The 72,089-nt window shown below is 43.4% G+C and overlaps 3 protein-coding genes and 1 pseudogene across 3 annotated transcripts; 1 reads left to right on the top strand and 3 right to left on the bottom strand.

Annotated features, from left to right (window-relative positions):
• Nucleotides 1-6,250: 6,250 nt before the first annotated feature.
• Nucleotides 6,251-6,805, bottom strand: LOC145098361 (uncharacterized). Its single transcript, XM_079035995.1, has one exon. The coding sequence runs from the start codon at nt 6,803-6,805 to the stop codon at nt 6,251-6,253; it is 555 nt and encodes a 184-aa protein (XP_078892121.1).
• Nucleotides 6,806-8,992: 2,187 nt separating this feature from the next.
• Nucleotides 8,993-10,096, bottom strand: LOC145098358 (uncharacterized). The gene has a single exon (XM_079035994.1). It carries the CDS (start codon nt 10,094-10,096, stop codon nt 8,993-8,995), a length of 1,104 nt encoding a protein of 367 aa, XP_078892120.1.
• A 21,104-nt stretch (nt 10,097-31,200) lies between these two features.
• On the bottom strand, nt 31,201-31,732 carry LOC145098357 (non-specific lipid-transfer protein pseudogene; annotated as a pseudogene).
• Nucleotides 31,733-34,953: 3,221 nt separating this feature from the next.
• On the top strand, nt 34,954-35,607 carry LOC145098356 (uncharacterized). The gene has a single exon (XM_079035993.1). The coding sequence runs from the start codon at nt 34,954-34,956 to the stop codon at nt 35,605-35,607; it is 654 nt and encodes a 217-aa protein (XP_078892119.1).
• Nucleotides 35,608-72,089: the final 36,482 nt, after the last annotated feature.

Below are 72,089 nucleotides of genomic sequence, written 5' to 3'. Positions count from 1 at the left end.
GGGCACGCCCCCAAGAATTGGAAAGACAAATGGTTGTGGGTGAATCAAGAACTGGTTGGGAGTGGTCGTTACCGTGCCAATGCTTTCGCCGATACTGTCCCTAAGCTCTTCCCTCACAATCAAGAAGTCGCCGATTACCTGAAAAGTGTGCAGGTAACCGCTGAAGATTACTCCGAAGCGCTTCTGTCCGGGGTAGGGATGAGCCCCTCCTGGAGGCGGCGTGGCAAGATGGCGGTGTTCTATTCCGTCATTGATGGTAAGTGTCGCATTCGTCCTGTTTCTCTCTTTACTTTACTTTTTGGTGTTTCTCTTAACCGCCTCCATGTGACTTACATTCCATTCTACTTTTCTTTAGGTGTTGAGTCTTCCTTATCCATGGATGAGGTGCTGCGTAAACGCTATTGAGGAAAACTGGAGTTTCGCGAGGTGGATCTGTTCGAGCGTCTTCCCCCTTCTCGTCGGGCAGATCGCCTCAACACCCCTACTCCTCCTGTCCCTCCAGCGGGCTCATCGGTGTCTGAGGGAGGTCCTTTGCTTGCCCGCCCAATTTCCTCTGTTATGCCAACGGGCGGTGTTCCTTCCCCTTCCCCGGAGGACAGTGAGGACAACAAAGAGGGTATCATTGCTGACGTTCGGCGGATGCAGGCGAAACGGAAAGCTATGCAGGCGATGGGTGAGCCGGTGACTGGTGCTCCTTCTGCCCCCAAGAGGGTGCATACTAGGCGCAACTTTTCTCGTATGCTGAGCTCGATGAGTTCCACGCCAGTGAGCTCCACTTCCGCTAGCGTGGTTGTGATTCTCGATGATGACGTGCAACAGTCTGAGGGAGTCAATAGGGCGACTGAACAGCCCGGTTTTCAAGATTTTTCTTCAATCCCTTCTCCATGTGTTCCGTTTGTCCTTTTCAAGCTTTCTCCCGCGAAAGGCCTTGGTCCCCACGGGCCAGTTACAGTTTCCAAAGATGATGGCCCTGGTGATGGTGCTTCTGGGTCGACGGTTTTTGTGCCGTCTTGGGATCTTCGCGATGATTCTCGTCTTTCTGTTCGTGCCAATGCCTTGGAGTTCTCGCGCCATGCCTTCCCTCCAGCTGCAGTGGGGGATATGGATGTGATGGGTAGCCCTGCCCTTGCTCACAACATGGCCTATGCTGCTGCGCAGACGATGTTCTATCTTGTTGCAGGTTCCCGGCGCATCCATAGCCTCGGCGAGATGGAGGCTGCTCATGCCACCTGTGGATCGCGTGTGGCAAGCCTGGAGCACCGCCTGGGTGAGCTTGGCGACGATCTTTACTCAGCTGAAAAGAAATGTGAGTTGCTGGCGTCTGAGAAGAATGTTCTTGATGAGGCTAGGGCTGCATTGGAGGCCAAATTTGATTCTCTAACTCAAATGAATGAAGGTTTAATGATCCAGGTTAAGAGTCTCGAGCATGACGCCATTGACCGTGACAAGCTTGTGTCGTCGCTGCAGGCAGATGTGTGCGCTGCTCGTCGAGACTTGGATTGGCTGTTGCAAATCGGTGTTGTGCGTATCGTTGATAAGCTGATAGAGCATACTGACTTTACCAATGCTATCAGTCTTATCCGTCATGCTGCATATATGGCTGGGGTTGAATCTGTCCAGAAAACTTCAAGTGGTGGTGAAGGTGGGGAGGCGGGTGCTGGTTCGCTGTCTGTCGGGCCTGTGGTTAGCGTAAGTGATGCTCTCTTGTCCTTCGCTAGCATGGATCACGCAGGTCTGTTGGGTCTGGGAGAGATGGGTATTGATGGTTTGCAAGAGTTGTGTTCTTTTGGTTCAGAGGGTACTCCTGAGGATGTTGCGGGTCGTGAGATGGTGCTTGTGAATGACACTGGTGTGGGAGGGAATGGCAAAGATCGTGGTGTTAGTGGTGATGATCGAGCAGGTGTTAGAGGTGATGATGTTGATGAAGTGGTGGATGATAGGGAAGTTTCTGGTGGGTTGGCTAGGAAAGTAGGTGAGGATGATGCTGTGGAGGGGGCTGTGGTTGGTGATAAGGCTATTGGTGATGGTTTGGAGCCATGATATGTCTTCATTTTGTTTAGTCTATGTGTCTTGCTTTGCGATGGTTGAACAGCTAAGAATAATATATATATATATATATATATATATATATATATGTGTGTGTGTGTGTGTGTGTGTGTGTGTGTTTGGTATGCAGTAAGCATTATCTACTATCAACTTTTTTGTTTTGTGCTTGGCTTATTCGTTTATTGCATGTTGGTCAAGATGTGCCAAACATGTTGCCTTGTTTTTGTTACCATTGACACACTAAGTGTTCACATTGAATGCACTTAGCACTCATCATTCAATCATTGAAGATTATTACACTAAGTATGAGAGATCAGCGATTGCATTATTATTTAACCACGGGTTTTTTAAATACACTAAGTATTAAGCTCATGTGTAACGCCCGCAGATCCGGGCGAGTCAATTTAGAGGCAATAGGGGTCGAAAACGACTTTTCGACAAAAAGATTATTTAGAATAAATAATCTTAACCAAGTTGTAGAATATGTCACAGGGTTTCCGTACATATAAAGAACGCCGAAATCCGAGTTATAACGAAGAAGTTATGACCCGTCGAAGTTTCGCGTCGGAACCGGCACGGCGCCGGGAAGCGTAAATAGTAAATTTATGATAGAGCAAGATTTATACTTAGCGATCTAAATGAAAGTCGTAGAATATGTTAGACTAAGAACTTCGATAAAAAGAACGCCAAATCTGACTTCGTATGAAGAAGTTACGATTTTTCGAAATTTCGGATTAGTAGTGTACAACCCGAAATTCGAATATTAGATCGAGCGATTTTTAGCCGACACAACCTAAACGAGAATCAAAGATCTCATTATTAGTAACGTAACAATAAAAAGACAGACGAAAATGGACATCGGATGAAGAAGTTATGAGATTATAACGGACCAATCCTGTCCCGACCTGTTAAAAATATAACTTTAAAAATAAATTCAAAATTAGCCGACGGAGTCTAAACGAAAGTTGTAGAGTGCGTCTCCACCTACGCATGGATATAAAGAACGTCAAAAACGGAGTTCGTATGAACGAGTTACAAATTATAATAGCATATTTACGTATTAAAATAAAGTATAAATCATATATACGTACACATATATATACATATGTATATATCATTAGAAAGGTATCGACGATGCGGTCATTATAAGACTAATGTTGAGTTCTTTCGACATTAGTTTAGTACAAATATCTTTAAATCTATTTAAAATAGTATTATAAAGGGGTGTTTAGTTGTTTATATAACTATAAGGTCATTAAGTAATTATGGGGGTAGTTTTTGTAAATTCAATTACTATAAATAAGAGGCTTGGGCTCTCATATTTCTTGCACCATTCTCTTGATTCAAGAGTCTTTCTCTCCTTATCCCCCGAGCATTTCGGTCCCTCGTGATTCGACTTCTCTTTCTGTAGTTTTAGTATAGTAAGGTGAGCGCTGAAGCGCTGCACGAATCTTTATTAGAAAGATTCAGCGACGAAGTTCTGCCCCTACAGAGCCCGACTCCTAGCTAAAATCCTCTTGTAAGTAAGTTATGCTTACCCTCTTTTAAATATAGTTTATATTTAAAATTAGTATTGTTATTATAAATTTATAATAAATATTTGAGCTATTATTATGAATTATATAAGTGTCATTATAATATCTTTTTAACTACTCGCGGTACGGGGAATCTGGGTTAAAGGGCCGCATAGGGTTGTTGGATTTCAGAAGTGCTATATGCCAAAATGGTCCTGCCCTCCGGTGTTTTATGTCTGGCCCCTGTCTGTACATAGTGGTTGAAAAGTATTGTTTAAACGTTTATATAATAATAATAAGACTAATAATTAGTCACGGTAAATATTAGACTAAAATCTAGTGGTAATAATACTAGGTTTCGTCGAAGGAAATTATTTTAAAGTAAACGAAGCGTTGTCCAAGTACCGAGTCACCACCTTCTCAAGTGAGTGCATAGTTACTTTCATCTTACACATAGATATGAAGTATTTAATATATATTACGTGTTGTGAGTGCATGGTCCCTTTCATCTTACACATAGATATGAAGTATTTTATTATAAATTTACGTGCTACGTGTACATATTGTCTGAATACTTGTTGTCTATGTTGGTGAAAGATTTTTATACATGTTTTAAATGATGTAAACTGTATAAAGTATTTTATATCTACAAGATATGTTGGGTAAAACATGGGTAGATGAATGATGAGGGATAAAAGCTGAAATAGAGGAACATTAGTAGCATGGACCTAGTGCCCTATAGGTATACATTGGCATCAGTGGACCTAGTACCCTATAGATGAGCACTGGCAGCTGCGCCACAACCCGTAGATGTTTTAGATCTACAGTAAACGTCCTAGCAGCTGCGCTCTAAGGACAGTATCGGCAGCTGTGCCTAATAGGGAGCCTTATGACCATGACAGTGGCGTTAAAAGGTCAATACCGGCAGAAGCGCCTCATAGGAAATGTCCCAATTCTGGCAGCTGCGCCTAAGTGACAAGATTAGCAGCTGCGCTTGACCAAAGTGTCATTGGCAACAATGGACTTCATGTTGTTTCCTTAGGATGATCCTTAGGAATGAATGAATGAGAAATAGCTGGTTCTTAGGGTAGATCCTTAAGAATAAAGAAGATAATAGGGATGGGTAATTGGGTTGATTGTTTGATTGTTAAAACATAATAAGTATATTATTGTGGGTTGAAAACCCTATGTACTCACCAGGTTTCCCAACCTAACCCACTCAGTTTATTTGTATCACAGGTGTCGATATGAAGTCACATTACACTGAGAGATTTAAAAGAGATGTAGATCACTAGTGTAAATAAATGTAAGTTCTGTTTATGCTTATGTTTCTGTATTGACGATGACATCCCAAATGTTTTTAAAAGTGAATAAAAAAATATGTTTCTTTAGAAATGCTTTGATAACGCGATTATCATGTTTTTCTGGGAACAAATTCCGCAACATTTTTATTAAAAGAAGTACTCTGATTTTATAAAGCATAAACAAAATCGGTCTTTTCTGGCCGCGAAAATGGGGATGTCACATCATGTCACTTATGCATGAAATTCTATATATGTCGAGTACTAAAATCATGCCTTTAAACATAGAAATACACTGAGTATCAATTCTCATGTCACTTAGCATGGATAGACGTACTCTAAGTACTCTAGGGTGCAACATACTAAATGGAACATCAACCAACTAGGGTTACATCTTTCTTCTTCCTTAGAAAAAATATTTCTTTAGGTTCCTAGCATTCCATGTTCTTGGAATGGGCCTTCCTTCCATCGTCTCTAACACGTATGCCCCGTTCCTGTTTGCCTCTGTGACCCTGTATGGGTCTTCCCACGTTGGGCCCAGCTTTCCCTGGAGTTGTGCCCGGCTGGCCTCATTTTTCCTCAAGACATACTCGCCCACTTTGAAGGCCTTCTCCTTTACCCTTTGGTTGTAATACCTTTCTGTTGCATGTTTATACGCAGCTTGGCGTACTTCTGACTCTTCACGCTTCTCCTCTAGGATATCTAAGTTTATCCTCAGGTCCTGTGTGTTGCTTTCCTCATCTTGGTTGGCCACCCTTAGCGTATTCACTGCCACTTCCATGGGGAGCATGGCTTCGGTCCCATATGTCAAGTTGAAAGGGATTTCCTTTGTGCTTTTCCGTGGTGTAGTCCTGTATGACCATAGCACCATTGGTATCTCCTCTCCCCAATTCCCTTTTACTTTGCCCAACCTCTTTTTGATCCCATTGACAATGGTTCGGTTGGACACCTCCGTTTGACCGTTCACTTGAGGGTGTGCCACCGATGTGAAACGTTGGCTTATCCCGTTGGTAGTGCACCATTCTCTGAATGGGTTCTCAGCGAATTGCAAACCATTGTCGCTGATGAGAACCTTAGGTGTTCCAAATCTTGTCATGATATTTTCCACACAAATTTTATCATGTGCCTCCCAGATATGCATGCCAGTGGCTCAGCTTCAATCCACTTTGTGAAGTAATCCACAACTACCACCATATACTTCAGCTTCCCTGGTGCTTTTGGGAATGGACCCACTATGTCTATGCCCCACTGGTAGAAAGGCCATGGGTTGGATATGTTGCTTAGCGGCGTCGGGGGTTTCGCCTGGACTGGGGCGTCAGACTAACACTCCCAACATTTCTTGGTTACTTCTACCGCGTCTTGATGTATCGTCGGCCAGTATACCCCCATTCATAACACCTTTCCTATCAAAGCCCTCGCCCCTTCGTGTGCGCCTACCTGCCCCGAGTGTGCTTCCTGCAATATCTCTCTTCCCCTGGCTTGATCTAAACATTTTAGCCATGGAGACATGAATCCCTTCTTGTATAATTCCCCGTTCACCATTACGTATGAGGGCGCCTTTATACGTATTTTTCTGGCCTCGTCATGGTCATCCGGCAACACTCCTCTCTGGAGGTATTCCCGGAACGGTGTCATCCATGTGGGTCCATCGGGGGTCAAGGTGTTCACCTGTTGTTCATCGATGCTTCTCTCTCGGAGCACCTCCACTAGAACTTTCTTTGATAGGTGGTCAAAACAAGTGGACGCTAGCTTGCTCAAAGCGTCTACCCTCTTGTTCTCACTTCTAGGTATCTGCTTGATTGTAAATTGGCCGAATGATCCTACCAGTTGCTTTACCATCTTTACATACTTTCCCATTCTTTGGTCTCTTACCTCGAAACTCCCATTAACTTGGTTCGCTGCTAACCTTGAGTCATTTAGTGCTATTACAACTTTCGCACCCATCTATTTGGCGAGTCGCAACCCTGCAAGCAGCGCCTCGTACTCCGCCTCGTTGTTCGATGTATGGAAGTCGAAGCGGAGGGCGTAGGTTACCTCTTCTCCTTCTGGGCTGGTCAGGATCAGCCCTACCCCTGAGCCTTCCTTGCTGGACGCCCCGTCCGTGTACAGGGTCCATGAACCGTCACCGATAGGGGCCTCTTCAACTACCCACACCTTTTCTTTCGTCGGGTTCCCTCCGTCAGGAATTTCTAGTAAGAAATCAGCCAACGCTTGCCCTTTGATACTCGTTCTTGGGCGGTAGTTTATATCGTGCTCTCCTAGTTCAATTGCCCACTTGGCCAGCCGACCCGACGTCTCCGGCTTAAGCAAGATCTGTTTAATGGGGTAGCTTGTGAGTACCTCGATTTGATGTGCCTGGAAGTATCGCCTTAATCGTCTCGCAGCATAGATGAGTGCCAGGACCAATCTTTCCAACGTGGGATAGTTGAGTTCTAGTCCCTACAGCGCTCTGCTAACAAAGTATACCGGTCTCTGCTCCCCTTCCCTTTCCACAGCCAATACCGATGATATCGCTTCGCCTGATGTTGAAAGATACACTTGTAATATTTCTCCAGGGATGGGGGTTGTCAGAGTCGGCAGCTTGTGCAGTGCTTCCTTGATTCTCTGGAGCGCCTTCTCGGCTTCATCCGTCCATTGGAAATTGTTTTTCTCGATGCATCCCTTTAAGGTGTGGAACAGTGGCATAGCCTTATCAACAGATTTCGAGATGAACCTGCTTAGAGCTGTGAGTTTCCCGTTCAGACCTTGTGTATCTCTAAGAGAGTTTGGGGTTGGCGTCTCGATGAACTCATCGACCTTGGTCGGGCTGGGCTGGACGCCTTGTCTGGTAACATAGTTTCCCAAGAATTGCCCCTCTTCTACTCCAAACGTGCATTTGGCTGGATTTAGTTTCATCTTGGCCACCTCTAATGTCTTGAAAGTCTCTTCGATGTCTTGCAGCATCTTCTCTTCATTTGGACTCTTAATCACCATATCATCTACATATACCTCAATATTCCTTCCAATTTGCTTGGCGAATATCGAGTCGACTAGCCGTTGGTATGTTGCCCCTGCATTCTTTAACCCGAAAGGCATCTTGGTGTAGCAGAACGTGTCATGGTCTGTATAGAAGGCTGTTTTCTCTTTGTCTTCTTTGCTCATCAATATCTGGTGATACCCTTTGTATGCATCCAAGAAGCATTTTAGCTTAAATCCTTGTAGCGACTCTACCTTCTGATCGATTTCCAGGAGTGGGTAGCAATCCTTAGGGCATGCCTTGTTTAGATCAGAAAAGTCGATGCACATGCGCCACGACCCATCCTGCTTGCGCACCATAACTGGGTTTGCAATCCACGTTGGGAACATCGCCTCCCTTACTATTCCGGCCTCCGTCAGCTTAGACACTTCTGCATTGATTGCCCTGTTACGATTTCCTCCTTGTACCCACTTCTTCTGCTTAACCTCTTTTACCCCCGGTTTGATCATTAGCTTATGTTCAATGACCTTCCTTTCTACCCCCACCATATCCGCGGGGGTCCAAGCAAATACATGTTTGTAGCGTTTGAGCAGATCGACCAGTGCTCTTCTTGTGTGGCTTGGGAGGTCGCTTCCAACATTGACCGGCTGGTCGGGGTATCCCTCATTGATTACCTCCTTCCTCTTTGCAGGATTGCCCCTGGGCCTCTTGGGCCCTTTGGTTATTTCTGCTGGCTTCATAACTGTATAGCATCGCAATTCTCTGGGCGGGGTGGCCAAAATCGTGGCTTCGCCTTTTGGTGTGTCGAATTTCATGATCCCATGCATGGTTGAAGGTACAGCCCCTAGCTTTAAGAGGGCAGTCCTTCCTAAGATAATGATGTGCTCCGCCGAGTGTCGAATGACCACAAAGTCTATCAGGGCGGTCTTCTTCCGCTGCTTGTCGTGGCTAGTGATTGTTAAGGGGAGGTGGATCGTGCCCAACGACCACAGGTTGTGGCCGGTGAATCCCACCAGCCTACCCGTCGCAGGTCGCAAATTATCTTTCCAGCGATCCGGGAGGAGCCGGAAACAATGCTCATAGATGATGTCTGCTGAACTCCCGGTGTCGACATAGACCCTATGGATAGTTACGTCTTTGATGGATGCCTGTATTATCAGAGGGTTGTCACCTTTCTAGCCATCCGACCGGGGATCCTGTATGGAGAACGTGAGCGCGCGTGCTGACGGTTTAGCAATGACTTGCTCGCCTTGCTGTTCCTCCCTACTTCTTTTGTTGCGTATCATGAATATCTCCTTGGGCTGAACTCCTTCGCAGGGTGGACCCTTGGCGTTCTCAGCATCGAATTTGGCGCGTAGGCTTCGCGCCACCTCCACCAGGTCTCCCTTAATTTGTTTCTCCTCCATCTCCTTCTTTAGTACCGAACAACTAGCTATATCATGCGTTTTGCTTTTGTGGTACTCACAGTACCGACTCTTAGGCGACTTGGCTAGCTGCTGTTTCTCAGACACTGCATATACTTCTGGGCGGCGACCCCATCTGTCGTCTTTAATAAATGGTCGGAAATGTGGCGGTGGTCTTCTTGCTTGGCCATGGTGTCTTCCTCCCCCCCGGAAATCCGTGTGGGTCGGGTGGTGACGTCTAGTCGCCATAGCATTCACGTAGGCCTGCTTGGCTGCTTCACCGTCTTCCTGCCGTAGGTATCGCTCCACTCTTTCTTTCAACTCAGCTCGTGTTAGAGGCTTATTTCCCATGAGTTTTTGCGAGAGGGGCCCAGGCAGGAGTCCCCATGTGAAAGCACCAGCAATGAGCCCTTCTTCATGCCCCGATACATCTAGCGTAACGTTTATGAACCTTGTAAAGTATTCTCGAACAGTCTCCCCCTCCCTTTGTTTACAGCCTATAATTGAGTGAAAATCGCCTTTGTATTTATGTAGCTGCATGAAGTTGGTGAGGAAAATGTATTTGAGTTGAGCGAAGTTTGAAATGCCGCCAGGTTGTAGTGTTTTGAACCATGTGTCGGCGTTGCCATCGAGCGTCGTCGGGAAGTATGTGCACCAAAACTTCTCGTTAAGCTTTAGCGATGTCATCGTCCATTCATATGTATCAATGTGGCTATCTGGGTCGGTAGTCCCATTGTACGTTTTAAGCGTCGGGAGCTTTGCAGTGTTTGGTATTTCGTAATCCAACAGCTCTTTAACAAACGGAGATGTTACGCTCCGGGAAAAACCATCCTGGTTTGGAGCAGTCGACGTCCCTTGCTGGTATTGAGAACTCATTCCATGTTGTAGGGGCGTAAGGTAGCCTGAACTTGGTCCATAAAAGGGGTATGGCTGGAATGGTAGCTGGAGGGGATAGCTAGTGGAGAAAGGGTGCATGGATGTAACAGGGTTGATCATTATCGGCTATTGTAAGCTGTTGTTTGAGGGGATAGTCGGTCCAGTCCATGCTCCAACCGTCGGGTAGACGGGTGGTGAATGGTTCATCATGGTTTGCGCCAATGGTGGTAGTAGCGTTGTGGAACTCTGTCCACCAGTCATCTGGAACGATGTAGGTGTTACGAATGACGGTGAAAGGTTGAGAATATGGCTCGACGGGGGTGCAGTTGAGTGAACTGTTCGTGCTTGTTGCAGCGGCGGCGCAAAGAACGGCGACATCTGAAGTTGTGTAGGCGAAAGTAGCTCCACCGGAGTTGTTCCTTGCTGAGAAAACAACGGTTGCGAAATATTTCCGGCGGCTGTTGTAGAACTTCCTTCGCCCAAAACTGGCCTGTTGGTCACTGTAGGCGGTGGCGTTTCGTCCAACATCGTCATGGGACGTATGGGACTAACTGGTCATCCCTCACTACCGTTGGACGCCATTGATGCTTGCTTTCGTGCTTTTGTTTGTCTTCTTCGTCTCACAAACGGATGGCGCCAAATGATGGAACCTTGTCCCGGATGAGACCTTGCTTCTGACTCTGGGGTGAGATCTCCTCGGTTGCCTGGTTATAACTGCAAGATCACAAAGAACAAGGGCCGTCAGCCGCTTCCCGGGAGGGGTTCCCAGGAGAACGCTCTGACGGTCAAGTTAGGATGACTTTAGGGTTTGTGTCTATTCTCTCAGGATTGGTTAGAGAGCTTACCTCGCTGGTCTTGTGTGCACATCCTTTTATACCTAGCGCTCCTGCCTGGTCCGTACCAGACATGATCACTTTTGGAGGAGACAAGGTCAAAGGCGCTGATTGGAGGGTCGTGCGCCCTCAACCGCTAGAGCGCTCTCATTGGCTTTGACGGTAATGCTCTGATCCTGCCCTTTGTCTCCTGACCGTATCTTTTGTCTTGGAGCAAGGAGCGTTACTTGGCGGGCACGGGCCTTCCGCCTATCCATTCCGCTCCCGGGGGCGCCAGCGAGCGCTAAGCCTGCTGGGCTGAGCCTGGCTGGTGTGCCCGGCTCTAGGGCTTGGACGCGGTTCTGCTGTGCTGCCCTAGGCACACCATCAGATGTTTTTATGAATAATAAATGAATTATGTTTTTATAAAATGCGAAAAATTGTTTTGAAATTTTACGGTGTTACATATGGGGTGTTACACTTTTTGACTTTCGGTTTGACCAGATTTTTGACCAAGTTTGACCTAGGGGTATTTTGGGTATTTTAAATTATATTTGAGTTTGGTCATTTATCACTGAATGGGTGTCCAGTGGAGCTGATATTTGGAGCAGTCTCCTATTCATTATTTCGTATGTCTGTGAGGTGAGTCTCCTTACGGTATCCATGGGTCGAAGGCACCAATGTTAGACCATTATTTTGTTATGCAAAATGTTAGTTGTTATGTAACTGTTACATATATTTTGTATGATCGGGTTGAAAAAACCTCAGGGCAGGGCCCACTATTGTATGATCAGATTCAAATAAACCCCAGGGCGGGGCCCATTATGGTATGATCGGGTTGAAATAAACCCTAGGGCGGGGCCTACTATTGTATGATAAGGTTGAAATAAACCCCAGGGCTAGGCCCATCTTTGTTTATCGGGTTAGAATATACCACGAGGCTAGGCCCACTATATATGTTTGGTATGTGTTATTTTGGGGAAACTCACTAAGCTTTATGCTTACAACTTATGTTTATGATTTTAGGTACTTCCGGTACAAAAGGGAGGAGACCGGCGTGATGGCATAACATCCTCCCCTCATGATTTCCGCACCTTTGGATACTATTACTTTGATATTTTGGATATTGAAGATTGTTATTGACTTGGAATTATTTGGTGGTTGAAACTATTGATTTTTAAATTAAAAATTTTTATCATTTTTTTAGATTGTTACAAATTTAGACAAGAGTGAGAAAGATGAAAAGGTCGACGATTGCAGCTATAGTGGCCGAGAAGTCATCGGCAATTGTAATTTACCATAAAGGGGTTGTAAAAACATATGCATGTGAGGCCTTCTAGAATGTCATCACAAACATAGCTTTATAAACCCTAAAATCATGCAATTATGGTTTGCCAAAATATGTAACATCCTTCATTTAAAAAAAAATTATTATTTAAAAAAAAATGAGAGTTCAATAGTAAATAAAGAAAGAAGATTATGTACTTTGATAATTCATTTAGACCAAAATTTGAAAATATTGAAGTAAGGGATAAAAATGTCCATTAGCTTTAACTTGATCTAAGGACTAAAATCCTATAAATTCTATGGAGAAAGGGTTAGTTTGAATAATAAAGTGTTGACAAACCTTCTAGGTCAACTACGGGTTCATTTGAAGTAAGGGGTTAGTTTGAATCATAGAGTGTTGCCAAATCCCTGAAAATTTTAGAATGACTAGCATCTTCCATTTCAATCTCTTAATCACTTATGAAATTGCCATTTTGATCTCCCCACTCTTCTCGTGATCGATTTAAGCATTGAGGGAGAGTAAGATTCTTACTGTCCCTTAATGCTTAGATCAATCACAAGAAGAGTGGAGATCAAAATGACAATTTCACAAGTGATTAAGAGATTGAAATGGAATCAAAATGTGTTTAGAGGAATTGAAGTTATGTTTTCATCACTAAAACACAATGTATAATATTTCTCCATCTCAACCTCTAGATCCTTTAGATCGTACAAGGTGTTTGGATCTATATCCAAATTTGAAGTTTATGTGAAATTATGTATTGAAATCGATTTTCTAGCTTAATATAACCTTTAGTTCATGAATCCAAGTTCCAATTCCCTCTTTGTTGATTGTTTGATGTGATGAATTAGGTTAAAGCCATAAACCCTAGTTTTGGTAGACGAATTTGAAATTATGACAACCTAACATTTGAATTATTAGTAATTGTATTAAAATTTGAAGTTATAAATGCTATGCATATACATGTACCTATATTTGAAGCAATGGATGATATGTGTGATCTTTGAAGCTAGTTCTTTACCCACATAATAGCTACATATTCCGAGAGGGACATCTAGTACATGAAATGCTCATCACTGCACATGGCACGGTACAAAGTATAACAAGAAATATCAGTTTAGGGCCGGTGAATTGTGTGAAGAAGAGCTTCTCACATGGGCTTTGGCCACTGAAACTAAGTATGCCGACATGAGTGAGATATATGAAGAGGTCGATTACTGCAATGACGGTGGTCGGGAAGTTATTGGGCTATTGATTTTCTAGAATTTTCTCTAAGCGTGTGTGTTTGGGTGTGTGTGAGAGAGATTTGGGATAACAATATGATTAATGTAAAATGATAGTAACGTGGTAGGTAGGTTAAGTTTATTATTATTTTTTCAATTAAAACTAGTGTAAGAAAATATAAAAAAAATCTAAAAATAAAAAAGATATAGTAGATATTTTACCTGGGTAATTGAACGATCATACAAAAAATTTAAAAAAAAAATAGTTGTCATCACCATGGTAGTTTTCACAAACCACGGTAATTGTGTAATTTTGTCCATCTTATATTAGAGTTATTCACTACAACCATCTTTGGAGTTTATATATTAAAAAAATGGCAATTATAATCGCTAAATGGGCTTGTAAAGTTGCAATTGGACCTTTACCCACGCATTTTTTTTTCCTTTTTTATTGACTCAATACCTTGCAAGTTAATTAATATTTGGAGGGCATGAGTTCATCCCTTCTAGAGTGGGTGCGAGAAGGGTGTCAAGAAACACCACAGCTTGGGTGTGATTTAGGTATGCAGTTTAGACCACATTGTATGTATGGGAAAAAAATCTATTACTTTGAGTCAGGTTGTTTTCTTTCACTCTCATTTCCCTCACAAAAAGACAAGAAATTGTGACTTTTCATTTCCTTTTATTTATTTTTAAAATCTATTTTGTACAAATATTGCATTCATTTTGTAGGGAATTAAAAATCATAAATTTTGATATATTTTTTATAATTTTTTAGTAGATATATAATTTAATAAATGTTTAAAAAAAAACAAAGACTGACTAATCACACGAGGAGAGAGAGTAGATGATAGGCTCCCCGCATATGGTGTTCCGATGTGCAAGAACCTTTCCCTCACTTCTTTCTCACTCCTTACCCACCGGCGTTACGGGTGATGTTTTCTTTATCATCTCTTGATTGGACAACAACTTAAAGGCTTTTTCTTTTTTTAATTTTTTTAATATTATATATATATATATATATATATATATATTAAAAAAATTATAAAAAGTATATTAAAATTTATGGTTATTAATTCACTATAAAACAAATATACTATTTGTATAAAATATATTTTAAAAAAAAAAATGAAAGGTAGTGAAAGTAACAATTCCTGGCGTTTGGTGAGGGAAAAGTGTGTAAGTAGAAAGCTAAAGTGACACAGAAGTGTTGAAATGTGAGTACACCCTCCAGTTTTAGTCCTAATTTTTTTATGTTAAAAACAAGTATAAGAAAAATTCGAAAATAATAGGATCGTAAAGGATTTGAACATAGAACCTATTTGAATTAAACATTAACATGTCAAGACTCAAGAGCCTTAACCATTCAAGCGCATATACGTAACTTTGTTTCTATACGTAAGAAATGTATATCTTAAACGTCAAAAAAACGTTTTTTCTAAAAAAATTGAAAGATCATTGACCTGCACTAACTATCCCTCTTAAAACTTGTCAATATTTTGTTTAAATTAGAAGTTTTCTTCCTCATAATGAAACAATAATAAAGTTTTACAACAAAGAACATAATTATAACTCAGAGTTACATCAACATCTAAACTCTTAATAATTCTAAGCTAATCATATATCAACTAAAGATCCTTAACAAGGTTTCTTGTCTCGGTCCTTCTTTGATCCTCTAGTCTCTCTATAACAGCTTCAACTTTGGCCATATTATATACAACAATTGCCACACCAAAGACAATCTCCCCTCAACAGATATTTCATGCAGCCAAGTTTAACCCTTGGATTTCCTTTTTTGTGTATGACATGTTGTTTTAAAAAATAAATGCTAATGTTAAACAACATTATATAGTCTGAAAAAGAGGTTAGAGGGCATGGGGTTGTCATTTGTTTCACATTTGGTGCTTATTGAATTTGCCCAAGCCCTATCAAGAACACAAGCATTTAGCATCGATTATTGAAAAAGAACATTAAACATGAACTTTACTTTTACCCATATAAAAAGATGCAAGTAAGTTGCCTATATTGGTATAAAAATACAGTAAGTTGTTATTTTCTGCTTTAGTATATTCAAAGTAAACTTAAAACAAGAGTAATGTATATTCAAAGGTTAATTTCACTCCAGTTTGTTTCTCATGTTCGTTGTCGTTTTTAGATTCAAACAACAGAACTTAAACAAAAGAAACAATAATGTATATAGGCTATCTAATTATTTAAAAGATAACCAAAGAATCTAGTGTATCACGCGTGTTTAATTTTGGAGTTGTTCACTAAAATGAGCAACATACATGATCCATTTGTAATTGTAGGACATGAACAGCACTCATGTGTAAGAAAAATATGAAAATGAAATACAATAAATCAAGAAGCTTGAAATGCACAGGAGAATGAATTTTGGATTTACCCAGCTCCAGTTCTTAAAATTAGCAACGAAGTCTGATTATATATAGTCGTTTTAAATATTTAATTATTTACCTGACTGCTGGATTAATTTCATGAAATTGGCGAGGCATGGATCCAACAATTACCATCTGTATTAAGGTTAGATCACACTAGTTTTAAAAAGGGAAGACTGCTCTGTTGAACAAGGTATCAAATTACGGCGTAAAACCCCAATACGAGCCTTATTTCTTCTTTACTCATCACCAACTCAACACTTTTCCTCTTCGTCGATTTCGTTCCTGCATCAACAACAATTGCATCGCCCGCCATCGCCCAATTCAACAGACCCTTGACTTGACACCCTACTTTCTCAAAACACTCTTCTGATTCAACTCACGGGATTGCTGATTCTTCCATGTTCAAGAACGCGTTCAGGAGAATTTTAGGAATTGGGACAGTTTGGGAGACGGAGTCGACGACATCGACGTATGTTAAGAAATGGTTACGTTAAAAAAAATGAATATGAAATTTGAAAAATTTGAATTTATAAGGAAAATTTTGAATTATTAAAATTAATAAAATTTTAATGTATTAAATAAATTACATATATACATCATTTTAAATAAATACCTACATATATATTGTCTTATATATTAAATGTGTAATTTTAATTTAATAAAATGAAAAATACAATAAAATGATAAGTGGAAAATAGAAAATTTAAAAATTCTACAAAATGTCATGTGTCCAAATGAATGAGAAGATGACATGTGGCAAAAAACCTTCATTTATTAGAGTAGATTTTTACACTAAACTAAATAAAAAACCTAATTAATAAAAACATAGAAAATAATAATAATAATAATAATAGGAATATAAAAGTTTAGGGTGAAATTTATAAATTTTATAAACCAATTTTGAGAAAAAAATTAGGAAAGAGATTTGTTTGCTTTTGATCCAAACTTAAGGGACCAAAGTTGACAATTGTTGAAAGACGTGTCTTATTAAAAGAGGTCTCTATTGGCTTCCTCCATTAAAACATCTGCAATAGAATTTGTAAAGATATCTTTTTTTGCCTCCAACACTCCATTCGGTCGAAACGGGAAGCAGCCAATAGCGAGACTCGTCTTTGTCCCTCTTCGTAGAGACGCCACACACAAGCCATCGGGTCTGGGGATGGTGTTCACGTGTCTTCAGACCCACCAGCTCAGCTCCACGCATGGGTTGAGCCGCCCACTCCGGATAGCTTTAGAACCAGAGAAGTCGCGGGCCATTGAAAACCTAGAGATGTTTGTAATTGCATTTTTGACTTTTTAGCTTTTTCAAAAATATCAAAAAAACTTAAAAAAGTGTTTGGAAAATAGAAAAGTCTTTTTCAAATTAACTTTCTATCAAAAAGAAAAAATGGTTTTTCAAAAAGTTAAGAAATTGTTTTTTTATTATTATGATTTTTAGCTTTTTAAAATGTAAAATACATTCAGAAGTCACAAAATTCAACCAAACATTTTTTAAAAACAACTTTTGGTTTTAGCTCCTTAAAACTAAAATCAAAAACAACTTTTACAAAAAGAACTTTTGACCTGAAAAAGAATCTCAAACACCCCCTAAGGTGCCGAATATAGATGCTTATTAGTTAACGATCCAGTCTTTAGTCTTTTGGAACAGGTTTCAGAAAGTTTGGAGTTGGGTTTTTTCGAATCTGTTCGGATGGTCTCGAGCCAGTGTTTTCTTTTCTAGTCTAGTCTTACAGCTTTTATGTTCGTCTTTTCGGTTCGATTTTGATATTATTTGTTTTTTTTGTTCCATCTTTGAGTTTTTCTGTTAACAAATATGTATGTATCACCAAAATAATACATAAAGATTTACAAAAAACGATACACTAAATTTTAATAAAAGAAAGAGAAAATTGGGTAATATGATTTAAAAATGTGTAATCAACACAAAAATGAAATGTATATAAATTTTGACTTCTGGTCTTTTTTGAGATCGGGTCTCGGACCGATCATTTTTTTTTCAGAGACTGCATCCAGACGGTCTTAGGTCGGTCTTTTTTGGGACCATTTTTTCTGGGTTGGTCTCGTTTTAGACCGCTTCAGTCTCCGTTTTTTCCCAAGATTGGTCCGAAAACAGTCATTTTCATTCAAGTCTAGTCACAAACCCAGGAGACACTGACCATAACCTTTTTTTCCCTTTGTAAAAAAAAATTCTAAAAAAACCAAAGTTCTTAAAATTTAATTTTCTACAAAATAATCACAATGCTGAAAATTTGAAAATAAATTTATTATTTTATTTTTTTAATAAAAAAACCTATAAAAAAATTCTAAAAAAATCTTAAAAATTTAAGGGATACTTCTACTCAATATACTAGTGACTTTATAAAAAAATTCAAAAAATAAGTTTTTGAAGTATTTATTTTTAATTTTATGAAATATTAGTTTTAAAAAAAAATGTTGAATATAATATGATCGAAAATGTGATGATTCAAAATATTTATGATTAAAAAAACGTTTGATTAAACTTGTTTATGATCCTTAGTTTTTTATTATCTAAAAATATTCAGACTTAAATATTTAATAATATATTTTATTATCAAAATTAAATGATTCATAATTTATAATGATTCATATTTTTTTTGAACGAGAACTTTATTTATTTGAATACGTTATTGATTCAAAATCATATGATTCAAAAATGATTTGATTCAAAATATTATGATGTAAAATAATTTGATTCAAAATTTTATGATCCAAAAATAATATGATTCAGAAAAAAAAATATGAACGGAAAATATTATTATCCTTAATATTCTTCTTATTTATAATTTTATAATTGTTAAACATTAAAAACTCAAACTGATTTATCATTCAAAAATGTTTAATGGTGCAACTTATTGCCTGATTGTTTTCTCTCTTATTGTATTCTGATCTGTAACTAAATACAAAATTAGGGATAATGACTTAAAAATGTAATATATTTTTTGATTTGTACATATTTGGTCGTTGAGTTTTTTTTCATCCACATTTACCCCTTCAACTTGTTAAACTGTACACATTCAGTCCTTATGACCGTTTGCTCCAAGTTAACCGAGAAAATGACTTAAAAGGGTGATATATTTCTCATTTTGTATACATTTAGTCATTATTATTTTTATACACATTTAGTCATTAATATTTTTTTGTTTCAAAATAAGTCATTTTTGTTTTTGTACTCATTTAGTACTTATGAATGATTTATTTAGGTTTTTGTCATGATATCTTACGTGAGACAATCATTGATGAGGTGTTTAGGGTTGTTGATGTTTATGTCCATCGCAATCTTAACTGCTTGGTTGTGTAGGTCTTGTGGTTTGGCTTAGGTCTTGTGTTCTGAACATCGTAACTTCTTCATACGATATCAGGTTTTAATGATCTTTATATCCAGGTGTTCGTTTTTCTAGTATACTACAATTTTCGTTAAAATTATCCCCATTAAAATGTAATATATATTTTTACTTACGATTTTATAAAAAAAAACCTCCATATATGCATTCATAAAAAACGTATAGATATAAAGATCGTAAGTAAAAATATATTACTTTTAACGGGAGTAATCTAAACAAAAGTTGTAGTAAATTAAAATACGAATGCATAGATATAAAGATCTTTAAAATCCAACATCGTATGAAGAAGTTATGACGTTCAGAACACATGATCTAAGCAACCAAGTAATCGAGAACACGATGGATATAAGCATGAAAAGCCTCAAACACTTCATTAATGATTGTCCCACGTAAGATGTCGTGAGAAAAAGCTTAAGAAATCATTCATAAGTACTGAATTAGTACAAAAACAAAAATGACTTATTTTTCAATATATATATATATATATATATATATATATATATATATATATATTAAGGACTAAATATGTATAAAAATATTAAGGACTAAATGCGTACAAAATAAGAAATATATTACCCTATTAAGTCATTTTTACCGGCTAACCTGGAGTAGTCGGTCATAAGGACCGAATATGTACATTTTAACAAGTTGAAGTGGGTAAATGTGAATGAAAAAAAAACTTAATGACCAAATGTGTATAAATCGAAAAATTTATTATCCTTTTAAGTCATTATCCCTATGAAATTATTATCATAAGTAATGGTTTTACTTGTAATACTTGGGAGAATAGAAAAAACAAATTCAATGGCAAAAAAGGGTCAAGAACGAGGGTCTTGTTGGTAACATCCCATGATGGAAAAAATAGCCCCCCATGAACATTAAGCTCGACACCTTCTTCTTAGTTTTCAAAAAGGTCACCCTTCAACCTAAGAAGGAATAAGCAAAGACTTTGTTGCGAGCGGACTATAAACAAGTTTACTAGACTCAACTTAAACTATTTTTTTAACTTAGTGTACAAAATTGATACTTAAAAATTGCATATAATTTTGAAATATAGTTGGTATGTAGAAAACCCTTCATGATCAAAATTGAAGATGGCCAAATGAGCCGTTTTAAAATTAATTAACAAAAAAATGTATATATAATATTAAACACAAATTGCACATAATTCACCTGCAACCCAAATAAGGATATATGCCACCAACATCATTTGGTTCCAACATAACATACACAACTTCTAACATTAAATCGGAAATTTATAGGTTATATTAACATGCATGATCATTAGGAATAATATATTTTATATGTTTCGAAATTTTGCCACGATAATTTGTATAAGTTGACAATTTTAGTCCATGATCTATTGTAATTAGAGATTGACACATGTCTTTTAATATTTGTCGCTTTAAGTTCCTTTGATCATTTTCACATTCATTTTGTTCTTTTTTTCATCCTACTATTTATTTTCATTACAGATTGACCACATGTGTTTTAATATTTCTCACTTTCAGACTTTTTGATCAGTTTGACATTCCTTTTGTCCCTTTTATGTCAACCGATTTGTGCTTCCGTTATTGGTTTCGTTTTGTCATCGTTTTCTCATTGTCATCATTTGTGAATAAAACAAGATGCATTTCAATAATATTGGGCTCAATAAATGTACAACCAGAAGGACGGCCCGTCATGCTCACCCACTAGTTACACACAAATTTATACACTTTTAACGACGCAAAAACCTTAAGATAATAACTTCTATGTTTCTGTAAACTCCAACATTCTAATATTATAATATATCTTTTTTGTTGCATGATTCTTTAAATTAATGACAACATCTTATCTCAAATTTAGAGTTAGTCAATAATATTTTTCATAGTTAAAAATTAGAACTTAGTTATTTTTTAAAAGTATATTTATAAATATTTAACTATTGGAGCACTCCATATACAAATTTTCGCATGATCACCATATATAAAAGAACACAAAACATTTATGTAAGGTTCTAAAAAGATCGTTATGGCTCAAAGGCTTGTACGTAGCTCCACGTTTTAACAAAATGTCGCATTAAGTCATATATACATATAAAAATAAATTGTAGTAGAATATATATATATATATATATATATATATATATATATATATATATATATATATATATATATATATATATATATATATTTGTTGTCGTAAGACACGCCTTACGAACGACATGACTCGTAAAACCTTGAGACTTGCAGTTAAATCATACCTAAGGCTATGGGGAGTGGTCACACCCATCCCACCAGAAAAGTGCTGACACCTATGCGCCACGTCAGCTTCACACCCAACCCACTAAACCTTGGAAATGGTTACCACTACACAAATTCCTTTTTTTATTTTTTTTTAATTTTTTAACATTATATTAAATAAAAAACAAATTACAAACCATAATTTAAAATAAAACCATAATTAATATAAAAAACACAAATTAAAAAACAAAAACACACATTACATTAAAATTAAAAACACATTACATTAATATAAAAAACACAAATTAAAATTCTAAAATTCTTAAAAAAAACATAAACAAATTAAAATCCTAAATTACTTAAAACCATAAATAAAATCATAAATTTCTTAAAACCATTAAGATCAGAACCTAAAGTCCATATTTTTCCCGGACTTGTCGTTGAATTTTAAGAAATGTCGCAAGATTTTTCGGGTCGAGATCCGGTTGGGGCTTCGTGTTTATGATTTGAAGATCGGTAAGAGCTATTTTTTGGCGGTTAGCGGCCTCCGACGATTCGTATTTTTTTTTCTAGAAAAACTAGAGCTTTATCTATGGATGTCGCAAGCTCGTTGTCGCTAGTTGCCGGTGTTTTTCTGCTTGAAGACTGTAACATCCCAAAATTCAAGACTAAAAATTTCCTTTTTATAAAACATTACTTAAAGCAAAATCATCAATCCAAATATAATCAGAGTATTAATTTCCAAAAAACAAGTTCATTATCAGAGTAAAACATTCTCAGACTGTCTAATCTATGGTGTGTGCCAGCGATTACCCCGAGCTCTTCCCTCCGCTACCGGAAGTACCTGAAACCAAAACTGAAAACCGTAAGCACGAAGCTTAGTGAGTTCCCCACCCTACCACATACCATGCATAACCACATACTGCACATAATGGGCCACGCCTGCTATCCTGGGCCTCGCCCCTACCTCGGGCCTTGCCCGCTACAACGGCCCGCCGCTCCAGGCCCCGCCTGGCTTCGAGCCCCGCTCGGATACAGATCTGTTTCACTTAGGCCTCGCCTGTCACAGGGCCTCGCCCACTAACATATAATAGCACATAAACATATCACATCACATCACATAAGCTAAACACATACTAATAGATCTTGTTCTAAGGCCCCGCCTATCTATGGGCCCCGCCCTTGTCTTGCTACTGATGAGTCATGGAACCCCGTCCATACTCCTGCTGATAGTGAGGTACGGGCCCAGCCCACCCTCACTCCTTCCCTAACTTGGGCCTCGCCCCTGATCTGCTGCTACTGAGATGTGGAACACCATCCACACTCTGCTATTGGTGAGATACGGGACCTCGCCCACTCTCACCTCCCTACCAGGCACATACAAGTATCACACAGACATCAAGTATATACTATCACATAAACCATTCCTTGGGCACCCGCCCTCTATCATTGGACCTCGTCCCGAATATCATACTAGCATACTGTGCCTAGGGCTAAGCCCCGGGTCTTCTACTCATAAGTACATGGGCCGACATTATGGTCGTAGACCCATTCATACAAAGGGAAACTCACCTGCACTGGCTGAACTGGCTGATGAACCCACTAGCTGTTTCTCGGCAACTCTCTGAACTCCTGCTCCACTCGCTCCCCGAGCTACCAATATCAATGCAACACTGAGTCTAACTGACCCCCAAAAGACAACCAAGTCAACTCTGGTCAAAGTCAAAGTCCTGGTCAAAGTCAACCTTCCAGGTCAACCTTACTCGCCGAGTCACCCTACTGACTCGCCAAGTTCATATGTTCAGAGTCCTTCTATTCGCGACTCGACTCGCTGAGTCAGTCCATGACTCGCCGAGTCTACCGATTTCCGAGTCCTAACCTGTCCAACTCACCGAGTCTCCATTCGACTCACTGATTCGAGTCTCAACTCGAAGGGTTTGGGGTTTCGCGACCTGACTCGCCGAGTCCAAGAACAGACTCGTCGAGTCCAAGACAAACTTCAACAGACTCGCCGAGTTGTTCATCCAACTCGCCGAGTTCCTGCCCAACTTCATCTGACTCGACGAGCTGTTCATCCCACTCGTCGAGTTCCTCCAAATCTTCATGCTACTCGCCGAGTCCACTCAAAGGACTCGTCGAGTCCATTCAGATCTCCATACATGCAGAGGACTTTTGAGTCATGCATGGACTCCAAACTATAGATCTACCCTTCCCAAGCCTATTCCTCACGTAAAGTTGCAAACTTTACGTGTAGGGAAGGAGATCTAGGCAAATACACCATAAACTAGGGTTTAAGGCAAAGAGGCTCCATAATCAACTCAAGGGCAGATACTTTATGCTTCTCAAGACCATAATATGCTTAGATCCGAAGTAGCAACTTTAGATATGGCTTCTAACTCAAAAGGGGTAGCTAATCATGGCTACAAGCCCCTAAAACTCACAACCATAATAGATCTAAAGGAGGGAAACGACTTAATACCTTCAATAACTCAAAATTTTTTCCCCAATCTTCAGATCTAAGGCCAATCCTTGAAGCTTCAATGATTCCCCTCTTTCTTCTTCCTTCAAATCACTCAAAAATGGCTTGGAAGCTTAAATGGGCAACAATGGGGCTTAGGGTTCGATGTTCTGGGTGAAAGAGGCAGTAAAGGAACCCTAGGGGAGAGAATGAGACGTTTAAATAGGCTCCAAGTCCCGAATTTAGGGTTTTCCTCGCACAGACCAGACTCGCCGAGTCCCCTTGGCCGACACGCCAAGTCAGTCACTTACTCCTCGACCCGGATCCCGCTCGGACTCGCCGATTTCCTCCTTGAACTCGCCGAGTCTCCCCTTAAAGTTAGGGTTTTTCTTTCCTTTCTTGGCCTTCAAAACTTTGGGTGTTACAACTCTCCCCCACTTAAACTAAACTTCGTCCTCGAAGTTTGCTATGGCCCACCGCCTGCGATCTGCCTCCAATATCCCACCAATTATTCCAACACCAGCTGCCTACCTTCGCTGGCCTTCCGCTCTGTCATTTTGACTAACACTAATCCTTGCAGATAATAGACTCGAGTCACCCTGACCCTGAACATCCTGGAAACACAACTTACTCACCGACAATCCTTCTGGTACTCACCGAGTACTGCACTGAACCTATAGGGGTTCACCCCTTCTTTCCTTGCACGAATTCCTTGCCTTCCCAAGGCAAAGCTCCATAACCAACTATTTCCTCTATCACTGTGAAGGTCCTATCCTTCACCAACTCCATCACCCCCGCTATTTTCCAGTACGGGTCATCACCGCCAGTAACCACTGACACTCCTCTCTGTCAAAACTTGGTGCCGAGCACCCCTCGATTCAACTAACTGAATTCCACCATACACTGCTTACCCGCAGTACTACTAACTGAAAATTCTGATATTCCTTGTTTGCCTTCCGGATGAGCTGAGACCACCCTGGTCCCTACCAACCTATCAATGTCTGGATTACCGGCTCCCACCGGTAGCTAGTCCCAACACCACCACTAGGCGCTCCTAGCGACTTCCGAAGAAACTTCGACCACCTATAACTGCTCAATCTATTCTGCCATTCAGGCACTACAAACCTGGGATCCCCGATCCCCTAACTTGACACTAAGGTCCCTACGAGGTCCCACCTGCGCTACTAAAACTCACGGGCCTCGCCCATGGGTCCCACCCGCCTCTATCCTTCTAGTCCCACTAGTCTAATCACTCTCGCTCAGGCCTCGCCCACGGGTCTCACCCAACCATACTACTGAGCAACCCTGCTCTCAGGTCTCATCTACACTGCTACTCTCATACGGGCCTCGCCCACGGGTCTCACTCAATTATATCCTGGAGCGGCCTTTCCCAAGGTCTCACCTCTCTAGGGCTATACAGGCAAACTCCCTATCATTCTCATCCACTACAACCTTCCTGATCCCTATCTGATCACTAGGAGATAAGGGCCTCGCCCCAACTCCGCTAACGAAGCTACTAAGGAATGCTACGACTTACCCGTAGTCTTACATCACCATCTGTTGCTGACTGCTAGTGAATGGGCCGACATTGTGGCCGTAGACCCATTCATACAAAGGGAAACTCACCTGCACTGGCTGATGAACCCACTAGCTGCTGCTCGGCAACTCTCTGAAGTCCTGCTCCACTCGCTCCCCGAGCTACCAATATCAATGCAACACTGAGTCTAACTGACCCCCGAAAGACAACCAAGTCAACTCTGGTCAAAGTCAAAGTCCTGGTCGAAGTCAACCTTCCAGGTCAACCCTACTCGCCGAGTCACCCTACTGACTCGCCGAGTTCATATGTTCAGAGTCCTTCGATTCGCGAATCGACTTGCTGAGTCAGTCCATGACTCGCCGAGTCTACCGATTTCCGAGTCCTGACCTGTCCAACTCACCGAGTCTCCATTCGACTCACTGATTCGAGTCTCAACTCGAAGGGTTTGGGGTTTCGCGACCTGACTCGCCGAGTCCAAGAACAGACTCGTCGAGTCCAAGACAAACTTCAACAGACTCGCCGAGTTGTTCATCCAACTCGCCGAGTTCCTGCCCAACTTCATCTGACTCGACGAGCTGTTCATCCCACTCGTCGAGTTCCTCCAAATCTTCATGCTACTCGCCGAGTCCACTCAAAGGACTCGTCGAGTCCATTCAGATCTCCATACATGCAGAGGACTTTTGAGTCATGCATGGACTCCAAACTATAGATCTACCCTTCCCAAGCCTATTCCTCACGTAAAGTTGCAAACTTTACGTGTAGGGAAGGAGATCTAGGCAAATACACCATAAACTAGGGTTTAAGGCAAAGAGGCTCCATAATCAACTCAAGGGCAGATACTTTATGCTTCTCAAGACCATAATATGCTTAGATCCGAAGTAGCAACTTTAGATATGGCTTCTAACTCAAAAGGGGTAGCTAATCATGGCTACAAGCCCCTAAAACTCACAACCATAATAGATCTAAAGGAGGGAAACGACTTAATACCTTCAATAACTCAAAATTTTTTCCCCAATCTTCAGATCTAAGGCCAATCCTTGAAGCTTCAATGATTCCCCTCTTTCTTCTTCCTTCAAATCACTCAAAAATGGCTTGGAAGCTTAAATGGGCAACAATGGGGCTTAGGGTTCGATGTTCTGGGTGAAAGAGGCAGTAAAGGAACCCTAGGGGAGAGAATGAGACGTTTAAATAGGCTCCAAGTCCCGAATTTAGGGTTTTCCTCGCACAGACCAGACTCGCCGAGTCCCCTTGGCCGACACGCCAAGTCAGTCACTTACTCCTCGACCCGGATCCCGCTCGGACTCGCCGATTTCCTCCTTGAACTCGCCGAGTCTCCCCTTAAAGTTAGGGTTTTTCTTTCCTTTCTTGGCCTTCAAAACTTTGGGTGTTACAACTCTCCCCCACTTAAACTAAACTTCGTCCTCGAAGTTTGCTATGGCCCACCGCCTGCGATCTGCCTCCAATATCCCACCAATTATTCCAACACCAGCTGCCTACCTTCGCTGGCCTTCCGCTCTGTCATTTTGACTAACACTAATCCTTGCAGATAATAGACTCGAGTCACCCTGACCCTGAACATCCTGGAAACACAACTTACTCACCGACAATCCTTCTGGTACTCACCGAGTACTGCACTGAACCTATAGGGGTTCACCCCTTCTTTCCTTGCACGAATTCCTTGCCTTCCCAAGGCAAAGCTCCATAACCAACTATTTCCTCTATCACTGTGAAGGTCCTATCCTTCACCAACTCCATCACCCCCGCTATTTTCCAGTACGGGTCATCACCGCCAGTAACCACTGACACTCCTCTCTGTCAAAACTTGGTGCCGAGCACCCCTCGATTCAACTAACTGAATTCCACCATACACTGCTTACCCGCAGTACTACTAACTGAAAATTCTGATATTCCTTGTTTGCCTTCCGGATGAGCTGAGACCACCCTGGTCCCTACCAACCTATCAATGTCTGGATTACCGGCTCCCACCGGTAGCTAGTCCCAACACCACCACTAGGCGCTCCTAGCGACTTCCGAAGAAACTTCGACCACCTATAACTGCTCAATCTATTCTGCCATTCAGGCACTACAAACCTGGGATCCCCGATCCCCTAACTTGACACTAAGGTCCCTACGAGGTCCCACCTGCGCTACTAAAACTCACGGGCCTCGCCCATGGGTCCCACCCGCCTCTATCCTTCTAGTCCCACTAGTCTAATCACTCTCGCTCAGGCCTCGCCCACGGGTCTCACCCAACCATACTACTGAGCAACCCTGCTCTCAGGTCTCATCTACACTGCTACTCTCATACGGGCCTCGCCCACGGGTCTCACTCAATTATATCCTGGAGCGGCCTTTCCCAAGGTCTCACCTCTCTAGGGCTATACAGGCAAACTCCCTATCATTCTCATCCACTACAACCTTCCTGATCCCTATCTGATCACTAGGAGATAAGGGCCTCGCCCCAACTCCGCTAACGAAGCTACTAAGGAATGCTACGACTTACCCGTAGTCTTACATCACCATCTGTTGCTGACTGCTAGTGAATGGGCCGACATTGTGGCCGTAGACCCATTCATACAAAGGGAAACTCACCTGCACTGGCTGATGAACCCACTAGCTGCTGCTCGGCAACTCTCTGAAGTCCTGCTCCACTCGCTCCCCGAGCTACCAATATCAATGCAACACTGAGTCTAACTGACCCCCGAAAGACAACCAAGTCAACTCTGGTCAAAGTCAAAGTCCTGGTCGAAGTCAACCTTCCAGGTCAACCCTACTCGCCGAGTCACCCTACTGACTCGCCGAGTTCATATGTTCAGAGTCCTTCGATTCGCGAATCGACTTGCTGAGTCAGTCCATGACTCGCCGAGTCTACCGATTTCCGAGTCCTGACCTGTCCAACTCACCGAGTCTCCATTCGACTCACTGATTCGAGTCTCAACTCGAAGGGTTTGGGGTTTCGCGACCTGACTCGCCAAGTCCAAGAACAGACTCGCCGATTCCAAGACAACCTTCAACAGACTCGCCGAGTTGTTCATCCAACTCGCCGAGTTCCTGTTGGGGTGCAAAGTTATCCATTCATGACTTTGTAAATGTTTGACTTTTGTAAAACCCACTTGCATGTGGTGCTTTAGCCTTTAGACCCATTTGTTTGTTAGAGTGAGAGAGAGACATGTAAACACCTCTATAAATAGTGGGTTTGACCACTTGTAGAGGTGTGCTTGAGAGATGTAGAAGTGAGTGTGTAAGTGTGTGTTAATTATGTAGTCTAGATCTAGATCTTTTTTTGTAACATCATATACATTCAATATATCTCTTAAACACCCAAATCACCATGTTCAATTGTGCAAGCTTTAATTCCGCATGCCAAACCATGTTCTTTGTCACTACAGTTCCTGTCCAACTTCATCTGACTCGACGAGCTGTTCATCCCACTCGTCGAGTTCCTCCAAATCTTCATGCTACTCGTCGAGTCCACTTAAAGGAATCGCCGAGTCCATTCAGATCTCCATACATGCATAGGACTTTTGAGTCATGCATGGACTCCAAACTGTAGATCTACCCTTCCCAAGCCTATTCCTCACGTAAAGTTGCAAACTTTACGTGTAGGGAAGGAGATCTAGGCAAAATACACCATAAACTAGGGTTTAAGGCAAAGAGGCTCCATAATCAACTCAATGGCAGATACTTTATGCTTCTCAAGACCATAATATGCTTAGATCCGAAGTAGCAACTTTAGATCTGCCTTCTAACTCTAAAGGGGTAGCTAATCATGGCTACAAGCCCCTAAAACTCACAACCATAATAGATCTAAAGGAGGGAAACGACTTAATACCTTCAATAACTCAAAAAGTTTTCCCCAATCTTCGGATCTAAGGCCAATCCTTGAAGCTTCAATGATTCCCCTCTCTCTTCTTCCTTCAAATCACTCAAAAATGGCTTGGAAGCTTGAATGGGCAACAATGGGGCTTAGGGTTCGATGTTCTGGGTGAAAGAGGCAGTAAAGGAACCCTAGGGGAGAGAATGAGATGTTTAAATAGGCTCCAAGTCCCAAATTTATGGTTTTCCTCCCACAAACCAGACTCGCCGAGTCCCCTTGGCCGACTCGCCGAGTCGGTCACTTACTCCTCGACCCGGATCCCGCTCGGACTCGCCGAGTTCCTCCTTGAACTCGCCGAGTCTCCCCTTAAAGTTAGGGTTTTCTTTCCTTTCTCGGCCTTCAAAACTTTGGGTGTTACAAAGACGCTCCTTTTCTCGCTTTGTCCCTTCCTGGTGGTCGACGAAGTTGGACGTTCGGTGGGCCCTCCCCCTCGGTGGCGTCGAAGTCATCGTTGAGGTCGAGTCCAAAACCCACGTCCAACTCGGACGTTCTTGCCCTTTTGTTGGAACCGGTTGTAGATCCCGAATGCGCCATTTCCGGATATAGAACCCATTTTGGACCGTTACGACAAACTTCCCACGCTTTTTGGTGGCCGAACGGTTTACCGTTGGTGGTAACTTTGTATTCGTAGGACGCGGTCGCTAAAATGTTGAAGTCGTTGCTACCACTTCTATGCATATTTTTAAGCTTGTCAAATATGCCATTGAATTTGGTGCAAGCTGCTCGTAAGTCACGCCATTTTGCGTTGATCGAGTCGTACGTCCGCTCCGTTTTCTTTCCTAATAACGCGTGGAAATGATCTAGAATACAACACCAAAAACTTTGACCCGATTGTGCGTTGGCGACATCCCCGTCTTGGGATATGAAAATCAATGCTTTTACTAAAGCTTACTCCTCGTCTTCGTTCCATGCGGTAGTCTTTTTTTTCTTGGATCTTTGTTTTTTTTTTTTTTTGCCTTCGACGAGTTGGTTGTTGTGTTTCTTGGACCCGTTCGTCGTCGTCGTCATTGTCGAGATTTATAGGTTGAGATTGAGATGGTTGAAATTGTTGAGAAGGTTGTTGAAATTGTTGGGAAAGTTGTTGTTGAAAGGCTTGGAATTGGGGTTGATTGAATTGTTGTGGTTGTTGTTGGTAGAAAGTTTGTGGGTATGAAGTGGTGAATAAAGTTTGTTGTTGGATTGAGGAGGTTAGCAATTGCATGTAACTAACATTTGCATTTGGAGTGTTTGGAGTGTTGGGGATGTTTGGATTTGAATCCATGTTGAGAGAAAAAAAATATGAGAGATGAGGTTTTTTTTTTTGTAGAAGGTAATAAAATATAGAGAGTGTTTTTTGAAATGTAAAATGTAAGTAGAATAGTGGATAATTTATAGGTGTAAATATTTGTGTTTAAATGGTAAAAAGTAATTTTTTTTTATGTTAGAAACGGCTATATAGCCGTTAGTTTACAAGTTCCGACCGTTACAAATTAAACGAATTGTGATTGGGCGTCCTCTCGTGTCTTTGTCACCACATCACATGCACCCCACCGGCTTTGGGGGCGGTGTTCACGCGTGGGAGAGGTTGCCACCTCAGCCCAAGACGCGTGAAACTACCCCTACCGGGTAGCCTAACCTAACGTTATTTAAAACAGTGCATTTAGGAGACAAAGTTGGTCAAGTAATTATAACTCGACTGATTTGACTACATATAGAAAGTTGACTTTTTCAAACATAAATTTACCCATAGAAAAAATCCATCAGCAATGCGACGGATTTGGGCGTCGCAAATGGGTCAATTTAATAGTAGTGAATATGACATACACTTAACAAAATATGTGCCTAAGTGTCCTTTGTTTTATTTCATGGTACCCAAACAAGTATTAAAATACAACCTTAATTTCATAAATACATTGGTGCACATTATGCCTATGATCCACGCTCTTATAACACCTCCATATGTACCAATTTCGTCCTGCAAAAATGTATACACACAAGCCAGATAATTAAAAATATTGTTAACGTCCTCTAATCATTTATTCATTTATGCAATTCAACAATATAGAATAGCATCCATCCATCCATCACCATGTCAAATAAAGTGTAATTGAGAGAAAACTAACTTTTCGCAGTCATAGTCCTTATCAACAGGAGGAAGTTGTATGTCATTAATATCACATTTCTCGGGCAGAAGAGGAATTCTTTTTGGATCGAATTTGATCACTGATATCGCTTGTTTCACACAGTTGCATATAACCACACGATCATCCTTTGTTTTCATCATGCCTTTTAGGTTCTTGACCGATAAGCAACAAAAGTTTGATGGCCTTGATGGCTGTTGACCGCTTATGTAACCGACACATGGTGCCAACATGGTTGCTAGCCGTGCACATGATGATGGGTCCGCATGAGCAAACACCATACTACTCCTCCATGACACCAATAGTAAACCAATCAAAATGCGAATCAGATCCATCAATTTGGTGGCAAAGTCGTTAAAACTTGCTTTTTTTCACGTATGTTTTATGAAGATGATTGTTATTATATATCTTTTATGGTAGATGTATTAATCTAATGTGTAAAGAAAACCTTAATTCATGCATTTGGTGTGTTGTCATATATTGTCACACTTCGATGCAAGTGTCGTGTAAAAAACTAAACTAAATCCGTTAGCAACCAATTAACTATCAAATTAGATTTCTGTCGAAGAACAAAGCAAGTCCGCTATATATAAGTACGTAAGTTTTGTAGAAAATGTAAACAAGTTTGAATTTTATGATTGATTGTTTGAATTTTTTACTTTTACATTTGGTGTACATGGACCGTTGAGCCATGTGCAACATAACTTCTAAATCAAAATTGTCCTACATATTCTAGAGTGAATTAAACGAACTGTCGTAGGCACGTTCAATCTTTATTTTTCAAAATTAATTTGGATCGTCTTCATTTGTTTAAAACTTGCATACTACATCCCTCGGAATATAAAAATACTATTTTACCTTTAATATATTTTTTAGTTTTCTTTTATTAGTTATCATTTTTAGATTAAGAAAAAAAAAATATCTCCACCAAACCACCTCTCCCCTTTCCCTTTCCCTAGTCTCCTTTCCCTCTTTCTCACCACTCCCAACAACAACCTAAACAGATCCTCTTTTTTCCGGCGAGACCAAACACAACTTCTTTTTCTCCTTCTCTCTTTTTCAATTACCAAAGAAAACAACTAGTGGGAACATAAGTATCTAACCTAGATCAAGCACCATCAGTTATGTAACCTAATCCCGATCTTCACCATGAAGAACATCAAAATCCGATGACTCATTCTTTCATCAAGTTCGATTTGCATGTGAAGTTGATGACTTAGTCGCTCAATAAGTTCAATTTGCCAGTGAAACAACTGGCCAGGATGGGGAGATCTAGGATTTTATACCTTAATTTTTAGATTTTGTTCACCGAAAATAAACATGCCACAGGTGGCAATGGATTCGGGTTTGATGTAAATGGTAACAGCAACGGAGATTGATGGCAGTGTATAAGTGACGACGAAGATTTGAGACCCTAGGCGGCAGCGGTGATAGTGTTCGACAAAGCTAATGATGGTCGGTGTTCCCGGTGGTTGAAGATGCTTGACCGGACAGGAGTTGTATTCAGCTAAGGAAGTGTTGGAAGTGTGTCCAATATCATTAACTAGTTGGTGATATTTCTAATAATAGCAGGGTCCTCTTGGGTTGCCCTCAAGACTCAAAATTGAGTAGAATATATAATAGGAGTAATTAGTTTATTAATTATTATGGTTTAATAATTAATTAGAAACTAATTGGAAAACAATTTGGGAATTAATTAACAGTTTAATTAATAGAAGGGTTGAATGTGAATCAATCAATAGCTGATTGACTAGGGAATATTCTAGAACCCTAGAAGGAAGGGGGTTGGATGAAAATTCCCTTTGGATAAAGGGAATTTCGTTCATAGCATATCTCATCCCACATGGGTGGAAGGATAAAACCCTAGGAGGTATCCAAGACTATAAATAGGGCCTTAGGGATTCATTCCTGCTTGCTCATTTTTTGGCTTGAGTATTCGCCACCTTCTTTCTCCCTCATTGTGGAAGAACTTTTCGTGAGTTCATCCCTCCTATTTTATATTTGTTTCTACTCTTTTGAGTTCATTGGGTGTGAACTAAGAGAGGGATTCTAGTTTGGATCCTCATTATCCAAACATGGTGGCACACACAAGGAGTCAAGCTCGAAGATCATTGGTTGCTAAAGAGATTAGTATTCTTCTTATATTTTCAGTTTTTCCTAGGGTAGAAGTAATAGTATGAAGCCATAGATCCATAGGGTGCATGTACACTTAGGTAAATCGTTTTGTTGATTCGATTATTCCGCTGCCTAGTTATAGAGTGTATTTGATGCATATGTTACCCAACAGTGGTATCAGAGCCATTGGTTCATGGTTACTATCACTCTACATCCATGTTTTCTGAAAATATTGCTTTGGAACTGAATGATGAATGTTTGATTGAAAAAAATTGTAATTTGATAAAAAAAAAAACCTAATTCACGACGTGACAGGGTTGTCCACGTCGTGAGCCGCAACAGATCAGGATTATCGGTTTTTAAATTAAGACTTTATCTTGCATGGATAATTACCTAATAGATTAGATCTGGAAAATCTGAAAATAGATAAACATTATTTAAATGGTGATTTTAAATATTTTAATATTGTTTATAATATAGTTTTATGAATTTGAATATTAATCCCTCATGTTTTATTAATTGTTATATTGCATCCTTGTAATTAATTTGAATTAATAATAGACAACTAGATTTAAAGAGTTTTAAATTTGGCCCTTATATATGTAAGATACATATATTGTATGTATAAGAAAATTACAATATGCGTCCTCGCGTATTCTAAATATTGAGATTCCCGGTCTTACCTCGACTAGGCTCACCCGTTCTAATGTAGGGGTTTAAGGAGGTCTCTATGATTCCTAATGAGGTCGGTTTTTAATATGCTTCGCGCTTACCACCCTCACCGCCCCATTGCATTTTGTGAATGGAGTTCCCGAAAGGGGTTGATAGTGATAATGGTCAATCTAAAAGTATTTTAAATACAAGTATAAAACAAAATCCTGTTTTATTTAAACAAAGTGAATCTTATGTTGTACGTAAAAATTACACATTCTCTTTATAACTTGTTGATGGAGCTCGTGTGGTTAACCGACACGTCAATTAGAGAGTATAAGTAGAGAATGATGTGAAACTCGCGAATCTCAAGTGTAACTTGAGCCGGGGACCACACAATTTTGTATGGGTGATTCACCATCTATTCAATGATCCGCGGCATCCCCGTTATTGAATTTGAGATGAACATAATCTGAGATGAACATGCTATTGATAGTCAATGAATCTCAAAGATCTAGGAATTTCATGGTGATTGAAATTGACAAAGAGCTTTGTCTACCTATATAATTTTGTGGTGTGTTTACGGCATCCCTTTACACATCATGAAGCCAAACATGGATCCTAGCCTTAATCCAATAATTCATTTAGGGTAATTATTAATTAAGGACTTATATCAAACTAATTGGGGTCTTATCTTTTGTAGATGTCGAACCAAGCAAACAACAACAACCACAACAATTTGCCTCCCCCTCCTCCTCCTCCTCCAACTCAAAACTCAAGCTTCTCTGTCATGCCGGTTCTTAATATGGAGAAACTCAAGGAGGATGGATCCAACTATCTTGATTGGATCAGAACCTTGAGGATCACGTTAAGATATGAGAACAAGGAGTATGTTCTGGACGAAGATGCCTCGGTGCTTGGAGAAAACCCTACCCCAGAAGAAGTTACTGCCTACAACAAGCATTACGATGAATCGACCAAAGTGGCTTGCCTTATGTTAGCAACCATGGGTTCTGGTCTCCAAAAGAACTTTGAGACATGGGGTGCTTTTGATATCAACCAGCAGCTCGAGGAAATGTTTCAAGAGCAAGCAAGGCAAGAACGATTCGAGATCATTAAATCCCTCATGGCATGTAAGCTACAAGAGGGAGCTTCTGTGTGTGCGCACGTCCAAAAGATGAAGTCGTACATAGACAGACTTGGGAATCTAGGTGTTGAGCTGCCTAAGGAGTTGTCCATTGACATGGTCTTGAACTCGCTTACTAGTTCGTATTCTCAATTCATCATGAAATTCAATATGAATGGCCTCGACAAGACCTTGATGGAGTTACATGGCATGCTTAAAACTGCTGAAGCAAGCATGAAGAAGCCTAATAACTCTAACCCTATTGCTCCCATGCCGACGATTGACCATGGTTCTGCTAAAAGGAAAAGGGCGCCTTAACTCAAAGAGAAGGGTAAGGGTAAGGTTGGACAATCTGGTCCTCCTCCCAAGAAAAAGGCCCAAGGTGAAATAGCTCCTTCTTCAGATCCAAGTGATGCCATTTGTTTTTACTGCCAGGAAAAGGGACACTGGAAGCGTAGTTGCCCTAAATACCTCGAGGACCTTAAGAAGGGCAAAGTCAAGGTAGCTAGCACCTCAGGTATGTTCATGATAGAACTCCATAGCACATTTACTTCTAACTCTTGGATTCTTGATACATGATGTGGTACTCACATTTGCTCTGATATGCAGGGACCAAGACAAAGTAGGAAGTTGAAGCATGGTGAGCTCAACCTAATCATGGGAAACAGGCACAAGTCAGTTGTTACAAGGATTGGGAACTATGAGCTAATGCTTAGTGGTGGTGTTTGTCTTAGTTTATTAAATTGTTGCTACTTGCCTGATATGGCATGAAACATTATTTCTTTTCATGCACTTTATAAGGATGGTTGTCGATTTTCTTTTGATAATGATAATGGTGACATTTTGGTTTATAAGAATGGTTGTTTTATTTTCAAAGCTAGTCCTTGTAAAGGTGTGTATGAAAGTATTGTTTGTGATGGTGATATTGATAAACTAATTATGAATGTTGGTTCATCTAATAGTGAATTAGATAATTCATGTTTGTGGAATTGTTGACTTGGCCATATAAACAAGAAACGCATTGCCAAGCTCCAATCTGATGGAATCTTGGAATCATTTGACCTCAAATCGGATGATGTATGCGAATCTTGCTTACTTGGCAAGATGACAAAGGCGCCATTCATAGGCCACTGTGAAAGAGGAAAGGATTTGTTAGATCTCATCCACACAGATGTTTGTGGACCCTTCAAATCTACCACAAGACATGGAGAAAGATAATTCGTGACTTTTACCGGCGATTTTAGTAGATATGGATATATCTATCTAATCAAGCATAAGTCGGAAACCTTTGAGGTGTTCAAGGAGTTTCAAAACGAAGTAGAAAACCAATTGGGCAGAAAGATCAAGATGATCCGATCCGATAGGGGTGGAGAATATTTAAGTCTTGAATTCTACGATCATCTTAAGAATTGTGGTATAGTTTCACAATTGTCTCCTCCTAGAACACCACAGTTGAATGGTGTAGCTGAGAGGAGAAATCGAACATTGTTAGACATGGTTCGATCTATGATGAGTCGAGCTACACTTCCGATATCTTTTTGGGGGTATGCCTTAGAGACAACCGCCCATATCCTAAACCTCGTACCTACTAAGAAGGTTGCTAAAACACCCTATGAAATGTGGAGTGGGACACGTCCTTCTCTAGCACATGTAAAAGTTTGGGGATGCGAAGCTTTTGTTCGTCGCGAGGCGAATGACAAGCTTGAACCTCGATCAGAGAAGTGTTACTTCATTGGCTATCTGCAAAAATCGTTTGGATACTTGTTCTACAAGCCTTCGGAGAACAAGGTGTTTGTTGCTCGAAGGGGATTCTTCCTTGAGAGGGATCTCATTTCCAAAGAGGACAGTCGGAGCCGTATAGATCTTGAAGAGCTTCAAGAATTGAATGAAGAAGAACCTTTAGTAGACACTAGCACTCAACTTGAGGTGCAACAGCCCATTGAGGAAACTCAAACCGAGGCTGAGCGACCTGTTGAACAAAATGATATATCTCCACCTCCCCTTCGCAGATCCAATAGATTTCGTCTTCCTCCTGAATTCTATGGTTTCCATGTGAGTACAGAAGGAGACGTATTGATCAGTGATCGTACACTGATTGATATGGATGAGCCATCCAACTATAGGGAAGCGATGGTAGGCACTCAAGCTGCTAAGTGGAAGGAAAACATGGAGAGCGAGATTCAGTCTATGCATGATAACCAAGTTTGGAATTTGGTTGATCCTGCACCTGGCACTAAAATAGTTGGGTGTAAATGGATCATCAAGAAGAAGACAGGCATGGATGGGAATGTGCACACATTCAAGGCTAGGTTGGTTGCAAAAGGTTACACTCAGACTCAAGGAATAGATTATGAGGAAACCTTTTCACCAGTAGCCAAGATCAAGTCTATTAGGATATTACTTGCCATAGTAGACTTTCATGATTATGAAGTATGGCAAATGGATGTGAAGACCGCTTTCCTTAATGGAAAACTCACAGAGGAAGTGTATATGGCACAACCTGAAGGTTTCATAGATCCAAAATATCCAAATAGAGTGTGTAAGCTTGAAAGGTCCATATATGGACTAAAGCAAGCGTCTCGTAGCTGGAACCTCTGCTTTCATGAGAAGATCAAGGAGTTTGGATTTTCAAGAAGTGAAGGGGAGTCCTGTGTATATATCAAAGCTATTGGGAGTAATGTAGTCTTCCTAGTATTGTATGTGGATGATATACTCCTTATAGGAAATGATATCCCGACGTTGCAAGGTGTTAAGACGTGGCTTGGGAGTTGTTTCGCTGTGAAGGATCTAGGAGAGGCTGCATACATACTTGGTATAAGGATCTATAGAGATAGATCAAAGCGTCTAATAGGGCTAAGCCAAAGTGCATACTTGGATAAGATCTTGAAGAAATTCAAGATGCAGGACTCCAAGAAAGGGTATCTACCTATGCAACATGGCAAAAAATTGAGTAAAACTCAATGTCCTGAGTCTAGTGATGAACAGGAAAGAATGAGTCGAGTCCCGTATGCTTCTGCTATAGGATTGATCATGTATGCCATGACATGTACTCATCCCGATGTCTCATTTGCTCTGAGTATGGTGAGTCGTTTTCAGGAAAACCCAGGCGAAAGTCATTGGACGGCAGTAAAGAACATTCTGAGATACCTAAGAAGAACAAAGGATATGTTCTTGGTATATGGGGGTAAGGATGAGTTGAAAGTTATAGGTTATACAGATGCAAGTTTCCAAACTGATAGGGACAACTCATGTTCACAGTCAGGATGGGTATTCTTGCTTAATGGAGGAGCGGTCACTTGGAAGAGTTCCAAGCAGTCGACAGTGGCAGACTCTACGTGCGAGTCAGAGTATATAGTAGCTAGTGAAGCTGCAAAAGAAGCTACATGGTTGAAGAATTTCATTGATGATCTTGGTGACGTTCCGAGCATCAAGGATCCTTTAAAAATCTTTTGTGACAATGAGGGTGCAGTTGCGTTGACTAAAGAACCTAAAGACCATGGTAACTCAAGACATATACTTAGAAATTTCCACTATGTAAGACATCGAGTCGAGGATGGAGATATTGTTGTGAGCAGAGTATCGTCCGAGGAGAATCCAGCCGATCCGTTCACTAAACCACTATCAAGGATCAAGCATGATAGTCATACGAGATCTATAGGCATAAGATTTGCTGAAGATATGGAATAGTTGTTTAGTTGTTTAATTTGATAATCCTTGAAACATTGAGCAGTATGAATTTGTAATAGAAGTGATGTTTGTTTTGTAGAGACTTAATAAAGTGCTGGATTGCTATCATTTCTGTTTATTTATTATTATGTTTCACTTTTGCATGTTTAGAACCCACTTCCCGTACTAAATACTTAAACCTCCACAGTCGGTCATACTCTTGGAAGTAAGTAGTGATTCAAGACTGTCATGAGTGTTGGTGGATTGACCATTTTGATTGGCATAACATAGTGATTGTGTCAACACTCGTGAGTGCTTAATGGAGATTTAAGCATTGGAACAACCCGCACTTAGAGATTGCTTAATGGATTTAGTCACAAGTAATTCTAAGATGGTAATATCTTATGTTCCTCAAACCGAGATACATGTGGGGCTTTGCTCTATGATTCTGTTATGCATTGGTGTACTTCAACGCTATTCGTAACTGATGGCTATAACGGATGCATTCATGTGTGATATGATGAAATAGACAAGGACTATGTAGTCAAAGTTTATTCGTCCCTTCTGCCTTAATAAGAGAAGCGATATCTATGGGCCCCTCGATGATTTGGTGCTGACATCCTAAAACCTGGTCGGGTACTGACTAGAATTGATGTGTTCGATTTAGTAGTCAGATGTAGTCGTCACAAATCTATATCGGGAAACATAATTTTGAATTATGGGATTGACCATTATCCATGTCTCGAATTCATACAGATATACTAGGATGAAGGAATAATTGATCACTTATCTGAGGGCTGATACTGATTAGATCAGAGTTCAGCAGATGCATTGGATGGCATTATATCTGTTGATTATGTGAGAAATATAGAACCATGCATATCTAGTTGATGACTTGTCCAAGTGGGAGACTTTTGGAACTGTGTCCAAGATCATTAACTAGTTGGAGATATTTCTAATAATAGCAGGGTCCTCTTGGGTTGCCCTCAAGACTCAAAATCGAGTAGAATATATAATAGGAGTAATTAGTTTATTAATTATTATGGTTTAATAATTAATTAGAAACTAATTGGAAAACAATTTGGGAATTAATTAACAGTTTAATTAATAGAAGGGTTGAATGTGAATTAATCAATAGCTGATTGACCAGGGAATATTCTAGAACCCTAGAAGGAAGGGGGTTGGATGAAAATTCCCTTTGGATAAAGGGAATTTCGTTCATAGCATATCTCATCCCACATGGGTGGAAGGATAAAACCCTAGGAGGTATCCAAGGCTATAAATAGGGCCTTAGGGATTCATTCCTGCTTGCTCATTTTTTGGCTTGAGTATTCGCCACCTTCTTTCTCCCTCATTGTGGAAGAACTTTTCGTGAGTTCATCCCTCCTATTTTATATTTGTTTCTAATCTTTTGAGTTCATTGGGTGTGAACTAAGAGAGGGATTCTTCTAGCACCTGGTTCCTGGTACGTAAAATCTATCTAAGTATTTTCATTTTTAACCTTGGACTCGGCGAGTTGCAGGCCCGACTCGCCGAGTGGAGACGGGTTTGGGAGTGTGTTTAAGTTGGCGACTCGGCGAGTCCACATTCTGGACTCGGCGAGTCCCCGCTGTCTGATGAAACCCTAAATTTCTAGGGCTTTCACCCTATTTAAACCCTCTTATCCGCCCCAAGCTCGCCCCCTTCACCCCTAGAGTTCTATACTTTGTTCAAGCCTTGTTCCTTGTGAGATTGAAGCATTTTGGTGTGTTTTCTTGATGATTTGGAGAGGGAAGGAGAATAGATCAAGAAGAGAAGAAGGAGGCCAGGCATATTTGGGTTATCTCAGTGATTTCCTTGAGGTATAACTTAGTTTCCCTCTGTTTTCATGCTTATTGTCCCTTGTAGCTCCATGAAAGTCCTTCTTAAGCCTTTCGCCAAGCTTGTTTGTGTATTAGGGTTGGTAATAAGTTGTTTAGCCTCTAGATCTAGGCATGATTGAGCTCCAGGAGCTTGGATCTACTGCCTTTATGGAGCCATATTGCATGAAAGCCCTAGATCTACTCTTTTGGTGCATTTTGAGCCCTAAAACCCTCATGGGTGTATATTTACACGTAAAGTTGGAAACTTTACGTGTTAATCAGGCCCTAGAAACCCAGATCTATGAATGGCATGAGCTGGATTCAAGCAGAATCGCGTGTATAGTAATTGCATGTGGCCGACTTGGCGAGTCGTTCATCTGAGTCGCGAGTCGAGTCGCGAGTCCCCGAGTTGTCCCCCTTTTTGTGTTGCGGGTTGGAGTAGTGAGTCATGGGGTGTGACTCAGTGGGTCGGAAGCCAGACTCACTCATGAAGTAACTCGGTGAGTCAATTCCATGACTCGGCGAGTTCAAGGCAATCTTCTTGCCTCAAGAACAGATTCGGCGAGTTGTTCATATAGCTCGGCGAGTCTCAGCATAGAGTGTTCTTCGGATGAAGATGAACTTGGCAAGTTGTTCATACAAGTCGGCGAGTAGGATGAAGGACTTTTGGAATTTAGTTTAGAAGGAGAACTCGTCGAGTCAATGCTTAACTCGACGAGTAGAGACGGGTTTATGGTCGGACAAAGGGTTAGGGACTCGGCGAGTTGGCAAGTCAACTCGGCGAGTCGGGCCAACTGGCAGTTGAATTTGACTTTGTCTCTTGATTGGTAAAGGGTAAATGGTCATTTTACCCTGAGGTCGGTTAGCAGTAATTGACTAAGGGTTTTGTGGGAATTATAGCCGAAGGATTTCCGGAGCGGCAGCAGCAGAAGACAGTCAGTTCCCACGCAGATCAGCAGCTACTTTGAGGTGAGTTACCTTCCAGTAGCGGTGGGTCTACGGCCAATGTCGGCCCAACAGTAGGAGTTGTATGTTAGATGATTGTCTTTGTGATATCATCTAGGTTTGCTACTACCTGATATGTTATATGCTGGCATGATATGTATATGTGATAGTAGTAGAGTTCGGTTGCTAGGACCGAAGGGTAGGTCAGACACCCCAGATAAGTCTGACAGTATGTGATGATATGTTTATGCGTTGGCATGATATGTTATATGTGATAGTGGTAGTAGGAGGGGAGTAGTCCCCAAGTTCGGTCGTTAGGACCGAAGGGTAGATCGGACACCCCAGATATGTCTGATAATATGTTATGTTATGATATATGTGATAGTAGCAGTAGGGGTGAAATAGTCCCCGAGGATCGGTTGTTAGGACCGATGGGTAGTCAGCACCCCAAAATGGCTTGACATGGGTAGTCAGCACCCCAGAACGGCTTGACACGGGTAGGTCGGGCACCCCAGAATTGCCCGGCAGTGTGTGTGATATGTGATTGTATGGTATGTGGTAAGATGGGGGAACTCACTAAGCTTCGTGCTTACAATTTTCAGTTTTGGTTTCAGGTACCTCTTCTTCGAAGGGGAAGGAGTCGGCACGGTAGCGGTACATCACACGCACGCTTTGTATTCTGCGCTATGGGATCCTCCTGGGGTTTTGTACTCTGATAGTATTATGTTTTACTAAATGGCTTCCAGACAAACAACATCTTTTATGAAATGTCATGATCCGTGAATGTTTAATTTCTAATGTTTTGCAAATTGTATGTTTTAAAAATGAAAATTTTGGCTCGTATTTTTGGGATGTTACAAGTTGGTATTAGAGCCCTGGTTTGAGGGATTCGGACACACCTTGGGGGGTGTTTGAACTTAAATCGAGGGATTAAAAGATTTTGGAAAAAGAAAATGTTTTCTAAAAGGCTAAGTAAAGGGTTTTAAGAAAGAACAAAGTGTGTGATGTGCGCGACCGGCCAAGCTCAAGTAAGTATTCCCCAAAGTACCCATACAAGCTTATGCTATGCTTATCAGTTTCAGTAGAACAGCATGCTAGAATAGGACTAAGGATCTAGGAGTGATGCCTTATGTGCCTGCTTTATGTGCTTCTGTGTATGAAAAGTTGCATGCTAGAGTTGAGTAGACAACAGTAGGATAGCCTGTTTAGGTTATGCCTGATAGTCTACGAGTTTATCATTGTATGCTAGTTCAGTTTTTCTCTACGAGGATAGAGTTGCTTAAGATTGTTTCCTTTTGTCCAAATGCTATTTGCTTTGTGCTATGTGGGCTTTGAGTGATGGGAGTTAGCTGTTAGGTGAATACGTTAAGGTCACATGTGATCAGGGTTGAATAATCTCAGAGTGTTGGATTTGACCCTATTGCGTAGATCTTGTTTGAGTCCTAACCGTTGTATGGATGAGTCCCTTACTTGAAGGATTATCCGAGCCTCGTCGCATGTGATTGTATTCAGGTAATAGCTAATTGGCATCACAAAGAGACCTTCAACAGCTGAGGACTGGGTTGGGTGGAGTCATAGGTTTCCTAGGGTAAGCGTAGGATAAGAGTAGCAGTGATCAGCGGTAGTGAAAGGGACCTGGTGGAGTCAAGGCAGTCCTTGGAGAAGGTACGGATAGATGTGGAAGGTAGTATGGGCCCGTACTACTGAAAGCAGAGGATCTGTACCCGCACCGAGGAAGCCCAAGATAAGACCAGAGAACTTGTAGTAGGTGTGATCCCTCCAGAGGTATCAGTATCGCTAACAGTTGTTATTTCTTTTGTATTTCAGAATGGTGGTACTACGCTCGAGGCCAGCAGTTGGCAGTGCAGGAGAGGGATCGGGTTCGGGATCAGGTTTCGAGCCAGTAGATGAGGGGCTACACGAGTTCATTGCGTTGGAGATCACCAGAGGCATCCTTGAGTCGACCCCCATTATCTTCGGGTCGATCAAGGAAGGGATATTGGAGATGATGGAGGATCGCCTCAGGGCATTCAGGAGCGACATGGCATCTGGCCAGTCGGGATCTCGCACACTGTCCTTCAAGGACTTCCGGGGCAGTGGTGCGCCGGATTTTCATGGGGTGAAGGACCCCATTGCTGCCAGGCGATGGATTGCAGACATTGAGTCTGCACAGATGATTAGCTTCTGCCTTGAGGGGTCGAAGGTGAGGTTTGCAGCAGCGTGTTTGCGAGATCAAGCTAGGGATTGGTGGGAGTCCGTGGGTGACTCGTTGGGAGCCTCGGCTGTCGAGGCTATGACTTGGTCGGACTTCGCGACCAGGTTCAGGCTGAGTTTACGCCGGCTGTCGAGCTTCAGCAGCTGGCCAGGGAGTTCTTGGATATGTGACAGACGATGGAGACTGTGGCGGAGATCACCGCCAAGTTCCAGGAGAGAGCGTTGCTGGTACCCCAGTACGCAGGTGATGAGGATATGAGGAGGACTTGCTATCATGACATGCTACGAGCTGATATTCGGGAGCATGTCAGTTTTTCAGCTTGCCCTACCCTGGACTCTATGATCGCCAGGGCAAGGGAGAGGGAGATAGATCTGGAGCACATCCGGAAGAGGAAGTTAGAGGAGGGTCAGGCAGGAGGGGCTTCGGGGAAGAAGCCCAAGGGACCAGATGGTAGGCCGAAAGGCCAGTCAGGACCGAGCCACTGCAAGAAATGCGGCAGGCCTCATGAGGGGGCATGTAGGTTGGGATCGTCGGGCTGCTACAAGTGCGGCAAGACGGGGCATTTCAGCAGGGATTGTACCGCCCCTGTACCTGTGATTCAGACATCGGAGTTGTTGTGTTTTCAATGCAACCAGAGGGGCCACAAGAAGGCCAATTGCCCCCAGTTGACAGCATCAGCACCGGTTAAGGCGCCGACTCCAGCTACCCTTTGGATTACAAATGGCCGGTAGGGCAAGGCAGAGGCTCCAGTGGTGAGGAGCCGGGCATTCCAGCTGACGACAGAGGAGGCACGTGCCGCACCCGATGTGGTGACGGGTATGATTCTTTCCCTCTACTTTATTTTTGTGATGTTATGATATTGATATGTGCTCTGTGTATATGCTTTAGGATCGTTCCATGTGAACGGTATTCCTGTTCAGGTGTTGTTTGACTCGGGTGCCATCCCGATCCTTTGTTTCCCTTGCGCTTAGCAAGAGGTTTGCTGAGTCTTCGGGCATGTTGGATTGCCCTTTAGAGGTAGAGATTGCTGATGATCAATCAGTGCGAGCATCGGCAGTATTCAAGGATTGTGTCCTAAGGTTATTCGAGGAGCGCTATTTGGTGGATTTGGTTCCCATCCCATTGCGGGGGAACAAGGTGATTATAGGCATGGATTGGTTGAGCCCTAATGGGGCGGTGATAGATTGCGCACAGCATCTAGTGCGGATCAGGACCCCAAGTGGGGGGGGGGGGGAGTTGGTGATCCATGGCGAGAGGCCACAGCGTGGACCCACAGTATGTTCAGCAGCGAGAGCTAGGCGCTACCTTCAGCAGGGTTGCGCGGGATATGTCGCGTATGTTATGGATACCCAGGATGCGGGTAAGACGATGATGAGCGAGGTTCCAGTGGTGCGAGACTACACTGATGTGTTCCCGGAGGAGCTTCCTGGAATACCTCCGGAGTGTCAGGTAGAGTTCAGGATCGACCTAGTTCCTGGTGCAGCTCCGATAGCCAAGGCACCCTATCGGTTGGCTCCTCCCAAGATGCAGGAGTTCTCTACGCAGCTGCAGGAGTTGCTAGACAAGGGATTTATTTGACCGAGCAGTTCACCCTGGGGATCCCCGATCCTGTTTGTAAAGAAGAAGGACGGGTCGCATCGGATGTGTATAGATTACCGGGAGCTGAATAAGGTGACCGTGAAGAACCGTTACCCACTCCCGAGGATTGATGACCTCTTTGATCAGTTGCAGGGAGCATCTTGGTTATCCAAGATCGATTTGCGTTCAGGTTATCATCAGATGAGGGTCAGAGAGGAGGATGTACAGAAGACCGCGTTTCGGATGCCGTTTGAGCTCACCAATGCTCCTGCCGCGTTCATGGACCTCATGAACCGCGTGTGTAGACCGATGCTGGATCGGTCTGTGATAGTTTTCATTGATGACATCTTGGTTTATTCCAAGACGTAGGAGGAGCACGAGGACCATCTGAGAGAGGTTTTGGAGACCTTGAGGAGGGAGAGCTTGTACACTAAGTTCTCCAAATGTGAGTTTTGGTTACGCGAGGTGCAGTTTCTTGGGCACCTCGTCAACCAGAACGGGATTTCAGTAGACCCAGCCAAGGTGGAGGCCGTGATGAGATAGGAGGTTCCGAAGTCTCCATCCGAGATTCGGAGTTTCCTAGGATTAGCAGGCTACTATCGGAGATTCATTTAGGATTTCTCCAAGATAGTCGTACCCCTGACACGGTTGACTAGGAAGGCCGTGGTCTTTTGATGGGGGCCTGAGCAGCAGGCAGCGTTCGAGATTCTGAGACAGAGATTGTGCGAGGCGCCAATCTTAGCCCTGCCTGAGGGCGTAGAGGATTTTGTGGTATATTGTGATGCGTCCATCTCGGGTTTAGGTGCGGTATTGATGCAGAGGGGTCATCTCATTGCTTATGCCTCGTGACAGCTGAAGCCTCACGAGGCGAACTATCCGACGCATGATTTAGAGTTGGGGGCGGTGGTCTTCGCCCTCAAGATTTGGCGGCATTACCTCTACGAGGTTCGATGTACCATTTACACGGACCACAAGAGTTTGAGGTACCTCACGGATCAACCGAATCTGAACATGAGGCAGCGTCGGTGGTTGGACGTGGTGAAGGATTATGATTACGAGATCCTTTACCACCCGGGGAAAGCCAACATGGTGGCCGATGCGCTTAGCCGTAAGGCGACACCGATTAGGGATGTGTGTATGAGGATGAAGGTGGTGACTCCACTGTTAGAGCAGATTCGGGAAGCTCAGCAGGATGCTATTAAGGAGGAACATCGGAAGAGAGAGCGAATAGTGGGTCAAGTCACCTCCTTTAATTATGATAGCCAAGGATTATTGACGCTACACCGTAGGGTGTGGGTGCCGTATCTCGGAGGCGTGGGCCAGATCTTGATGGAGGAGGCGCACAAATCCCGATTCTCTATTCATCCAGGGGCGACGAAGATGTATAGGGATCTTCGTCTAGACTATTAGTGGCCCTGCATGAAGCGGGATGTGGCATGGTACGTCGAGTGGTGTTTGACTTGCAGGAAGGTCAAGGCCAAGCATCAGAGACCGCACGACAAGATGCAACTGTTGGACATCCCGTTGTGGAAATGAGAAGATATTACGATGGATTTTATCACAAAGCTTCCCAGGACTGTGCGAGGAGTAGATTCGATTTGGGTCATCATGGATCGATTGACCAAGAGCGCCCATTTTATCTCGATCTAGGAGAGTATCTCGGCCGAAAAGTTGTCCGATATCTATATATCAGGGAGATAGTGGCACGGCACGGGGTGCCAGTGTCAGTGATATCAGACCGAGATGTGCGGTTCACTTCCAGGTTTTGGAAGAAGTTTCATGATGAGTTGGGCACTCGTCTACATTTTAGCATTGCCTTTCACCCGCAGACGGATGGTCAGAGCGAGCGGACCATCCAGACTTTGGAGGATATGTTGTGGGCATGCGTGCTAGATTTCAGTGGTAGCTGGGATACATATCTTCCCTTGGCTGAGTTCTCATACAACAACAGCTACCACGCGAGTATTGACCGTCCCTCATTCGAGATGTTGTACGGACGGAGGTGTAGGACCCTGATATGTTGGGGTGAAGTTGGCCAGAGGGTCATGGGGAGCACCGAGGTGGTGCTCAAGATGACCGAGAGGATCCAGCAGGTTCGAAGCAGGCTTCAGACTACGCAGAGTCGGCAGAAAAGTTACGCCGACAAGTGTCGATCAAACCTGGAGTTCTAGGTCGGGGATATGATTCTCCTGAAGGTGTCGCCTTGGAAAGGCGTCATTCGATTCAGGAAGCGGGGCAAGTTGGGCCCGAGATACATTGGTCCGTTCAGGGTTATAGCCCGGGTGGGCAAGGTGGCATATAGGCTGGATCTGTCAGCCGAGCTCAGTCAGATCCACAGCACCTTCCATGTCTCCCAGCTACGGAAGTGCCTAGTGGATGATTCAGCGGTGGTGCCTCTAGAGGATATACAGGTTGATGACAGCCTGAATTTCATTGATCGCCCAGTCGCAATCCTCGACCGGAAGTCGAAGGATCTGAGGAACAAGAGGGTGGAATTAGTAAAGGTGCAATGGCAGCACCGAAAGGGTTCGGAATGGACTTGGGAGCCGGTGGAAGAAATGATGGAGCATTACCCCGAGCTGTTTCAGGTTCGAGCAGCAGACTTCGAGGACGAAGTCTAAAATAAGTGAGGGAGATTTGTAGCACCTGGTTCCTGGTACGTAAAATCTAAGTATTTTCATTTTTAACCTTGGACTCGGCAAGTTGCAGGCCCGACTCGCCAAGTGGAGACGGGTTTGGGAGCGTGTTTAAGTTGGCGACTCAATGAGTCTACATTCTGGACTCAGCGAGTCCCCGCTGTCTGATGAAACCCTAAATTTCAAGGGCTTGTACCCTATTTAAACCCTCTTATCCGCCCCAAGTTCGCCCCCTTCACCCCTAGAGCTCTATACTTCGTTCAAGCCTTGTTCCTTGTGAGATTGAAGCATTTTGGTGTGCTTTCTTGATGATTTGGAGAGGGAAGGAGAATAGATCAAGAAGAGAAGAAGGAGGTCAGACATATTTGGGTTATCTCAGTGATTTCCTTGAGGTATAACTCAGTTTCCCTCTGTTTTCATGCTTATTGTCCCTTGTAGCTCCATGAAAGTCCTTCTTAAGCCTTTCGCCAAGCTTGTTTGTGTATTAGGGTTGGTAATAAGTTGTTTAGCCTCTAGATCTAGGCATGATTGAGCTCCAGGAGCTTGGATCTACTGCCTTTATGGAGCCATATTGCATGAAAGCCCTAGATCTACTCTTTTGGTGCATTTTGAGCCCTAAAACCCTCATGGGTGTATATTTACACGTAAAGTTGGAAACTTTACGTGTTAATCAGGCCCTAGAAACCCAGATCTATGAATGGCATGAGCTGGATTCAAGCAAAATCGCGTGTATAGTAATTGCATGTGGCCGACTCAGTGAGTCGTTCATCCGACTCGGCGAGTCGAGTCGCGAGTCCCCGAGTTTTCCCCCTTTTTGTGTTGCGGGTTGGAGTAGTGAGTCATGGGGTGTGACTCAGTGGGTCGGAAGCCAGACTCACTCATGAAGTAACTCGGCGAGTCAATGCCATGACTCGGCGAGTTCAAGGCAATCTTCTTGCCTCAAGAACAGACTCGGCGAGTTGTTCATATAGCTCGGCGAGTCTCAGCATAAAGTGTTTTTCGGATGAAGATGAACTCGGCGAGTTGTTCATACAACTCGGCGAGTAGGATGAAGGACTTTTGGCCTTTAGTTTAGAAGGAGAACTCGTCGATTCAATGCTTAACTCGACGAGTAGAGACGGGTTTATGGTCGGACAAAGGGTTAGGGACTCGACGAGTTGGCAAGTCAACTCGGCGAGTCGGGCCAATTGACAGTTGATTTTGACTTTGACTCTTGATTGGTAAGGGGTAAATGGTCATTTTACCCTGAGGTCGGTTAACAGTAATGTAACGACCCAATTTTCATGACCAAAAATTTCGTTTTAAAAACATTACTTTATAAAATATTAAAAGCTGAAAACATTGTCTGATCAAATCATAACACAAGTGAACCATGTCTAAAAGCCAATTCATACATTCAATCAAAATATCAGAGTACAAATCCCAGTGAAGCTCGTAAATGCGGAAACCGGAGAGTGTGTGTGTGACATGCTGCTACCGCGCCGGCTCCTTTCCCCTAGCTGAGGAGGTACCTGAAACCAAAACTGAAGACTGTAAGCACAAAGCTTAGTGAGTTCCCCCGTCGTACCACATACCATACAAACACGTAACACACATACTGCCAGGCTATTCTGGGGTGCCTGACTACCCGGTACGGCCGTTATGGGGTGCCGTCCTACCCGTGTCAAGCCATTCTGGGGTGCTGACTACCCGTGTCAAGCCATTCTGGGGTGCTGACTACCCATGTCAAGCCATTCTGGGGTGCGTGCTGACTACCCATGTCAAGCCATTCTGGGGTGCTGACTACCCGTCGGTCCTAACAACCGACCACAGGGACTGGTCCCCTCATACTACCTCTATCGCATATAACATAACAAGCCAGCATGCAAACATATCATCATATACTGTCAGACGTATCTGGGGTGTCTGACTACCCGTCGGTCCTAACAACCGAACTCGACTACTATCACATACAACGTATCATGCTAGCATATAACATATCAGGTAGTAGTAAACCTAGATGATATCACAAAGACAATCATCTACCATACGTCTCCTACTGGTGGGTCGGCGTTGTGGCCTTAGACCCACCGCTACTGGAAGGTAACTCACCTCAAAGTAGCTGCTGATCTGATCGGGAACTGACTGCCTACTGCTACTACTGTTGCTGCTCCGGAAATCCTCCGACTGCAATTCCCACAATATACCCAATCAAACACTGCGCACTGACCTTTGGGTAAAAAGACCATTTTACCCCTGACCATGCCCTAAGTCAAAGTCAGAGTCAACTTTCAGTTGACCCGACTCGCCGAGTCCCTATCCAGACGACTGCCCTGAATCCCGGTCCTACCCGTCGAGTTAGGCGATGACTTGACGGGTTTACCTTCTTAACCAATATTCAAGTCCTTCATCCTACTCGCCGAGTTGTATGAACAACTCGCCGAGTCTGCTCTTGATCTAAGGAGATTGCCTTGAACTCGTCGAGTCAGGGCATTGACTCGCCGAGTACCTCCATAGATGAGTTAAGCTTCCGACTCACTGAGCCACACCCCGTGACTCACTGCTCACTCGACACTACGAAAAGGGGACAAACTCGGAGACTCGCGAACAGACTCGCCGAGTCATATGAACGACTCGCCGAGTCGTTGCCATGTATCCACCAAATTCACAAATTTGCTCGATTCCAGTCCATGCCATTCACAGATCTGGACTTCTAGGACACGAATCACACGTAAAGTTTCCAACTTTACGTGTGGATATTCACCAATATGGATTTTAGGGCTCAAAATGTCTCAAAAGGGTAGATCTAGGGCTAACAAGCAACATGGGGCCATAAAGCTAACAGATTTGAGCTCCTGGAGCTCAATCTTGCCTAGATCCAGAGGCCAAACATCTTATTACGACATACAATGCACATACAAGCTTGGGGATTTGACCAAGAAGGACCCAAATGAAGTTTTAAGCATAGAATCAAGGGGAAAACGGGTTATGCCTCAAAGGAACTGCTGGAAGAACACAAATAATGCCTGGATGGCTTCCCTTCTTCTGGATCTACTTCCTTCCTCCTTCCAAACCTTCAAAAACACACACACTAACCTCAAACTCTCAAAGAATAGCTTAGAACGAGAGATACAGGGCTTTAAGGGTCAATGGGGGCTGGCTTGGGGCTGATAAGTCCTTTAAATAGGGTGCAAACCCCTGAAACTTAGGGTTTCATCCGACAGCTATGACTCGCCGAGTCCAGGATATGGACTCGCCGAGTCGCCAACTTAAACGTGTCCCGGGTCCCGCATCCACTCGGCGAGTCGGACCTATGACTCGCCGAGTCCAAGGCTAAAAGAAGGGAAATACTCAAATAACATTTACGTACCAGGAACCGGGTGCTACAAATCTCCCCCACTTATTTTAGACTTCGTCCTCGAAGTCTGCTGCTCGATCCTGAAACAGCTCGGGATAATGCTCCATCATCTTGTCCACCGGCTCCCAAGTCCATTCCGAACCCTTGCGGTGCTGCCATTGCACCTTCACTAGCTCCAACTTCTTGTTCCTCAAATCCTTCGACTTCCTGTCGAGGATTGCGACTGGGCGCTCAATGTAATTCAGGCTGTCATCAACCTGAATATCCTCCAAAGGTACTACTGCAGAATCGTCCACTAGGCACTTTCGCAACTGAGAAACATGGAAAGTGTTGTGGATCTGGCTAAGCTCGGCTGGCAGATCCAGCCTATACGCTACCTTGCCCACCCGGGCTACGACCCTGAACGGTCCGATGAATCGCGGGCCCAACTTGCCCCGCTTCCTGAATCGAATGACGCCTTTCGACGGCGACACCTTCAGGAGAACCATATCCCCGACCTGGAACTCCAAATCGGATCGACGCTTGTCGGCATAACTTTTCTGCCGACTCTGAGCAGTCTGAAGCCTGCTCCGGACCTGCTAGATCCTCTCGGTCGTCTTGAGCACCACTTCGGTGCTCCCCATGACCCTCTGGCCAACTTCACCCCAGCATATCGGGGTCCTACACCTCCGCCCGTACAACATCTCGAAGGGAGGGCGGTCGATACTCGCGTGATAGCTGTTGTTGTAGGAGAACTCGGCCAGGGGAAGATAGGTATCCCAGCTACCACCGAAATCTAGCACGCACGCCCGCAGCATATCCTCCAGAGTCTGGATGGTCCGCTCGCTCTGCCCATCCGTCTGCGGGTGAAAGGCAGTGCTAAAATGCAGACGAGTGCCCAACTCGTCATGGAATCTCTTCCAAAACCTGGAAGTAAAACGCACATCCCTGTCCGAGATCACCGATACTGGCACCCCATGTCGTGCCACAAGTTCTCTGATATAGATGTCGGCCAATTTCTCGGCCGATATGCTCTCCTGAATCGGAATAAAGTGAGCACTCTTGGTCAATCTATCCACGATGACCCAAATCGAATCCACTCCATGTGCGGTCCTGGGAAGCTTCGTGATAAAATCCATCGTGATATCTTCCCATTTCCACAGTGGAATATCCAACGGCTGCATCTTGCCATGCGGTCTCTGATGTTCGGCCTTGACCTTCCTGCAGGTCAAACATCGCTCGACATACCATGCCACATCCCGCTTCATGCAGGGCCACCAATAGTCTAGACGAAGATCCCCATACATCTTCGTCGCCCCGGGATGAATAGAGAATCGGGACTTGTGCGCCTCTTCCATCAAAATCTGGCACACGCCTCCGTGATACGGCACCCACACCCTACGGTGTAGTGTCAAAAGTCCTCGGCTATCATAATCAAAGGAGGAAACCTGACCCACCACACGCTCGCTCTTCCGATGCTCCTCCTTGATAGCCTCCTGTTGAGCCTCCCGAATCTGCTCCAACAGGGGAGTCACCACGGTCATCCTCATGCAAACGTCCCTGATCGGCGCCGCCTTGCGGCTAAGCGCATCGGCCACCACATTGGCCTTCCCCGGGTGGTAAAGGATCTCACAATCATAATCCTTCACCACGTCCAACCATCGACGCTGCCTCATGTTCAGATTCGGCTGATCCATGAGGTACCTCAAACTCTTGTGGTCTGTGTAGATGGTACATCGAACCCCGTAGAGGTAATGCCGCCAAATCTTGAGGGCAAAGACCACCGCCCCCAACTCCAAATCGTGTGTCGGATAGTTCGCCTCGTGAGGCTTGAGCTGCCTCGAAGCATAGGCAATGACATGCCCCCTCTGCATCAGTACCGCGCCCAACCCAGAAATGGACGCATCACAATAAATCACAAAATCCTCTACGCCCTTTGGCAGGGCTAAGATCGGCGCCTCACACAATCTCTGTCTCAGCGTCTCAAATGCAGCCTGCTGCTCGGGTCCCCACCGAAAGACCACGGCTTTCTTCGTCAGCCGCGTCAGGGGTACGGCTATCTTGGAGAAATCCTGGATAAATCTCCGATAGTAGCCTGCCAATCCCAGGAAACTCCGAATCTCAGATGGAGACTTCGGAACCTCCCATCTCATCACGGCCTCGACCTTGGCCGGATCGACCAGAATCCCGTTCTGATTGACGAGGTGTCCAAGAAATTGCACCTCGCGCAACCAAAACTCACACTTGGAGAACTTGGCATACAAGCTCTCCCTCCTCAGCGTCTCTAACACCTCTCTCAGATTCTCCTCATGTTCCTCCCGAGTCTTGGAATAAACCAAGATGTCATCGATGAAGACTATCACAGACCGATCCAGCATCGGTCTGCATATGCGGTTCATGAGGTCCATGAACGCGGCAGGAGCATTGGTGAGCCCAAACGGCATCACCACAAACTCATAATGGCCATAGCGTGTCCGAAACGCGGTCTTCTGCATATCCTCCTCCCTGACCCTCATCTGATGATAACCCGAACGCAAATCAATCTTGGAGAACCAAGATGCTCCCTGAAGCTGGTCAAAGAGGTCATCAATCCTCGGAAGCGGGTAACGGTTCTTCACTGTTACCTTGTTCAGCTCCCGATAATCTATACACATCCGATGCGACCCGTCCTTCTTCTTCACAAACAGAATCGGGGCTCCCCAGGGCGAATTGCTCGGACGAATAAATCCCTTGTCTAGCAGCTCCTGCAGCTGCGTAGACAACTCCTGCATCTCGGGAGGAGCCAACCGATATGGTGCCTTGGCTATCGGAGCCGCACCAGGAACAAGGTCAATCCTGAACTCCACCTGTCGCTCCGGAGGTATCCCAGGAAGCTCCTCTGGGAAAACATCTGCAAAGTCTCGGACCACCGGAACCTCGCTCACTGTCGACTTACCCGCCTCCCGGGTATCCATCACATACGCGACATATCCTGCGCATCCCTGCTGAAGGTAGCGCCTAGCCCTCGCTGCTGAACATACAGCGGGTCCACACTGGGGCCTCTTTCCATGAATCACCAACTCTCCCCCACTTGGGGTCCTGACCCGCACTAGCTGCTGCGCGCAATCTATCACAGCCCCATTAGGGCTCAGCCAATCCATGCCTATAATCACCTTGTTCCCACGCAACGGTATGGGAACCAAATCTACCAAATAGCGCTCCTCGAACAAACGCAGCATGCAATCTCGAAATACCATCGATGCTCGCACCGATCGATCATCAGCAATCTCCACCTCCAAAGGGCAATCTAACTCGCCTGATGGCTCATGAAACTTCTTGCTAAGTGCAAGGGAAACGAATGATCAGGACGCACCCGAATCAAATAACACCTGAACTGGGAGGCCGTTCACATGGAACGATCCTAATGCATACGTATACATACAGAGCATATATCAATAACATAACATTATAAAAATAAGATAGAGGGAAAGAATCATACCCGTCACCACATCGGGTGCGGCGCGTGCCTCCTCGGTAGTCAGCTGAAATGCTCGGCTCCTCACCACTGGAGCCTCTGACTTGCCCTGCCGGCCATCCGTGATCCGCAGGGTCGCTGGAGCTGGCGCCTTCACCGGCGCTGAAACTATCAACTGGGGGCAATTGGCCTTCTTGTGGCCCCTGTGGTTGTAGTGAAAACACAGCAACTCTGATGTCTGAATAACTGCTACCGGAGCAGTGCAATCCCTGCTGATGTGCCCGGACTTGCCGCACTTGTAGCAGCCTGATGATCCCATCATGCACGCCCCCTCGTGCGGCCTGCCGCATTTCCTGCAGCGACTCGGTCCTGACTGGCCTTTCGGCCTACCATCTGATCCCTTAGGCTTCTTCCCCGAAGCCCCTCGTGCCTGTCCCTCCTCCAATTTCCGTTTCCGGATGTGCTCCAAATCTATCTCCCTCTCCCTCGCCCTGGCAATCATAGAGTCCAAGGTAGGGCAAGCCGAAAAGCTAACATGCTCCCGGATGTCAGCTCGTAGCATATCATGGTAACGAGTCCTCCTCATGTCCTCGTCACCGGCATACTGGGGCACCAACAAAGCCCTCTCACGGAACTTGGCGGTGATCTCCGCCACAGTCTCCGTCGTCTGTCTCATGTCAAGAAATTCCCTGGCCAGCTGCTGAAGCTCGACCGCCGGCGCAAACTCTGCCCTGAACTTGGTCACAAAGTCCGACCAGGTCATGGCCTCGATAGCTGAGGCTCCCAACGAGTCACCCACTGACTCCCACCAATCCCGAGCTCGGTCCCGTAAACATCCTGCTGCATACCTCACCTTCGACCCCTCGGGGCAGAAGCTAGTCAACTGGGCAGACTCGATGTCTGCAATCCATCGCCTGGCAGCAATGGGGTCTTTCACCCCATGGAAATCCGGCGCACCACTGCCCCTGAAGTCCATAAAGGACAGTGTGCGAGACCCCGACTGGCCAGATGCCATGTCGCTCCTGAACGCCCTGAGGCGATCCTCCATCAACTCGATGATCCCTTCCTTGATCGACCCGAAGATAATGGGAGTCGACTCAAGGATACCCCTGGTAATCTCTGACGCGATGAACTCACGTAGTCCCTCATCAACCGGCTCGGAACCTGATCCCGAACCTGACCCCTCTCCTGAACCGCCATCTACCGGCCTCGATCGAAGTACCACCATTCTGCAATACATCACAACAATCATTAGTGATACTGATACTCCCTGAGGGATCACATCTACTTACAAGTTCCCTGGTATTATCTTGTCCATCCTTGGTTCGGGTACGGATCCTCTGCTTTCAGTAGTACAGGCCCATACTACCTTCCACATCTATCCGTACCTTCTTCAAGGAATGCCTCGACTCCACCAGATCCCTTTCACTACTGCTGATTACTGCTATACTCATCCTAGGCTTGCCCTAGGGAAATCTCTAGTTCCACTCTAACCAGTCCTCAGCTGCTGCAGGCCTCCTTGTAATGCCAGTTAGCCATTACCCGAATACCATCACATGTGACGAGGCTCAGATAATCCTTCGAGTATCGGACTCGTCCCTACAACGGTTGGACTCAAACAAGAGCTGCGCAGTAGGATCAAATCCGGCACTCTAAGATTATTCAACCCTGATCACATGTGACGTGACACATTCGCCTAATGGCTAACTCCCATTATTCAGAGTCCCACGAAGCACGAAGCAAGCATCATTCAGATAAGGGTGACAATCTCAATTAACTCTATCCACTTTCAGGAACTGAGCTAGCATAAACTGCTAAGCTCATACTACCAGGCATAACCTAATCAGGCTATCCTACTTACTATCTACTCAATAACTAGCATGCAAGTTCTCATACAACTGAAACACATTAAGCAGGCACATAAGGCATCACTCCTAGATCCTTAGTCCTATTCTAGCATGCTGTTCTACAAAAGCTGATAAACATAACATAAACTTGTATGGGTACTTTGGGGATACTTACTTGAGCTCGGCCGGTCACGCACATCACACACTTCATTCTTTCTCAAAACTCTTTTCTCAATTTTAGAAAACATTTTCTTTTAGAAAATCTTTTAATCCCTCGATTTGAGTTCAGACACTCCCGAAGGTGTGTCCGAATCCCTCAAACCAGGGCTCTGATACCAACTTGTAACGACCCAATTTTCATGACCAAAAATTTCGTTTTAAAAACATTACTTTAGAAAATATTAAAAGCTAAAAACATTGTCTGATCAAATCATAACACAAGTGAACCATGTCTAAAAGCCAATTCATACGTTCAATCAAAATATCATAGTACAAATCCCAGTGAAGCTCGTAAATGCGGAAACCGGAGAGTGTGTGTGTGACATGCTGCTACCGCTCCGGCTCCTTTCCCCTAGCTGAGGAGGTACCTGAAACCAAAACTGAAGACTGTAAGCACAAAGCTTAGTGAGTTCCCCCGTCGTACCACATACCATACAAACACGTAACACACATACTGCCAGGCTATTCTGGGGTGCCTGACTACCCGGTACGGCCGTTCTGGGGTGCCGTCCTACCCGTGTCAAGCCATTCTGGGGTGCTGACTACCCATGTCAAGCCATTCTGGGGTGCTAACTACCCATGTCAAGCCATTCTGGGGTGCTGACTACCCGTCGGTCCTAACAACCGACCACAGGGACTGGTCCCCTCATAGTACCTCTATCGCATATAACATAACAAGCCAGCATGCAAACATATCATCATATACTGTCAGACGTATCTGGGGTGTCTGACTACCCGTCGGTCCTAACAACCGAACTCGACTACTATCACATACAACGTATCATGCTAGCATATAACATATCAGGTAGTAGTAAACCTAGATGATATCATAAAGACAATCATCTACCATACGTCTCCTACTGGTGGGTCGGCGTTGTGGCCTTAAACCCACCGCTACTGGAAGGTAACTCACCTCGAAGTAGCTGCTGATCTGATCGGGAACTGACTGCCTACTGCTGCTACTGCTGCTGCTCCGGAAATCCTCCGGCTGCAATTCCCACAATATACCCAATCAAACACTGCGCACTGACCTTTGGGTAAAAAGACCATTTTACCCCTGATCATGCCCTAAGTCAAAGTCAGAGTCAACTTTCAGTTGACCCGACTCGCCGAGTTGGGTTTCCAACTCGCCGAGTCCCTATCCAGACGACTGCCCTGAATCCTGATCCTACCCGTCGAGTTAGGCGACGACTCAATGGGTTTACCTTCTTAACCAATATTCAAGTCCTTCATCCTACTCGCCGAGTTGTATGAACAACTCGTCGAGTTCATCTTCATCCGATGAACACTGATGCTAAGACTCGCCGAGTTGTATGTACACTCAGGTAAATCGTTTTGTTGATTCGATTATTCTGCTGCCTGGTTATAGAGTGTATTTGATGCATATGTTACCCAACAGGAAGATGATGAGCAAGTGGGTGTACAGGTTGTTTCCTGCAAGGTGGAGGTGATTCAAAGATGATGGTATAAGGTGGTGGTGATTGTGATTGGTGGCTCACAATTAACCGGTGGGTGGTCAACCGTTGTGGGTGGTGGTGATGATTTTTTGTCAAAGAATTCAGGGGGAAAGATGGTTTAGAAGGGAATGGGTTACGATAAGGTGGGTAGGGTAGTGTTTTTAATATATTTTATATATTATAAATAACTAAGTTATAACTCATGTAATACATGATTGATATAATAAATAACATTGAAATTAAAAAAAAACCATAATCATTAATCATATATAAGCAAAATTACCATTCACAGTTATGAAATAAAAAAAATCAATAATAAAAAAGCCAAATTTGAATCAAATTGAATTGAATTTCTTCTGGAATTACCTAATAAATGGTTCGGGATGATGGCATGGCACACACCACAGTTACAGTTTTAACCTGGGAGTTTTACTCAGATATTTTGATATGATATTTGCTTCAGTTTGGATTTGATACATTTACTATGGCATTTTGAGACATACGATTCATGGTTTTATTGTACGACATTTGATATTGTGGGTTTTTATTAATATTAAGACAAGAAATTTTGGGTTGCATTTTTGGGATGTTTCAAGTTTGTATGAGAGCCTTGGTTTGAGGGATTCAGGCACACTCTCGGGTGTAACTGGACTCAATCTAAGGAAATGGTAAAAAAAAAGATTTTCAAAAGAAAAATGTTTTCGAAAGAATTTTGAAAAAGAAAACTTAAAAAGAAAAGAGTTTTTGAAAAAGAGAAAAAGGGTGTGGTGCATGCGATCAACCGAGTTCAAGTAAGTACTCCCAAATTACCCATACAAGTTTATGTTATGATTATCAGTTTCAGTTTCAGTAGAACGCCATGTTAGAATAGGACTAAGGATCTATGAGGATGCCTTATGTACCTGCTATATGTGTTTCAGCTTTATGAGAATTGCATGCTAGTATTGAGTAGACAGTAGTAGGATAGCCTGTTTAGGTTATGCCTGATAGTATGAGCTTAGCATTGTATGCTAGTACAGTTTCTTATTACGAGGATAGAATTGCTTGAGTAGTTTCCTATGTCTGAATGCTGCTTGATTTGTGCTTTGTGGGACTCTGAGTGATGGGAGTTAGCCATTAGGTGAATACGTCATGTCACATGTGATCAGGGTTGAATAATCCCAAAGTGCTGGATTTGGCCCTGTTGCGCAGCTCTTGTTTGAGTCTAACCGTTGTAGGGATGAGTCTTTTACTCGAAGAATTATCTGAGCCTCGTCATATGTGATGGTATTCATGTGATGGCTAATTGGCATTACAAGGAGGCCTTTAGCAGCTGAGGACTGGTTTGGGTAGAGTCAGAGATTTCCCTAGGGCAAGCCTAGGATGAGAGTAACAGAGATCAGTAGCAGTAGAAGTGACTTGGTGGAGTCAAGGCAGTTCTTGAGGAAAGTACGGATATATGTGGAAGGTAGTATGGGCCCGTACTACTGAAAGTAGAGGATCCGTACTTGAACCAAGGAAGGCTGAGATGAGACCACGTAACTTGTAAGTAGTAGCGATCCCTCGAGATATATTAGTGTTTCTGACATTTATCATGATGTGATTTCAGAATGGTGGTTTTACGCTCTAGGCTAGCTGTCGGTAGTTCAGGAGACGACGAGGGATCAGGATCAGGCTCAGGGGCCGAGCATCTAGATGAGCAGACCAAGGAGTTCCTCTCTTCAGAGGTTACGCACACCATACTTGAGCAGACTCCTGTGATCTTCGGTTCGATCAAGGAGGGTATTTTAGAGCCGATGGACGAGAGGTTCAGCATATTTCGCGTTGAGGTGGCGGCCATGATGGGGTCGCGCACACTCACCTTCAGGGAGTTCCGGGCCTGTGGAGCTCCAGACTACCATGGGGCACGGGATCCCATTACGAGTACCAGGTGGTTGTCGGATGTCGCCAATGCGTTCCGCACTAGCAGATGCCCCGAGGGGGACAAGGTCAGATTAGCATCCTGTCTTCTGAAGGACAGGGCACACGATTGGTGGGAGGAGATTGGGCATGTTATCGGAGATGACACAGCTCTTGTTGTGATGACCTGGGCTGATTTTACTACCAGGTTCATAGCCGAGTTTGCACCGGTTATTGAGGTGCAACAGTTAGCTAGGGAGTTTCAGGATCTCACCCAGACTATAGAGACAGTGGCGGAGATTACCGCCATGTTCAGGGAGAGGGCTCTTCTCGTTCCTTAGTATGCAGCTGATGAGGAAATGAAGAATGACCGTTATCATGAGATGTTGCAGAGTGATATCCGCCAATTTGTGAGTTGGTCCAACTGTAAAACGTTGGATGATATGATTGCGAGGGCGAGAGAGAGAGAGAGAGAGAGAGAGAGAGAGATTTGGAGATGGAGAAGAAGAGGAAGCCAGAGGCGGCATCTGGCACAGGGAGTTCGGGCAAAAAGCCCAAGGTATCGGATCACAGATCTAGAGGACAGCAGATCCACAGTCGGTGTGGCAAGTGTGGGAGATTGCACGATGGGTCGTTCTTAGTGAATGGCGTTTCAGCTACAGTATTGTTAGATTTGGGGGCCACCCGATCATTTATTTCACTTGCGCTTAGCAAGAGGTTTAGTAGAGCTCTGGGGGAGCTGGATTGTCCAATCGAGGTTGAGATAGATGATGACAGGACCGTCAGGGTCACGAGAGTGCATAGGGGGTGTTCACTGTAGTTATTTGATGAGTAGTTTTCAGTGGACTTGGTTCCTATTCCCCTGAGAGGGAATAAGGTTATATATAGTGGCTATGGATTGGCTGAGCCCCAATAGGGCAGTGATTGATTGTGAGCTGCAGTTAGTGAGGGTTCGCACTCCCAGTGGGGGAGAGTTAGTGATTCAGGGCGAGAGGCCATAGCACGGACCAGTTCTTTATTCCGCAGAGAGAGCGAGGCGCAACTTTCAGCAGGGTTGTGCATCGTACATCACCTATATTATAGATGCCCGAGAGAAGGGTAAAGCGACAGTTGACGATGTACCAGTAGTGCGAGAGTATCCGGACGTATTCCCGAAGGACTTGCCTGGGATACCTTCGGAAAGACAGGTCGAGTTTTGGATTGACCTAGTTCTGGGTGCGGCTCCGATAGCCAAGGCACCATATCGGCTGGCTCCTCCAGAGATGCAGGAGTTGTCTACGCAGATGCAGGAGCTGCTAGACAAGGGTTTCATCAGGCCGAGTAGTTCACCATGGGGAGCCCCGATCCTGTTCGTGAGGAAGAAGGATGGGTCGCACCGTATGTGCATAGATTACCAGGAGCTGAACAAGGTAACAGTGATGAACCGTTACCCACTCCCGAGGATAGACGATTTGTTTGACTAGCTTCAGGGAGCATCTTGGTTCTCCAAGATTGATCTACGATCAGGATATCACCAGATGCGGGTCAGGGATGAGGATGTGCAGAAGACCGCTTATAGGACCCGCTATGGTCATTATGAGTTTGTGGTGATGTCGTTCGGGCTCACAAACGCTCCAGCCGCGTTCATGGATCTCATGAACCGCGTATGCAGACCAATGATGGATCGGTCAGTCATAGTGTTTATTAATGACATCTTGGTTTATTCCAAGACTCAGGAGTAGCATGAGGATCACCTGAGAGAGGTGCTAGAGACGCTGAGGAGGGAGAGACTGTTCGTGAAGTTCTCCAAGTGCGAGTTCTGGTTGCGCGAGGTGCAGTTCCTTGGACACCTCGTCAACCAGAAGGATATACTAGTAGATTCGGCCAAGATAGAGGCCATGATGCAGTGGGAGGTTCCGAGATCACCATCGGAGATTCGGAACTTCCTAGGACTGGCAGGGTACTACAGGATATTCATCCAAGATTTCTCCAAGATAGCAGTTCCGCTCACCCGACTGACCAAGAAATTAGTGGTGTTTCGCTGGGGGCCTGAGCAATAGGCGGCATTTGAGACCCTCAAACAGAGATTGTGCGAGGCGCCTATTCTTACCCTGCCCGAGGAAGTAGAGGATTTTGTAGTCTATTGTGACGCTTCGATCACAGGTATGAGAGCGATTTTGATGCAACGAGGCCATGTGATAGCTTACGCCTCTAGACAGTTGAAGCCTCACGAGGCTAACTATCCTACACACGAATTGGAGTTGGGGGCAGTAGTGTTTTCCCTCAAGATTTGGCGACATTACCTCTATGGGGTCCGCTGTAACATTTACAAGGATCACAAGAGTTTGAAGTACCTCATGGATCAGCCGAATCTGAACATGAGGCAGCGCCGATGGTTAGACGTGGTAAAAAATTATGACTGTGAGATCCTTTAACATCCGGGCAAAGCCAACATAGTGGCCGATGCCTTGAGCCGCAAGGCGGTAGCAGCCCCGATCAGGGATATATGTCTAAGAATGACAATGATTACTCCATTGTTGGAGCAGATTAGAGAGGCACAGGTTGAGGGCCTAAAGAAGATGAGGCAAAAGTGAGAGAGGATTGTTGGTCGAGTAGCTTCCTTTAACTATGACAGTCAAGGATTGTTGACCCTTCATGGGAGAGTCTGGGTAACGTACTGGGGAGGAGTACAGCAGGTGCTGATGGATGAGGCCCACAAGTCTCGGTTCTCCATCCACCCAGGGGCGACGAAGATGTATAGAGATCTTCGACCCGATTATTGGTGGCCCTGCATGAAGAGGGACGTAGCTTGGTATGTGGAGAGATGCCTGAACTGCAGGAAGGTCAAGGCGGAACACCAGAGACCCCACGGCAAGATGCAGCCGTTAGACATTCCCGTGTGGAAATGGGAGGATATCACTATGGATTTCATCACTAAGCTTCCGAGGTCCGCACGTGGAGTTGATTCGATTTGGGTCATAGTGGATCGACTGACCAAGAGCACGCATTTCATACCGATTCAGGAGAGTATATTGGCCGAGAAGCTAGTCGATATTTATGTGCGCGAGGTAGTGGCACGGCATGGAGTGCCTGTATTGGTAGTATCAGATCGAGACGTCCGGTTCACTTCCAGGTTTTGGAAGCGGTTTTATGGCGAGATGGGGACTCGTCTTCACTTCAAAACCGCTTTCCACCCTCAGACGGACGGGCAGAGCGAGAGAACGATTTAGACTCTCAAGGACATGATTCGGGCATGTGTTCTATATTTTGCTGGCAGTTGGGATACGTATCTTCCATTAGCAGAATTTTCGTATAACAATAGTTACCACGCCAGTATTAACCGCCCTCCTTTCGAGATGCTTTATGGGAGGAAGTGTAGGACCCCGATTTGTTGGGGCGAGGTTGGTTAGAGGGTCATCGGGAGCATTGAGGTGGTGCTCAAGACCACATAGTTGATCCAGCAGGTCCGTAGCAGACTGCAGACTGCACATAGTCGGTAGAAGAGTTATGCCGACAAGAGGCGTTCGGACTTGGAGTTTCAGGTGGATGATATGGTCCTCCTGAAAGTGTCACCTTGAAAGGGTGTAATCAGGTTCCAGAAGAGGGGCAAGTTGGGCCCTAGGTTCATTAGTCCCTTTAGGGTTTTGGCCCGGGTAGGTCGGGTTGCCTACCATTTGGATCTTCCAGCAGAGCTTAGCCAGATCCAAAACACTTTCCACGTGTCTCAGTTGCAGAAGTGTTTGGTGGATGAGTCAGCAGCGGTACTATTGGAGGATATTCAGGTTGATAGCAGCCTGAATTATATCGAGAGACCAATTGTGATCTTAGATCGGAAGACGAAGACCTTGAGAAACAAGGTGGTCCAGTTAGTGAAGGTGCAGTGGCAGCATCGGAAGGGTTCAGAGTGGACGTAGGAGACTGAGGAGGAGATGATGGAGTACTATCCGGAGTTATTTTTAGGATCAGTAGCAGCAGACTTCGAGGACGAAGTCTAAGATAAGTGGGGGAGAATTGTAACGCCCCATTTATGGTGTGTAATTTAAATATAGTATTTTTCCTTCCTTAGAGGAACTCGACGAGTCAGTAGAGCCGGGATTTGCACGCGTCTTTAGTAGGCGACTCGACGAGTCTATATCCCGAACTCGGCGAGTCCGCTAGTCTGGATGAAACCCTAAATCCCAGGGTTTGTGTAACGACCGAAAAATTCCAACCAATTTAAACTTTTCAAAAACAACCTGATTTCATTAAATTATTACAAAAAGGTTTTCAATACAATTTATTTAGAGTATTCCCAGAATCACATCACAACATAAACATGAGGATCGGTACGATCACGCCTTCGCCTTGCCACGGTGTAACGACCGAAAAATACAACCAATTTTAAATTTTTCAAAAACAACTCGATTCTATTAAATCTTTACAAAAAGGTTTTCAATACAAAACATTTAACGTATTCCCAGAATCACATTACTACAAAATCATGAGGAGCGGTACGATCACGCCTTCGCCTTGCCACGGTCTCCTGAAGAACCTGAAAAACATAAAACCACAACTGTAAGCCCGAAAGCTTAGTGAGATATCCCCAAAATACCAACCACATATACCATACATGCATAACATGCCATAACATATCTGATCACCGGGCCTTCAATCCACCTGGTCCACTCTCCGAATCTATCCACATATAACGAGTTTGCAGTGTGATTGGTCCGCCCGCACCGGGCCTTCAATCTACCTGGTCCACTCTTTGAGTCTACAGTATGACTGGTCCGCCTACACTGGGCCTTCAGTCGGCCTGGTCCACTCTCCGAGCCTCGGCACGTCTGGTCCACCCTCTTGGAGCCTACAGCCTATCCAGACCGCTCGCTGGGCCTACGGGACAACCGGTCCGCCCTGGGTATCTTGGCCTACAGCACAAAGCAGGACCCGCCTCAACCCAACTCCAGTCCAAACAACCATGTGCACATATACATATAATCATATAGCAATTCACAGTCAACAAGTAGATCAAACAGATCACATAACATATCATCATCCTAACCAGGATACCGACCTAACAGGTCACTAGCATAGCATCTCCCTATCTCTCAAGATACCGATCTCAATCAGGTCTCTATCATATACCATCCTAGCTCTCAGGATGCAAACATATCAAAGCAACAACATAACAACAACTACCCGAATCTCAATCCGATAAGGGCCGACCTTGGTGCCTTAGACCCTGTTGATATAGGGAGGATAACTCACCTTGAAACTGCCGGCTGAAAGGATAAGATCCCGCTACTCCAAACTCCGACACGAACTCCTCCACTGAACAACAACAAAGCACTGAACTCATTAATACCCACAATTACAAAAATACCCCTGGAAGACAACTGGTCAACCCTCGGTCAAAGTCAACCCCTGACTGACTCTACTCGCCGAGTCAACCCGATGACTCGCCGAGTCCCCATGCTCAGAACTTCCCTCAATCCGCGACCTAACTCGCCGAGTCACCCCGAGACTCGCCGAGTCCAACAACTCTGAGTCCACTAGCACACAACTCACCGAGTCATCCCTTGACTCACCGATTCTCGACTCAACCAGAAAATATTGGGACTCTTCGACAAGACTCGTCGAGTCCAAGAACAGACTCGCCGAGTCTAAGGCTATCTTCAACCTACTCGCCGATTTGTTCATACAACTCGCCGAGTTCCAGGCCATCTTCATCCAACTCGCTGAGGTGTTCTTCCAACTTGTCGAGTTCCAGCTCGTCTTCAAGCAACTCGTCGAGTCCACCCATGTGACTCGCCGAGTACCACCGGTCTGAATCCATACAGAAGCACTCCAGGCCATGCAATTGATCCAAAACATAGATCTATCCTCCTACAACCCATCCATCACGTAAAGTGGAAAACTTTACGTGAATCCAAAGAGATCTATGCATTTTGCACTTTAGGACTAGGGTTTGGGACATTATAGCTTCACCCAACACTCAACACAGGGACTTTATGCACATTTGGACCATCACCACTCCAGATCTGAGGTAGCAACCTCAGATCTAACTTCCAAACTCCAAAACATACCAAGATAAGCTCCCCACAAACCCCAAAATGATGAATCCATAAGAGTAACAGCCCAAGGACGAGATATTACCTCAAAAGAACGCCCCAACAGCAATGGAACTCGAATCCAAGCAAAGCCCCTTGCTCCAAGCCTCTTCTTCTTCAAGATCTCTTCAACAATCACCTCTCCAAGCTCCAATCCACTCAACAATGGGGTTCTCCATGAAATTAGGGTTTCTGGAACTCAAGGGGGTGATAAGGAGGCTGGGGAGGAAACATAATGTTCTTTATATAGGGCTCAACCCCGAGAATTAGGGTTTTCTCCATTCAGCGCCTACTCACCGAGTCCATCTTACTGACTCGCCAAGTCGGCCACTTGACACGCGACCAAGTCGCGACTCTACTCGCCGAGTCCACCCATGGACTCGCCGAGTCGCTCTTTCCCAATTTACTCTTTTAGCCCTTCAACTCTACTCTTGATATTTCGGGATGTTACACACGGTCTCTTGAAGAACCTGAAAAACATTAAACCACAATTGTAAGCCCGAAAGCTTAGTGAGATATCCCCAAAATACCAACCACACATACGCCCTTCCAGGCTACGACCTTCCGGTCCAAATCATAATGCCTTCTGGCCCATAACATAGTGCCTTCCGGCCCATATCATACATATCATACATAACATAACAGAACACAGAACAACCATGCACTTCGGGTCTACTGTGAGACTGGTCCGCCGCACCGGCCAACAGTCCACCTGGTCCACCCTCCGAGTCTAGCCTTATACATCGAGTCTACAGTGTGATTGGTCCGCCCGCATCGGGCCTACAACCCACCTGGTCCACTCTCTGAGTCTACAGTATGACTGGACCGCTCGCTGGGCCTTCGGGACAACCGGTCCGCCCTGGGTATCTTGGCCTACAGCACAAAGCAGGACCCGCCTCAACCCAACTCCAGTCCAAACAACCATGTGCACATAAACATACAATCATATAAGAATTCACAGTCAATAAGCCGATCAAACAGATCACATAACATATCATCATCCTAACCAGGATACCGACCTAACCGGTCACTAGCATAGCATCACCCTACATATCAGGGAACCGACCTTAACCAAGTCTCTAACATATACCATCCTAGCTACCAGGATGCAAACATATCAAAGAAATAACATAAAAACAAATACCTGGATCTCAATCCGATAAAGGGTCGGCCTTGGTGCCTTAGACCCTGTCGATATAGTGAGGATAACTCACCTCGCACTGCCGAAACTCTGAACTGAAGAGCAGGTTCTCGAATCACCAACTCACCGCAAATCCCGAACTAGCTATCAACAAAATAAACATTAGGCCAAGCATACATCCACTTATCGGGCCAAGGCCAAAGTCCAAATCTTATACAAAGTCCAATATTGGCCCAATTTACCAAATTGGGCCCACCTCACCAAATGGGCCTAGATCCAAGGTCCATAACAATAATTGGGCCCAAAACACTCTATCCATAATTTCCAGACTTGGCCCATAAACCAACTACCCACAAACAGCCCAAACTCTAAGGCCCAATATTAAGGTCCAATCAGGGGGAGTACGTTGGGCGTACCCTCCTTGGTACACGGGGTGTACACACTAAAACACAGCTGAGGATCGGGGCCCTGACCCGCTACGCGGGGCGTAACTTCGCTACTCATAAAGTCCTTATAACCTCTTAATGGCTTAAGCTCTTAAGCCCAAACTTCAGATCCCTAGGCTAAATACGTCTAAGATTCATAAAGTCTCAAACTTTATCACTTGGGACGTCCAAAAGCTCTTAATCTAAGGTCTTAATCCATTAAGACCTATATATCTCACACATGGAACAACTACAGCCCTTGGGACCTCAATTTTCTCACTCAAGACCTCTCCAAAGGTCTGAAAGGACAGATAATCTCGGCCAACACAAAGCATGAATCAAGATGAGAACTTTGGGACAAGAAAGATGCTAAAACTTCACAACACTTAGATCTATGCAAAATAAATGGCAAGCAAGAAGCTTTATACCTCAAATAAGCTCCAAAGGATGATATCTCTTCAGATCTACAAGCTCCAGTCGTTCCTTTCCTTCTTTGACAACTTCTCCTTTCTTCTTCTAGCTTTTCTTTTGCCAAAATGAGCTTTCCAAGGCCAAATACACCCAACAATGGAGGGAATACGGGTTTCTAGGGTTTCTGAGGTTAAGGGTGAGCTTAAGGAGGCTAGGGTATGCACCAACATGTTCCTTATATAGTGGCTGAACCTAAATTTAGGGTTTTAGAACTCTAAGAGTACGCTGGGCGTACCTCTAGTACGCTGGGCGTACTCAGCCTTGCACCCGCGTCCATATACGCCTTACGTTGGGCGTACTCGGCGAGTCCCCAAATTTCATACTTGCCCCTCCTTTTCCACTTTTCCCACAAGAGGACCAAAATACCTTTCCTCTTAAATCCCGGGGACTCACACTAAAGTACTCTTAGGAACGGGGCGTTACAGTTTGTACCCTATTTAAACGTCATTATAGCCTCTTACCCAGCCTCCAACACCTTTAGAGCATTTCTCTGTAAAACCCTAGTCCCCATTGTTGAGCTTGAGTGTTTTGTGATAGCTTGGGAGTTGTAGAAGAGAAGGAAGGAAAGAAGATCATTAGAAGAGAAAGGAGATCCAAGAGCTAGTTTCCATCTACTTCATATTCTGGTAATAAAGTTCTTACCTTGCTTATTCTTCCATTAAACCCTCTTTTATGTTTTTTATGTCTCTTTTGGAGCTTTATATGATTCACACTCGAGATTTGAGCTCTCCTTAGGATGGAGACCATAGATCTGGATGTTATTGAGCTCTAGGAACCCTAAGTGCTTAGTGTTGGATGATTTTGGTGTTTTAGCCCTAATATAGCCTTGTTCCAAACCCTAAGTGCTTAGTGTTGGATGATTTTGGTGTTTTAGCCCCATTCTCGTGTGCATGCACGTCAAGTTGGAAACTTTACGTGCAAAACCAACCCTAGAAGCCCAAAATCTATGAATTGGATGCACTGAAATCGACTAGAATTGACTGTATAGTAATGGCATGCAGGAGACTCCGCGAGTCCATGCTGTGACTCGGCGAGTCCAAGGCAATCTTCTTGCCTCAATAACAGACTCGATGAGTTTTTCATACAACTCGGCGAGTCACAATCTGGACGTGTTCATATGATGAAGGAGAACTCGACGAGTTGTTCATACAACTCGGTGATTCGGATGAAGTAGATCCGACGTTAGTACGGAAGAAGAACTCGTCGAGTTGTTGCCAAACTCGACGAGTTGAAGCGAGTAGAAGATTAGAAAAGGTGTTAGGGACTCGGCGAGTTGGCGGCCCAACTCGGCGAGTCCGGTCAACTGAAATTTGACTTTGACCAGGAGCTTGACCTTGACCAGGGGTAAATTAGTCATATTACCCTGAGAACAGTTATCAGTATCTGATTTAGTGTCTACGGAATTTGTAGCCGGGGAGTTCCGGAGCAGCAGTCGAACAGTTTCAGATTTAGCATCTCAGCAGCCAACATTACGAGGTGAGTTTCCTTCGAGTAGGAACGGGTCTAAGACCACAATGCCGGCCCGTTTAGTTAGCAGTAGTTCTGGACTTCGGTCCGATACAATAGTTCAGTGTGCTTGATGTCTTTGTGATTCAAGCATGTATTTGTGTTATATGTTCCGGACTTTGGTCCGATGCAGTATGCAGTATATGTGTTTATGCTAGTAGTTATGATTATGTTATGCTATGTTCAGTTAGTTCCGGAAAACGGTCCGATGCAGTTTCCGGACTTCGGTCTGATGCAGAGGGCAAGGCCCTGGTTAGTTCCGGACTTCGGTCCGATGCAGTTTCCGGACTTCGGTCTGATGCAGAGGGCATGGACCTGGTTAGTTCCGGACTTCGGTCCGATGAAGTTTCCGGAGTTCGGTCCGATGCAGAGGGCATGACCCTGGTTAGTTTCGGACTTCGGTCCGACGCAGTTTCCGGACTTTGATCCGATACAGTGGGCAAGGCCCGGTAGTTGCTTTATATGTTATTGTATGGTATGTAGTAGTTTGGGGGGAGCTCACTAAGCTTTGTGCTTACAGTTTCAGTTTTGGTTTCAAGTACTTCCGCTAGCAAGGGGAAGAACTCGGGATGATGGCATGACACACACCACAGTTACAATTTTAACCTGGGAGTTTTACTCAGATATTTTGATATGATATTTGCTTCAGTTTGGATTTGATACATTTACTATGGCATTTTGAGACATACGATTCATGGTTTTATTGTACGACATTTGATATTATGGGTTTTTAGTAATATTAAAACAAAAAATTTCGGGTTGCATTTTTGGGATGTTTCACGATCGACATGTAACATATCCCTATTCTAATAAAAAAAATAGTTTTAATATTCATTTGACATGTGTCACTCTAATACAACTTCTTATTAATATTATGCCCCATGTCAAACAGACATATTAAGCAACACTTTAAAATTCAAAATTACTTTTTCTAAATATATACTATGTTTGAAGTTATAATAACTTTAAAAAATCATTATATCTCTTAATTAATGATTTATTTAAAATAATAGATAAATAATTTTTGAATTTTTATAATGAAAATTTAATTTATTTTGTAACCGTGATTCCCACGGTTTATAAACTCCTTAGTTGTGGGCGAAAAGGGATTCGAACCCCCAACAAAATTTTTTTGTCTAAGCCACCACTTCGTTTCTTTTTTTCCAAGTTGCTTCTTTTTAGTTATTAAATAATAGGAGGAAGACGATTACAAAATACAACATTTCAAATTTCTTATTACACCGTTAAAACAATAAATAATATATCGATCAAAATCCAAAGCTTGATTACTATATACGTTGTTATTAGAAATCCATCTTGATGTCTTGAACCCCTCGGATATATATATATATATATATATATATATATATATATATATATATATATATATATATATATATATATATATATATATATATATATATATATATATATATATATGTGAGACGGCCTAATTTTGTGAGACCGTAAGACGCAACCCTAACCACTCATTTAGTAGATAAAAAAGACATTTTTAAAATGAAAGATAATTGAATATTTTTGAATTTTTTTCAAATATTATTTTCAGAATTTATATTTTCCAAAAAAAATAAAAAATACCAGAAAAATATTAAAAAATACATTTTTTTACATATTCTAGTAAAATATTAGAATATTCTACATATCTAACAAATCTAGTAGAATATTCTAATATATTCTAAAAATCACATTAAAATATTGACAGTGTAATATTCTATTAGAATAATATTTCACATATTTTCCAAAAAAAACGGTAATTTTTATTTATTCTTTTTTAATTTTTTTAGGTAATTAAAGTTCCGAAAATAATAATTAAAAAAAGAATTTTTGGATTTTTTCTTTTAGTTTGTATTTTAAAATTATTTTTAGATCTGGTATCACGGTCTCAAAAAATTATATATATATATATATATATATATATATATATATATATATATATATATATATATATATATATATATATATATAGTAGTTTATAACCTGTGGTTCCCACTGTTATAACATTAGTGAAAGTTTTATAATAAAAGTTTATAATTATTAATCAATTATTTTAAATAAGTCATTTTAAATAAATTATTAATTAAGAGATATATCAAATTTTTAAAGTTATTATAACTTC

The sequence above is a fragment of the Lactuca serriola genome, chromosome 4, assembly GCF_051521515.1.
Source record: "Lactuca serriola cultivar US96UC23 chromosome 4, Lser_US96UC23_V15, whole genome shotgun sequence".
Classification (NCBI taxonomy): Eukaryota; Viridiplantae; Streptophyta; class Magnoliopsida; order Asterales; family Asteraceae; genus Lactuca; species Lactuca serriola.
This window is presented reverse-complemented; position numbering and strand designations above follow the sequence as displayed.

Coding starts and splice junctions, on each gene's coding strand:
- LOC145098361 (XM_079035995.1), bottom strand. CDS start 6,805: ATGGGTGCGAAAGTTGTAATAGCACTAAATGACTCAAGGTTAGCAGCG.
- LOC145098358 (XM_079035994.1), bottom strand. CDS start 10,096: ATGAGTTCTCAATACCAGCAAGGGACGTCGACTGCTCCAAACCAGGAT.
- LOC145098356 (XM_079035993.1), top strand. CDS start 34,954: ATGCCGGTTCTTAATATGGAGAAACTCAAGGAGGATGGATCCAACTAT.